The 51,599-nt window shown below is 35.8% G+C and overlaps 5 protein-coding genes and 1 pseudogene across 8 annotated transcripts; 3 read left to right on the forward strand and 3 right to left on the reverse strand.

Moving 5' to 3' along the window:
• Positions 1-429: 429 nt before the first annotated feature.
• Positions 430-5,398, forward strand: NDL2 (N-MYC downregulated-like 2). 4 transcript variants are annotated; one of them, XM_059597752.2, is made up of 11 exons: positions 430-588; positions 1,789-1,915; positions 2,623-2,720; positions 2,837-2,925; positions 3,199-3,259; positions 3,369-3,455; positions 3,608-3,685; positions 3,763-3,819; positions 3,981-4,036; positions 4,462-4,597; positions 4,800-4,881. In XM_059597752.2, exons 1-11 carry the CDS (start codon positions 493-495, stop codon positions 4,824-4,826), a joined length of 912 nt encoding a protein of 303 aa, XP_059453735.2. In that variant the 5' UTR covers positions 430-492; the 3' UTR covers positions 4,827-4,881. The 4 variants fall into 4 exon arrangements, with proteins under 4 accessions (XP_059453735.2, XP_059453733.2, XP_088374407.1 ...); XM_059597750.2 differs by having other exon boundaries at positions 434-588; positions 4,851-5,398; XM_088518281.1 differs by having other exon boundaries at positions 435-588; positions 3,763-3,807; positions 4,851-5,398.
• Positions 5,399-9,710: 4,312 nt separating this feature from the next.
• PYL2 (PYR1-like 2) lies at positions 9,711-10,506 on the reverse strand. The gene has a single exon (XM_059598706.2). The coding sequence runs from the start codon at positions 10,364-10,366 to the stop codon at positions 9,800-9,802; it is 567 nt and encodes a 188-aa protein (XP_059454689.2). The 5' UTR covers positions 10,367-10,506; the 3' UTR covers positions 9,711-9,799.
• A 10,745-nt stretch (positions 10,507-21,251) lies between these two features.
• On the forward strand, positions 21,252-22,283 carry LOC132185796 (transcription factor MYBS3-like). The gene is made up of 2 exons (XM_059599586.2): positions 21,252-21,578; positions 21,780-22,283. Exons 1-2 carry the CDS (start codon positions 21,254-21,256, stop codon positions 21,992-21,994), a joined length of 540 nt encoding a protein of 179 aa, XP_059455569.2. The 5' UTR covers positions 21,252-21,253; the 3' UTR covers positions 21,995-22,283.
• A 1,842-nt stretch (positions 22,284-24,125) lies between these two features.
• Positions 24,126-33,059, reverse strand: KEA6 (K+ efflux antiporter 6). The gene is made up of 20 exons (XM_059597408.2): positions 32,366-33,059; positions 32,121-32,164; positions 31,610-31,668; positions 31,393-31,471; positions 31,215-31,276; positions 31,045-31,120; positions 30,855-30,929; positions 30,185-30,256; positions 30,018-30,101; positions 29,113-29,181; positions 28,919-28,996; positions 28,649-28,737; positions 28,206-28,302; positions 27,996-28,049; positions 27,029-27,124; positions 26,524-26,712; positions 26,359-26,436; positions 26,095-26,139; positions 25,005-25,094; positions 24,126-24,830 (listed from the first exon to the last, which is right to left on the reverse strand). The coding sequence occupies exons 1-20, from the start codon at positions 32,577-32,579 to the stop codon at positions 24,747-24,749; spliced, it is 1,734 nt and encodes a 577-aa protein (XP_059453391.2). The 5' UTR covers positions 32,580-33,059; the 3' UTR covers positions 24,126-24,746.
• A 4,210-nt stretch (positions 33,060-37,269) lies between these two features.
• On the reverse strand, positions 37,270-44,586 carry HDA2 (histone deacetylase 2). Its single transcript, XM_059599597.2, has 13 exons — positions 44,308-44,586; positions 44,174-44,229; positions 40,852-40,969; positions 40,580-40,642; positions 40,198-40,266; positions 39,351-39,517; positions 39,164-39,228; positions 39,038-39,084; positions 38,661-38,705; positions 38,508-38,558; positions 38,110-38,196; positions 37,837-37,924; positions 37,270-37,666 (listed from the first exon to the last, which is right to left on the reverse strand). Exons 1-13 carry the CDS (start codon positions 44,410-44,412, stop codon positions 37,572-37,574), a joined length of 1,056 nt encoding a protein of 351 aa, XP_059455580.2. The 5' UTR covers positions 44,413-44,586; the 3' UTR covers positions 37,270-37,571.
• Positions 41,728-42,921, forward strand: LOC148584649 (plasma membrane ATPase 2 pseudogene; annotated as a pseudogene).
• Positions 44,587-51,599: the final 7,013 nt, after the last annotated feature.

The raw sequence follows: 51,599 nt of genomic DNA on the forward strand, positions 1-51,599 counted from the left end.
GGAGAAAAATACGGTAAGAATTCAAATCAAATATCAACCAATCAGTGCAGTGGCCCACATTCACTGGCCAATTATGCCCTCCACTACGAAACACAGGATTCTACCCCATCTTTGTCAAAGGTCAAGCGTACAACTTGGCATGCATATATATTTTCCAATTTTTTTTTTTTTTAAAAAAAGGAAGTGAAAGAAGAAGAAAGCCTTATTTAATGCAACAAAACAAACACGTCATTGCCCATGGAGCAGGGGTAATATAGTAATTGAAGAAAAACTGTCGGCCTCTCTTAACCCTGGTTAATCGTAACCAGAGTTCCTGGTTGCAGGATTGTTGCGGACCGCTCGTGAGTTCTCTCTCTCTAGTATTAAGCGTCGGTGACTCGTACCGACACGTACGAGTTAACCCGCGGGTTAGTTTTTAAATAGAGAGAGCGAGAGAGGGACAGAGGTAGAGAGAGAGGGAGAGTGGTATATAAGCAACGGAAGGCAGGGCCAATGCCTCAGCAAATTCAGAGAGAGGGAGAGAGAGAAATGGGGGATTCAAGCGATTCAGTGTCAGTGGATATGGAGGGGATCTCCTTCGGCGGAAAGGTACCTGCATTCCTTTCGAAGTAACGCATTACGTGCGCCTGTTTTTCATGCGCGTAATGCTTTGTTTGGTTGCTGAGAAAATGTTGGGAAATGGAAAGAAAATTTCGGTTTTGGAGAGAAAAAAAGAAAGGTAGAAAGTAAATTTTGAATCGTATAGTTTTTGAGTGTTATGCACTCAGGAGGAAAACGACTCCTATCTCCTCAACTAAGCGTAATGCAAACATTTGACCAAGTTGAGGTTCTTTTGAACAATTTAAATAGTTATTTGTTCGTATAGGAATTGACTAAAGGAGTCATAGTTTCTGGGCTTTTAATTGAATACAATTACCATGGTTATAATTTTATATTGTTGTGTGTCCTGATTGATTTCATTGTGTTTTCAAGGTAAATTCTGATGGTTTATTGGGATTATTTGGTTAGCATTTGAAAGTTGTTCAATTGCTGCATTGAGTTAAGATTGTCTGAAATGCTCCAAACCTTAGTTAGTCTTTGATTCTGAGTTTGGGCATCAGAAATAGGAAGATAGGATGGGTATTGGGTAACATTAAACATTTTTATCATGAAAAAATATTTGGAAAATTTTAGTTTGTATTAAATACAGGCAGTGGGGGGGTTCCTTTATCTTTTTTGACATAGTATTGTAAGGATGTTTCTTCTGCAATTTGATAATTTCCTTAAACGCTTAAAGTTTAATGGATTTTTTTGTTTTGTATTAAGTATTGTTCTTCCCGGTGTTGCTTGAATTATTATCTTTTGAGCGATATTGGATATTTATTTCTGTCTTTTAATATCTAAAATATTTCAATTTAGGTCAACGTACTTTCAATGAGTTGATGAATATGGTTGTTAACTTTTGAGCTTTGACAATTTGATTGCATGTAGAATGCTAATGTACCAATACGAGAACATTAGTTAGGTTTCTTATTTAAAGTTGAACTGCACATAAAAACTCCATTTGGTTACATTATATCGTGAGCGTGCCTTGAATGCTTAAGTTTTTTGAAGTAAATGACCCCCAAAAGGTGTTTGACCTTTTTGATGGAAGGTTTACCACTTTAATGGTTGTTACAAGGTTATGATAAATTTTGTTTAATTACAAGATTGTTTATTTCCAGGTAAAAAAATTGGCTTTGCTGCTCTGTGGTCAATACTCCATGTTTAATTTCCTCACTTTTCTTCCATGAATATGACTAAATGTAGGATGCACACATTGAAATATTCTTGCAGGAGCACCTTATAGAAACTTGTCATGGTTACGTGTCTGTTGCTGTGATTGGAGATCCAGACAAGCCAGCTCTTGTAACTTATCCAGATTTAGCCCTAAATCGTAAGTAGAAGTTAATTTTTATGTTTTACAAGAATAGTTTTTTTCCCCCTTTTTCCATCTATTACAATTTTAGATTGTCACGCATGCAGCATGTCCAACACTTAATCCTTCTGGGGGAGATTTTATTCATTCTGAATTCTTTAATTTGGAATGGAAGGGGCATTAGTTACTCAACAAGCCAATTAAGTTATGGTATATCAGTTGATTTACTTAATATATCTATATGCTATAGTGTTATTATGGTCTGTTGATTTTTCATATGGTTAATTGCTTTGAAGTCTGCATGGAGTAATGGATCAAATTGTCCAAAGTTTGGGAAATTATGAGTAATATAAGGAAGAATTTTTGAGAATTTATATTCTCAGAAATGTTTGTAATTGAAAGTAATAGCCAAATTTAGCTTTTGAGGTTGCGTGGTTGAGGTGGACTTGAACAATTATTATTATTATTATTATTATTTTTTTTTTCTGACAAATGTCAGCAATTTTCGTGCAATTGAAAATTTCCAGCTCCCCTCATCAAAAGAATTGCATTCTTGATGGTCAGCTTAAATTTGAATCTATATTCTACACATGGAAATGAAAATATGTAGTTTATGTCCGTGATTTGTTGCATTGGGAAATTAAGAAGTCAAACGATATTATAAACTGGTTTGGCCATACTACTAAGCTCTAACTTGTCTTCTGTCTTTTTATGTGATTGATCAGATCTGTCCTGCTTTCAAGGATTATTCTTTTGTCCAGAAGCATGTTCCTTGCTGCTCCACAATTTTTGCATATATCATATTAGTCCTCCTGGGCATGAGGTTTGTAACTCGTCTGCATATCTTAGTCCTGCTTTGATTTCACGTCCACATTTTCCTAATATCTCTTTCATTGATACTATAATTCACATCATTTATTTCTTCAAGAGCTGTTGCAGTTAGGAGCTCCCGCAATTAGCCCTGACAAGCCTGTGCTTTCTGTTGATGATTTAGCAGATCAGATTGAAGAGGTTCTCAACTTTTTTGGGTAATTTTATTTTTTCACTTGATATTTATCTATTCTCTTTTAAGTGTCAGCTAATCAAAAATTTGCTTCAAATAGTTTTTATCATTTTGTTATAATTTCTGTTGGCTAGAAATGCTCTGTTAGTTTTTTAAAAATATGTCGAAAGATATTTCAACTATTTATAGAAAACATTCCTGAAATATGTTGCTTTGTTCATACAACATCATCAGTTTTTACTTACATTTGGATGTTATGAAGGGAAGCAACTGATGTATCTCTCTCTCTCTGTGTCAGACTTGGTGCTGTGATGTGTTTGGGGGTTACAGCTGGAGCCTACATCCTTACCCTTTTTGCTGTAAGCTTTTCTGCTTGGCACAGTACACATGTTTTGGTTGCAAGTGACTTTTAGGTTCTGTTTTGGACTCATGTGAATTAATTGATCTTACTGTTACTCTCGACGACAGATGAAATATAGACAAAGAGTTCTTGGTCTGATACTTGTCTCTCCTCTATGCAAAGCACCCTCTTGGACAGAATGGTTGTTTAATAAGGTTCTTTTTCTGAACCTTTCCACTATTTATTTAGGTTGGAGAATCTTATTATTATGTGAGATTCAAAATCTTCTCTTGTGTACTTTGTTCTGCGGCTTCTGCCCCTTTGCACTTTAATGAGATTGATTTATCTATAAAAAAAATCATTACAGGTGATGTCAAATTTACTCTACTTCTATGGCATGTGTGGAGTGGTGAAGGAGTTGTTGCTTAAGCGTTACTTCAGCAAGGTATTCTCCTGCTTCAGTTTTCCTCAATTGATCTTTGTCTTTCCAGAATTTTATTGGATTTTAAATAATGGTTGCAGGAAGTTCGTGGCAATGCCCATGTATCAGAATCAGATATAGTTCAGGCATGTATAAGAGTTAGTCCTCCAACTTTTCCAATCTTTCCTTTTTTTTTTAAAAAAATAATAATAAATAAAATTTTACAATATTCTCTTTATAAATTCAAAAATGACTGATAGTGGTTGTCAAAGGCAGAGTACTTGTCTTAATTCATGACATAATATGTTTCTTTCTACAGTCTTTGGAGGAGAGGCAGAGTTCAAATGTTTGGAGGTTTCTTGAAGCAATTAATGGGTAAACCCTGTTCTTAAGATGGCAACATCCCTAGCATTTATAGCATACAAGTGTGAATGTCTGTTTTGAAATCATTCTATGGTCAAGAGCAGCTTAGAGTGAACACTTAAGAATAAAGATTAACATTTTTGTTTATAAGCAAATATGAGACTAAAGATTAATATTTAGAGTTTCTGTGAATTATAACTCATAAAGACATGTCAAGTCCTTTTCCGATTATATCACTGAGTGTGCACTGATCAATGTGAGGATTGCCGCCCTTGATATGGTTAACCTTCTTGACAATCTGGGAGTGATTATGACTCCATTAATTGTTTTAATACTTTATAGAAGACTATCTTGCATGATGTGGGTTACCTTATGTGCTTGGGGTTTCCTGATTGAATTCCTGGGGATTAGGAATAATTTATTTTTTGGTCTTGCAGGAGACCTGACATCACTGAGGGCTTGAGAAAACTACAATGTCGTTCTCTAATTTTTGTTGGGGATAACTCTCCATTTCACTTCGAGGCTCTCCACATGACTTCCAATCTAGATAGACGATATAGTGCGTTAGTTGAGGTATGTAACACAACTTTATCATATTATTTTTGAGTAATGTTATTTAGTAGGTTGTTATAAGGTTACTGTATAATTTGAATAACATGGCAGTGAAAATTAGCAATTGATTTTTTATTTTTATTTTTATAAGTGCTGATTAAATGGTTGATTTGACAATGCCATATGATAGTCTACTAAATAGCATTAGTTATCATTTATATAGATTAGGGTGGCATCAATATGGAAGTGAGCTTTATATACTGGAGGTTTACAGGTTCAGGCATGCGGGTCAATGGTGACAGAGGAGCAGCCCCATGCCATGATGATACCATTAGAGTATTTCCTCATGGGATATGGCTTGTACAGGCCATCTCAATCAAGTGTCAGCCCAAGAAGTCCCTTGAGTCCCTCTTGCATTGCCCCGGAGCTTCTTTCACCCGAAAGTATGGGGTTGAAGTTGAAACCAATAAAAACACGAATTTCTCTGCAAATCTGAGAAGAAGATGAAAGTTGCAGGGAATATTGTATTTTTTTTTTTGTAATCTATTATATCATAGGAGTTGGTATTTTTCGTGATTGGTTGGGGTTGATCTGTAAGAGAGGTTTCCAGGGTGTAGATAGAGGGGGAAAAAACCAAAAGATGTGAGAGAAAAGTTTAGAAAGAAAGCACATATATTTTCATTCTTTCATTGTAACCATATCACTGTTGGTTGAGGTGGGCTTTAGCCGAGCTGTCTGTAAATCCTCAAATAATCATTCATCATTGACAAACAAATTGTAATAATAAGAACAATAATAAGCGATGGATGGTGATTTTGCTTTTCTCTGCTTTTTTTAATGTTTATCTTCTTTTAGTTAATCATTTTAATTCTACTTTTTTGTTTGTTTGTTTACTAGTGGAAGTCTGTTAGGTTTGCTTAGCTGGCACTTTTTTTGGAGTTTGGGAATTTGGTTGGCTGATACGTGGAGGGAGTGGGATTTACCTTTCTGGGGGCTACAGATAGAAGTGTTGTAGCCGGTTCAGCTTGTACGGACCATCCTCTTTCTATTTTATTTGAAATAGAGGAGTTATTTTAAGGACCTTTATTTTTAAAGTTATTGGAGGAAAGGAAAGGAGAGGAGAAGAAAACGGTGAAAAATTTTTGGAGCCAAGGAAAGAGCAGGAAAAATAGTTATTTATTATAGAATGAAAAAGAATAATGCTAGAAATTATATTTTTATTTTATAATACCAACTTCTCGGAGAGGTTTTCGTTAAAGAAGATGACACTGCTACATTAACATTATAGGATAATTGTACACGATAAATAGTTGGTTTTTAGCGTTCCTGACGAGTAAAAAGGAAAGTGTAAAAATATGGGGTAATGCACGCCCGTGCTGTTGATCTTAAAAAAAAAAAAAAAAAAAAAAAAAAAAAATTTTGCACTGGGCGTGCCACGCCCGCGCGTGCTGCCAATTAGTGCTCAAAAATATGTGTTAAGCTTAGTATATTATTATTCTCCCTTCAAATTTTCAACATTTTAGTGATTTAAAAAAATAGAAAAGGCTTTGAGGGTGTAGTCCCCGTTCATATCCCTTCAAATCATCTTCTCCAAAAATATGAGTAATGTTATACACTACATTTTTATTTCACAATTAACAAGAACTAATTTAAGAATTAATTGAGATTGCCGCACAAGTATTATGAGATAATGTGAGATAAAATTGTAAGTTTCATTGTTAGTCCAAAAATATACATCCAAATCGGAGAAAGAGTAAGCGGTAACCCCTTCCCTTCTCCTTTTCTCTACTATTCATGAAGAGGTAGCACAAAACTTCCCACATGGCCGTCAGGTTTGCACCATCGTATAAATCATAGATACTTGTAAATCTGTAATACATATATTACTCTTTTTTTCTAATGACATGTAATATGTTTAAAAGACAAAAAAGAATGAACCACAACAGTATGTTCTGCTTGCATCTATTGTCATGCTCATTTATGGGGATCAGGATCTTCTCTAGTTCAAATGAATTGGAAAGTATCCGGTCCTTTATATCACAAGGGCAAAAATGTCATTTCACATTTTTTTGGGAATAATTTTGCCTTTGTATCTAAAAGATTGGATATTCTCCAATTCCAATCATTTTAAAAGTTCCTCTTGTGCTACTTAAAAAATGAGGTGGCTTTTAAAATCACAATTTGATCAAAATTCAATAATGATCAATCATAAGCTCAACGGTGATTTTAAGAGCCACATAATTCTTGGAGAGACACAAGCGTGACACAAAAAAAACTTGTAACATTACTCCCTTAGTTCAAATGAATTGGAGAATATCTTTTTAATTAATGGGCCAATAATGATTAATGTCATTAATTATAAATCAAGGAAGATCAAAAGAGAACTTTATTGAGATGTAAGTGAGGTGGTAATTTATAGGGGAATAAGATCTTGTTCATTTAGTGTAAAATGAGGAGTAATATTGTCTTAATATTAAAGTTGAACCAGTTATGGTGTGTCACTTTTCATCGTATGCGACACATATGATAGAAGTCGAAAGTTGTATCAAAATTTTATTTTGAATAAAATGTTTAAAATTATTTTCCTTGTTACACAAGTAATTAGTATTTGTTACGCAATAAGGACTAAGGTATTCCTTGTTAAAAAAACAAAAAAAAATAGACATAATTATAAGTAAGGGTCTGTTTGAGATTACATTTGAGAGATATAAAAGTCTTTTAACATTCAAAAAGTCTATTTGAATAAAAAAGTACTCACTTAGTAATTAAAAGCGCTTTTAAGGATTCAAAAAGTTTAAAAATGGCCAAAACTCACTTTTGGCAAAAGCTTAAAAATGAAACTTTTGCCAAAAAGCTCTTTTTGACTTAAAAGTTATATTTCTCAAATGCAATCCCAAACATACTCTAAGTATTGTTTGTATTTATTTCACCTACCATATTTTTCCTATAAAAAGGGATTATTTCTATTGTAAAAATATTGAAGACAATATATAAAAGCAAAATGTAATCGTTAAAGTATTTTTTTTTTTTAAAAAAAATTTAAAAGGATAAGCTAAAGAGACTAATTGTGGCTAGTCTACCTGGGCGTGACCATAGTAGTAAGTAACCGCTGGAAGCCGTACAGAAGGGGCCTAGACGGTGGGAACCGCAGGCACTCCCTTAAGTCCGACTGAGCCATTGCCTGACCCAGCTCCACCAGAGCATAAATGAAATTCAAAGCAGCTAAGAGTAATTCTTTAGTAGTGAACGTAGACGTCTAAAGTAGAACCGCTCAAAACTCTCTAGTCTTTTCTTCCTTTGCTTATGCTATATTGTTTTCCATTTACATCTTATTACAAGTTTCTCCATTATTAGAATGGAATCATGCTTTATTGTCTTCCATTTACATCTTATTACAAGTTTCTCCATTATTAGAATGGAATCATTTTAGATTGTGGTTAGTCGCAAGATTGCCGTTATCCACAATTTGGGTAAAGTCTCGTTGTAAGCAATTATAGTATCATGGAGAACCCACTTTGACGATATATATGTATATATAATTGTTTTTTTTTTTTTAATTTGAACAAATCGTTAGTGATAGATATAAAAAAGGAAGATGAAAGAGATGATAATGAGTGGCTGAGAAGGTTGATGCATAAATGAGAGAGAGAGAGAGAGATGTAGAGATGAGGCTTGAAGGTCACATGTCCTCTGAGGTTGCTCACAAGTCATCACATAAATTTATAAATAAAATAGTTGTCTCCTTTGTCCTCGCCGTTGAATTAAGCGTTGACATATAAACCACACCAAGTAATTGCTTACCTACTATCCACAATCCACTCCTTACAATCCTAATTACATCAATCCACAGCCGCACAAGCTAGGAAACCCCTCACCCCCTTTATTTCCCAATTGGAGGAGTACAAGAAAATAAGATTTTTATTTTATTTTATTTTATTTTTTTAGCCGCACAAGCTAGGAAACCCCTCACCTCCTTTATTTCCCAATTGGAGGAGTACAAGAAAATAATATATATATATATATATATATATATATTTTATTTTTTATTTTATATACACATCAATTAAAATGCTGAGAGTGAAAGTATTTGCTTATAAAGCATGCTTGTTTGAGGGTCATAATCCTATAAAAAATATCAATGACCCATGGATATATGGTGCTCATCAGCTCATCTTATGATCATGACCTTGGAACCTAATTGGCCCTAAGAGTGAGAGAGAGAGAGAGAGAGAGAGAGAGAGAGAATATTCTCGAATAATTTTTAGTTGCATGGGATTTGTGGACTTTGGGCTTTCCTATCTTTTTGGGTTTTATAAACAATATTCATAAAAACCAGTAGCCATAGGCCCATAGGCCCATACTGACATGCACAATATTGGATTACAAAGGCGGTCAAAGGTAGAAGTAAATTTTGATGCAACTGGCAATGATATTGCAAAACAAAGAGAATTGTTACTGAAAAATTGTCGGGTTTTTAAGGATGTTTTTTTCATACTGCTCCAATGACTAAGTTAGTAAAATATTTTTGAAAGTAACCATATAGAAAAAAGTTTTGAGAAAGATAATATAATATTAATTTATGGAGAGTGTCGCCTTTTAACATGAAAGACTCTTAAATACGACTTTAACGAAGTCGCTTGATGATTGCAACATGTTGAGCTACGAGTGTCTAAAACACTTTCTAATTATTTGTCATATATTGGGTTGCCTAAGTGAATCGACTACCTACACAGGCGGAACTACTAAGAGGCTTGGAGGGCTTTAGTCTCCCAACCCTCAAAATGTTTTTTAAAAAATATCTTATAATCCTTTTAACAAATTTTTATTCCCTTAATTTTTTTTTTTTAATTATTAATTTTCATCTCCCATGTCTAAAATCTTATCTCCCCCTGCATGCACATAGCTAGATAGATAAAAAAAATAAAATAAACAAAACAAGATATATATATATATATATATATATATATATATATATATATAGATCGATCGATGTTCTTACTATGCATTTCTGGTCAACTTTGAGAATTTATAGTTTATTGATAGAAAATGAAATTGCATCTTAAAAAATATAACCGAATAATAATTCACCCAATAAAACCAAATATACAAACCAATCCAAACTGCCTAACCCCATTAAGAAAAAACGAAAGAAAAAGAAATTATAAAATCCAACTTGCAAGTTGCAAGAGAACCATACTGATCATGACGACCGCCGCCACCTCATCATTCATCTCCATGCAGCGAAGCCATGGTGACGACGGCGAGCTTCTGAAGGTTCAACTTCACCACAGTGTCTACAAACATCTTCGTATCCTCGCCGGTATTCCCCTCCGGAATATCGACAACATAGGATTCCAACACAACGGTGTAAACCTTACCTTCCTTGTTAAACTCATTTAAGGAAGTAACCGACCGGTAATTTTTCAGCCGGTGCTCTCCCCCGACAACCCTAAAGCTCAGTATATGGTTCTCGTCATCCAAAATCTCCAGCCTCTCGGTGCTCGTCGACGCCGGCAGCCCCGAAATTACTGTGACCTCTCTTATGCTTCCAATCCCGCCGTCGCCTTTCATATTGCAAGTCTTGATGAAATGCTTGTATTTCTGCGGGTTGTCGAAGCTCCGGACGAAAGGCCACACGACGTGAGCTGGCGCGTCGATCCGCTGCGCTATGAGAGACGTGCACGCGTCCGGAGAGGGCTGGGATTTGTGGTACGTGCTGATTACCGGTTCGAGCTCCACGTGTTCTTCAGCGGTTAGACCTTGAGGATGAAGATGGTGATGAGAGTCCATGGCCGCAGGGGTAGAGCCGCACGCACGGAAACAATTGAAGAAGAAGATTGGTAGCTAGTACTGGTGAAAAGTAATGGCTTTGGTGGCCGGGTGATGTTCATGGGAGGAAAAGAAAGAGAAAGAGAGAGAAATCAATTGAATGCACGAGGGAGTTTAATTATTTGTCTTTAGGAGACTGTTTCTGTCGTTTGGACATTTATGACCTTGGCAAACTTCGTCTTTTACTTAAAAATGTACTTGGTTCTAAATGAAAACAATTAAGAGGGGTCCAAACATAACTATATTTGGAATTAGAATCTTTCCATTTCATTTGAACCGGGTTAGTTATAGTGGAGAAGTATTTTTATCTCATCAAAAAGTGAAAAGACAAAAATACATTTTATTATAACTAATTGGATATTATCTAGTTCAAATAGTTCATTTGAACTGGAGACGATTATATTCCTATATTAAGAGTTAAAGACGGATTGAGATTCTTTAGAATTTTCTTTAAATTTGAGATTCTTAAATTTATAAATTTTAGCCGTTCATCTTATCTAAACGTTTAAAATAAGTCATATTTCAGCATTTAATGAGAAAGCTATCCTGAAATATTCTTATTTTAGACGTAATTTATGAATTTAAAAATTTCAAATTTTAAAAAAATTTTAGAGAATCTCAATCCAAGTTAAGATAGTTGTATTAGCCCTTATCTTTGGAATGACAGGACATGGGCATAGCCAGTGGCCCAGTGCCCTAGGTTGCTGAGGTGGATTAGAGAGACACCCTACGTGGAGCTTTTATCAGGAATTGTTTTTTACTATAATGTTTTTATCAAGATTAGCAATAATCGTTAAATAAATTCCGGGTAGCAATTCTCAACCTGATTAACATGCTTGGGGTAGGGGGGTAATTAAAAAAAAAAAAAACATTCTAGGGGTAGTGTCACAAAGTCAACCTATACATATTTTGATCCGTACAATTTCCTACCTGTCAGATGATAAGGGATTCATGTTCGGATTCATGTTCATATTGCATTTTTTAAGTGGATTTACATGCTAACTACTTAAAAGAAAGTCACTTAATTTTCAAGGAGTAGTTTAATAAATTGGAGACCAAGTCTCATAAAGCAAGAGTTTCTAAATCAAATCCCTCTCTCCTTTTTCATTCTACTTGTGTGGATATGTAAAAAAAAAAGTCATTTAAAACACTCAACATCAATGATAAATGAGTATGAAAAATAGGTACCGTTCTTTCTATTATTATCTATGCTCCCTATTATTGGGTGAATTGTGAGAGAAGTCTTGCTAGAGTAGGAAGCCTACTCGCCCGAACAAGTTGTTAGCCTCCTCTAGCCCCCACCCAGTAATAAAAAGATGAGATGATACTGGAATTATCCATTAGAGGATCCTAAAATTAGAATTAATATTCATGCATGAACCCAATCAATGTCCCAAAATTAGTAGAATTAGTTATCCATTAATTTATCCATATCTTTCAAGAAAATATTTGTAACCAAAGCGCCTGTTATTTTAGCATGGTCTTAAGCTTTTCACCCGGATGATTAGTAAGAGCATGTTTATGATTACGTTTGAGAAATAGAGTTTTTAAGTTAAAAAAAAAAAACGTTTTTTTTGGCAAAAGCTTCATTTTTAAACTTTTGCCAATAATGCGTTTTGACAATTTTTGGATTCTTAAAAGCGTTTTCAATTTTTTTTTACCAAACTAATACTATTTTTTTCAAATTGATTTTTTGAGTATTAAACGCACTTTTAGACCACTCAAACGCACACACAAACAGACCATAAGGAGGGAAGGGAATTAGATTATGAAAGTTTTTAAGTTCAAAATATTTCTAAGTGGAATAAAATAGATTTGGCTTAGGCGCTCATAATTTTTTTTTTTTTAAAAAAATACAGGATTTTTTATTTTAACAGTTCAAATTTAATTTTATTATTTTTTTTATATAAAACTTATATATATATATATAATTGTTTTTAAAATTAAATCTAAACAATTGAAAAACCTACAAAAACTCTCCTATAATTATTTTTAGACCACGTAAAGTCGTTAACCTAATCCGAATAAAATAACATGGCAATTGACAATCAAGCTTCTTTCAGCAGTGGGCATAGAGAAAAAGCAAGCACACACATTGACAAAACCCAGAAATGAAAATTAGTAATAGAGATGATTGGTGTTTAGAATTCCTAGTTTCCAGTGTGATGGGTAAATGGGGGCAAAGTGGGAAATGGACAAGAGCGCTGAGGATGGGGGATTGCGATGGTGGTCGCAATCGTTAAAAGGCAAGTTGGAGATTCGTGGATCATGTGAGAAGTCTAACAAACTCCGGCGTGATCCCGACTTTTTTTGTTCTTTGTTTTCACACTTTGGTGGATTCATCACGCTCACCTCGTCCTGCCCATAATACTTTATGAGTAATGCTATCACCCCCCTTCACATCAAAGCCTACAAGTGACGGAAGAGCCGGCATCAGTCTTTGTCAAAATCACTCCTTCTTATGTACCTCTGTGTTTTTGTGACACACCCAAAGAACACAACCCTTTTGGCATGAAATTTGGTGGGTGATTTCCCTTCGATTTGTATCTTTATTTATAGTTGAACAACCCAATCCTCTTTCTCTGTTATAATTTCATTTGATTTATTTGGGTTTTGTTATTTCACTTATTTGTATGGTTCAATTTGTTGTGAGTTGATATCTGGGCAAGTTTCTCCTGGTTATATGAAGATCTGATGAGGAAGATATGAGTCAAGCTTGAGTTTCGTTCCACTTAATTGTTGCTTGTTATATGTGTGGGGTTAATTAGTTTGACCAATTTAGGCTGTTTAATTATATAACTTCCCTGGCCCTGTTCTGTTGATTTAATCATTAGTTGATTTAGATTAATTTATGTTTAGTTATTAAACTATTCGGATCAAGTGAAAACATGTCATTAACTTGAAAACATTTAACAATTAATGTTGAGGTCTGTGTTAATTCTATTATCATCCTGTGTTTAGGCTGTTATGGCATATAACATTAGCACTGACCATTCCTGATATTCTTTTGCAATGCAAATAGGAACTAAAAGAATCCATGGGAAATTGTAATCATGAATATGGATAAATGATCACGCTTTCGGATTGTGAAAGTCTGTTAGTACTTATGATCTTATCACACCGAGAAGAACTTCTGTAAAAATGGTATATATTTATGTAGATGATATGTATGATAAAATGTCAATGAGAAACATCCTTTCGCTCAAAATGCTATATATTAATGTAGATGATCTGTATGATAAAATGTCAATGAGAAACATCCTTTCACTTAAAATGCTATATATTAATGTAGATGATCTGTATGATAACATGTCAATGATAAACATCCTTTCACTTAAAATGCTATATAATAATGTAGATGATCTATATGATAAAATGTCAATGAGAAACATCCTTTCACTCAAATAGAGTATCTCTACCTTGTATCAAACTCATAAACGACAAACGTCTCCTCTAGCGAATTGCCTCTCACAACCCTTCTTCAACCTCAGCTCCCCAAACACACAACCCCTCTTGTTTCGCAAACATAAGCCAACACGGTCACCAATATGCCCGTGATTCAAAATCCAGGTCCTATTTAACCTTCATCACTTAATTATAATTAAGCTAATCAGCAATAATTACCTTTATGGTCATCTTCTCAGCCATGAACTTCAGTTAGAGCAGCATGCAACTTTCAACAGCAAATGTTGCAACACGAAATAATTCCTCCCTTGTACGAATGCGTCTATTAGGATTAGGATTGTAACACTAGGAAAAGTTAAAAGGATACAAATATTAATAAAATATATATCTTGGTTGTGACAAGTTTAAGTGTGGTTAGAGCTGAAAGTGTCAAAAACACTCAAAACAAAGTTGTAAAATTAGGTCCAAAACTTAGAAAAATTTAAGATGAGCTGATTGCTCTATTCGATTGACGGATGACACTGTTCGAATGACAACTAGTGACAGATGGGTCTATATCAAATTATACAAACTTGAACAATTGCGTTTAATCGGAGAGCATCTCCACTTGTCAATTTGTGATCAAATGATGACAGAAGATCAATGGTTTGGATCTTGTCACCTGCCGAAATGATTGATGGGACATGCATTCCAATGCTGAATGTCAGATCGCGTTCGACTGGCGTAACGTGCCGTTCAACCATTGATTATCTCCGCATGTCAATTAGCTAGTGTGCGGTGAGACATGGCGCTAGCGCGGCTCGAATTTATTGTTGTTGACTCAATGTCGTTGAACAACGTTGAAGAAGAACTTTATTTTTCTTCCTCTCAATTTGGGCGATTCTATAGAAGGCTTTGTAAGTTTGTTGAGTGCTTTTGAGTGTAGAAAAAAAGGAAAATTAAGAGAGTTTGTAGACCTAGTTCCAATAATAAATCCAAACATAAAATACAATGCTAAGATGAAAAGAAAAGAAAAGCAAATACAAAATGGGTCCATGAAAGACCTAGTTCTCTGTTGAGAACTGCGCACGCTTGCCTACATCAAGCTGAAAGATGAGCTAATTGCTTTGGTGTCTGAGTGGCCTGCGATGGTTTATAAATTAAAGGGGAAATTTCACTTTAACCTCCTAAACTTTCAAATCTTTCAATTTGGACCCTTGAACTTTCAATTGCTCTCAATGTGGATTCCTCCGTCAATTTTAACTGTTAAAAATACAAAAAAAGACCAAAATATCCCTGATTTTTGTTTTTTTCAAATAAAAAAATGTTTTGGAATAAAGGGTAAAGTTGAAATGTTATACAAAAGTTAGGGGTATAAATGTCATGTAACGTTTAAAATTTGATGGAGGGGTCCACATTGAGAGCAATTGAAAGTTCAAGGGTCCAAAGTGAGAGATTTGAAAGTTTGGGGAGAGGTTTGTCAAATTACGTGAAAGTTTAGGGGGCCTAAACTAAAGTTTCCCCTAAATTAAAAGTAACCACTTGAAAGTCGTTGACTTGCCCCTACTTCCAAAGCCTGACAAGTGATTTTTTTTTTTTTTTTTTTATTTTTTATATATTATAGCATCTTCAACAGGAGTAGCTAAAATAGCTAATAAAAAAGTACAAATTTTTAATTTAACTACTCATTTTTCTATACAGATTCTCTCTTCTCTTTAAATATTCTTTTGTAATGGAGAGAGTGAAAGGAAGAGGGGGGGAGAGAGAGAGAGAGAGAGAGAGAGTGAAAGAAAGAAAGGGAGAGATAAAAAATAATAAGAAACTTTTGTAGTGTGAATGATGAATAGGCAAAAGAGTCTATTTATTATTCACATTATAAGAAAAAAAATGTTAAAGTGCTATTCTGGCGGACGCAAAAAATAGCTTATAATAGTCAAATTTAACTATTATAATGATTGATGGACACTATCAGAATGAGAATAAGATATGAGATGAGTATGTAGCATTACGAAGGTAGCTTGTTTTTTTGGCCTTTTTTGCACATGGTTTCTTGGAGAGGCTGGTGAATGCATTGATTCAAAGGCAAATCAACGAAATTTGCAAGACAAAAAAGAAGTGCAGAAATTGTCGTGTATTAGGTTTTTTGAAATGTAAAAGAATTATGGATTTGAATTTTGGTTCATTACAGATCTAGATGTCGTCTGCTTCGGTCGTGGATGGTTATTGGTAGGGGATTTGAATTTTGGTTCATTACAGATCTAGATGTCGTCTGCTTCGGTCGTGGATGGTTATTGGTAGGTGGAGATCTGCGATTGTAGTCAAAGAATACTGCTCAGGAGTCAGGACAACGTCAACTAATCCAAATTTTTTGAATAATGTTGTTTTGGCTGTATAAAGGTATAAGGTAAAATTAAGATATATATATATATATATATATATATATATATATATAAGAGAATAACTTCTATAAGGTTTTGGCACAAACCAAGGTATTTGTGCCCTCCAATAAGAAGACGACATATTAGCGTGGAACACTATAACAGAAATATGGTGTTCTACCTAATCTTTTTTCTAGAATACCTAAAACAAAACACCTTCTAGAATAACATTTTCATATTTTTCTTCAAAACCACCTCAGTCACCAACCTGAGGAGACACTGCCGGAGACGCAGCTGGAGACAACTCCAACGCCGGAGATGACGCCAACGGTACAGAAAACACCGGTGAGAGAGAGGGGCACCGAAGAGAGGGAGGAGGAGCTTGGTTCTTACCCGGCGTTTTCTATACCGTTGGCGTCGTCTCCAACGTCGGAGACAACGCCAGAGACGACGCCAACGGTGTAGAAAACGCCGGTGAGAGAGAGGGGCGCCGGAGAGAGGGAGGAGGAGCTTGGTTCTTACCCGGCGTTTTCTGTACCGTTGGCGTCGTCTCCAGAGTCGGAGACAACGCCAGAGACGACGCCAACGGTGTAGAAAACGCCGGTGAGAGAGAGGGGCGCCGGAGAGAGGGAGGAGGAGCTTGGTTCTTACCTGGCGTTTTTTGTATTGTTGGCGTCGTCTCTGGCGTTGTCTCCGGCAGTGTCTCTTCAGGTTGGTGGCTGTGATGGTTTTGGAGAAAAATATGAAAAAAGTTATTCTAGAAGGTGTTTTGTTTTAGGTATTCTAAAAAAAAAAAAAAAATTAGGTGGAACACCATATTTTTGTTATAGTATTCCACGCTGATGTGTCGCCTTCTTATTGGAGGGCACAAAGGCCTTAGTTTGTGCCAAGGGCCCAAGACCCTATAAAAGTTTTTTTTTTTTTTTTTTTTTTGACATGTCCGTACAAGAGGGTAGAGGGGATTCGAACTAATGACCCCTGTTTCATTAGACGTGATCTTAGCCGTTTAAGCTACTTCTTGGAGACAAGACCCTATAAAAGTTATTCTCTATATATAATCCTGTCTGCCAAATTCTCATTAAAAGATGGGCAAATTTACTAACATCTATAATCCTGTCTGCCAAATTCTCATTAAAATTGATCTTGAAATTCTGTAATAATAGCGTGGCAATTGAAAGTAAAATTATGAAACAGAAAGGAAAATAAAGTCAAAACATTATTATTATTTTTTTAAAAAAAAAAAAATTAGAAAGGTTGAAATAGCACGCCCACGAAAGGGAAGTTTGATGATAAAAGTTGAGGTAGATTATAGGATGCCCGTGCAATAGAGACGCTGCAACAACCTAGTACTAGACTTTGGGTAAACCAAAGGATTGTGATTGCAAATGCATTCATCCTATGAAATATGATAGAGTGGTAGTTGCATGATGTATCCTTGTCTTGACAATCGCTACTTGTGGTCCCTTTTTGACAATTACAATGTCTCCATGACCAATATATATATATATATATATATATATATATATATATATTATATATATATATATATATATAATTTGTAAAAGAGATGGACCATAGACGGACAACAAGTGTAGTAGCTTGCATGAATTTGCTACTGCCTTGATTCTCATTATGATTCTTTTGTTTTTTTGGTTGGGGGTGGAAAAGAGAAGAAGATTTGAATTAGTAACCTCCGCTTCTTGAGACGTGGTCTCAATCATAGTTCATCCCTTAATTAATGAAATAGAGACCATAAAAACAAACTTATTACATAACAAATTTTAGAAACAAGTAGCAAAAGTAATTGCATAAAGCCACACACACACAAAAAAAAAAAAAATGCAACATTTTCTCTTTGATCATTCTTTCATCTTCTCACTTTTAAAATTTATCATTGGATCTGTGAGGTTTATGTATGACGCATATAACTCCACGGATATAATAGTAATTTTAAAAAGTGGGAGAATAGGGAAAGAACGACGAAAGGGTGTAATGGTCCAATTTGTGTTTCCACTAATGGACGGTCTCGATGCATCAATGAGTCAAACCATATTGAAGAGACACCCTCATGAGTAATGATCCAATGCAATTCCAAGGAAACGAAAAGAAAGGAGGATATATGAAGCGTAAAGCAATGGTAATGGCAACTTTTGATCAACTAGTTTATTGAATTTCTATTACCATTACTCATCAAATATTTCAATTCTTTTCATTGTGGAAGTTAACATATATAAGCAATCAATTTTGGTAGTTGAAACCTATGAATCTAGTGTGAAACAAATGTACAATTTTAAACTTGCAAGCATATATCATATTGGACTAATATAGCTAGCTAGCCGTGTCCATCAACCTATCTATTTAAGGGATGAAGATTAATTTAATATGTAGCACTACTTTAAGTATATATAATAAAAATAATATTACATATTACACACTCCTTTTATTCTCATTCTATTGAATTAATGTGTCAGTGCCCTCCACTCTTGTATTTATTTAATGTTGAAACTAATTAAAGTTTGATGGATGTCAACTACCCTCAAGTAGAGTAGAGCCACTCTCGTTATAATCTCATGCCCTCAAATCCCAACTAGAGATGGGGCAGTTGGGTAGGGCAAAACTCAACAGTTTTCACCTACCAAGAACATTAAGCTTGTGTTAATTGAGTGAAAATTCTATCTATAATTAAATATATTTTATTAAATTATTAAATTTAACGTTCTTTATCAATTTTACAGTTATTTTTATTTTAATTAAATATTTATTCATTGAAAAATTTGTTAATTTTTTTAAATTAATCTAAACTTTACATTTAAAGTTTAATATGAGTGAATGAAAATATATATATATATTTGTGATTTTCCACAGGCACCAAACATCAGGAAATGTTTTCAAGAAAATGTTTTTCGCTGATCAAATATTTTTCGACGGAAAACATTTTACGTCGAAACAAATAGAGCCTCAGTTTCTAAAAGTGTAATGTGTCCCTTAGCAGGTGAGAATTAATTTTTTTTAATAGCATGTGTTTCTCACATACTTTTTTAATAGCATTAATAAAAAATAATAGTAATAATAATAATAAAAAAAAAACATATGTTTCTCACATGTTCAATAAAACATATATATAACATTTTTAGAGAATGAATTAGAAAAATTCTTACAACTCAATTTGTAAGAGAGTTATATAATTTCCATAATATTGAGAAAAGTAATCCGACTCTCATTTCATTTAATTGATGTGATTGTGCTTATCAACCCTTGATTTTTTTTTTTTTATTGACACAAATTTCCTTTAACCTACTCTAATAAATGCCAAGTGTCATTTAACATGTTTGAGTTTGTTAAAAATCAATGTTTGAATTCTTAGGTTCGTAAAATGACTATAAATGACTGTTAATAATATTAAAAAAAACATATGAAAAATGACACTCTGACACTTATTAGTATGGTTGAAAGAAATTTTTGTCTTTTTTTTTATTTTTTATTTTTATTTTATAATAAAAACAGATCTAAAAGTCGAAAAACATTGTGACATCATCCTAATAATACAAATAAATAACATTCATTAGTCCATTGATAATGAATAGGTTTGAAAATATATATATAGCGGGTTCTAGAAAGTGGGCACAACGTAGTCCATGGACCATAATTGATCAAAATCTGGAGGGGCACCCAATATTGTACTTAAATATTAATTTTAGCCCTTCAAATTAAACCTGGCGGCTTTACCAAAATAATTAAGGTGGTGGGTCGCCATATAGTGAAGAGTGAACCACTCTGGTAAGTAATTCACCTTGCTTGCCAAACAAAGCATAATTAATAATATTCATTGAATCTAATTAATTTTACAATTCAATGATCTACTTTTAGCAAATCCCAAATTTATTATTTATAAACAAATTAATCCCAAAAAAATATGGTGTTCATATATCTTTGCTCCAACTAATTAATTTTCTCTACCGATTTCCAAAGAAGCAGTGGATTTTGCACTACTCCCTCAACAACCCTCTATCTTTTTTTTTTTTCTTTTTTTTTTTTTTTTTTTTTTTTTTTTTTTCCTAAAAGAGGGGGGAGGGGCGACCAGTGTAGATTTCCCCCCCTGGGCGTGACCATAGGGGCCCCCCCTCGCCATGAAATGTCCGGTTTGAGCCATAGCTACTGCCTAAGCGGCGAGCCCGTCACCACAGCCCCACAAAGGTGCGAGATGGTAAAGCCCAGAATTGAGCACGCACTACTACCGCAAGCGGGTTCGAACTCGTGCCCCTGGAGGGGGGGATTTACCCGGCTGCTTTACCATCTCGACTACCACCTTGGTGGTCAACAACCCTCTATCTGTTTCTTCATACTTACGCCCCATAAATTAAACGTGCTTTTGCTTAATAAAAAGGAATAGAAAAAAGTCAATGAAACTGATAAGAACTATTCATTAATTATGGTCTTAATTATAAATGATGAATGTCGGTGCGAGGATAAAATACATTAATTTACGTCAACTTGTAAAAGAGTGATATTAAAAGGAAGACTTCTATCCACATCTAAAGGTGATGTATCGTTCTATTAGATTTTGATCCGATGGTAATTTTAAAAGCTACATAAATGAACAAAAATAAGACAAAAGTCTTCTTTATATCATTTTATTTGTTATAAATCCTATTTGGATTCATATTAATCTCTCATAACGGTTAATGTTTAACAGGAATAATGCTATAAACTAACTATATTTTTATCTTACAGTTATTTCAAAATACTGATTTGACAATTTCAACAAACTTTTGAATTTTAATACTAACTGATCTAAAGGTTAGCTGAGACTACCATATATATATATATATATATATATATATATGTTACTATTGTTTATACCTAATATATTTTTATGAATAATTTCATGGGATGAGAGAGAGATAACTCAAAAACATTATTGATCCTATTTTCTTGCTTAATTTGATTTTTTATTTGATCGAACCCCGGCAATCATTAAATATATATATATACGGACAAGCAGAATAGTAATGATGAGTTATTTATTTGATTCCATCTTTCTTCTTCTCTCTTAGCTCCTAAGTTTAGATTGTTTGTGAAGGCGATAATGACAAGAAAATGCGCACTTTGTGGGAAAATAGGTCACAATTCAAGAACCTGCGCCACTCAGAAAGGGAGTGATTTTGTTGGTAAATTTAGGCTATTTGGCGTGCAACTTGACTTATCTTCTTCTTCTTCTTCTTCTTCTTCTTCTTCATCTTCATCTTCTTCACCTTCTTCTTCTTCTATGAGGAAGAGTTTAAGCATGGATTGCTTGTCATCCTCTTCATCAACACCCTCCTCTTCATCACCAGCTTCTCTCCTTACCATGGATGATCATCATATTTCTGATGACCTCAATATTGCTACAAATCAAGAAAGAAGAAAGAAGGGTGAGAAAACCATGCATGCAGTTTTTTAATCTTTGTGCTTCTCTCTCTCTCTCTCTCTATTTTGGTTGGCATCTTTCTGAGAAGATATTTTTGCATTAACTATAAAACCCAGAAAATTCTCTGATTCATGGAATTATTCTGTGTATTTGGTGTTTTTCATGTCAATTAATTAATTGTTTTGGGTGATAAATAAAATGTCAGGTTTGCCATGGAGTGAGGAGGAGCACCGGATGTTTTTGTTTGGGCTGGGAAGGCTGGGTAAGGGAGATTGGAGGGGCATGTCCAGGAATTTTGTCACAACAAGAACTCCAACCCAAGTAGCCAGCCATGCACAAAAATATTTTCTTCGTCAGAACCGCCTCAACAAAACAAATCTCCGATCCAGCCCCCTTTTCGATGTAACGGCGAAGCTCTAGAGTCTAGATGCATGCATTATGCATATGCATGGATTTCCTTTAATTAATTATGGATTTTTGCACCTTATTTTGGAAGGCGATCGACAGGGGAGAAATTAATCCACATCTTACTATTGGTTAGTCAAGCTTGTGTGCCATCTCACATCTGGGTTTTCGCCGGATCGGATCGGAGGATGCCACCGGCCGGAAGAAATAGTACTTGGGGAATAACGTGTACAAATATATCTAATAATTATTTTTTCAGTTCATGTATGAAATGATCATCTTTGGGCGTTGAACTTTTACCACGTTATAGCAGCACGTACGTGTTTTAATTAACGAAGTTTCCCATTTTCCAGTAGGTCTACCTTCAATATTTGGTGTTTAAATTGGTTATATTTAGGATTCAAACTCCTAATTTTTAATATTTTCTCTTAAGTAACCAAACAAATGTGTTCTTAGAGCACTTAATTTTTACATGTATAAGAACAAATGTCAATTTATTAAGGTGCACCAATTCCTATAGGGGTCGCAGTCATGGTCCATCCCACAGCAATTAGGATTTTACTTAGACCATATTTGAGATTGTGTTTGAGAAATAGAACTTTTAAGTTAAAAATGATCTTTGGCAAAAGCTTCATTTTTTAACTTTTGCTAAAAGTTCTTTTTTGCCATTTTTGGACTCTTAAAAGTTTTTTCAATTTTATTATTGAAATGAACTTTTTGAGTATTAAGTACACGTTTAGACCACTCAAACGCGCATCCAAAGAGGCCCTTAGGGCCTGTTTGGGATTGCGTTTGAGGAGCTTAAAAGGGTGTTTAACATTCAAAAGTCCGTTTGAAGAAAAAAAATACTCGTTTAATAAAAGAATTAAAAGCGTTTTTAAAGGTTAAAATGGCCAAAACGCAATTTTGACAAAAACTTAAAAATTAAGCTTTTGCCTAAAAGCGCTTTTTGACTTACAAGCTCTATTTCTTACACGTAATTACAAATAGACTCTTAGTCTAATCAATCTAACAGAGGACGGGGCATGACTAAGGAAAGTTTATAATGTCTTCCTACATTTTCAATTGCATGTGGAAATTAAAGTCTATTTGATCGAAAGATCAAATCTATACAAACAGAAGTCTTCATCTTCCGTGGCCGACCCGAGTTCCTGATCTTCAACCGAAACTCCATTTCCTTCTAATCTCAAAACAACGTCCGATCTTCTTTGTATGTGCTCTGAACAGATTATTTATAATTATTTGTCCTTCTATACGTTGATGGAATCAACGTACGTAACCGGGTCCCCATTTTCACCAATGGATTCCCTTACTAATTTATTGGGCTCAGGCTTTACTGTCAAAACACATTGGGGACTATCCACTATTTTTTGGGCATGAAAGCCCATCACCGTCCCGCGGGCTTGATTTTGACCCAGCAAAAATTTGCTTAAGAAGACCAACATGTTCTAGGCAAAGCCCATTAGTTAGCCAATGTCTTCGGCCCATAAGCTCTACAATATTTGTTTCTTACACGGCTTTTGTTGTTAATCGGGGTAGATGCACCGGCCCACTGATGCTTGTTGGTATGGTGTCAAACGAATCCTCTATATAACTCATTCGTAAATTACTATCAATTTTAGTCATCAAAGAATGTCTTCTTTCATCCATATAATTATAAATTGTGTCCTGAAAACTACGAATATCCACTTTTACACCACATGTTTCTCCTCGTGATTTGAGCTTTTATAAACTAAATTCTTTAAGTTTTTAATTTATCAATTAAATCCATGAGATTTGAGGTGATACCAATATCAATTAGCCTTCCCCTTCTTATCGGTTTATTTCTTCATTGGATTGCTTTTAAAATTCGTTTTCTTAACCTAAAGAAAAATTATTGAAAAAAGAAAAGAAAATTACTATGGAGCCACTCCATCCACCCACTTTATGCAGGGGGTCTCCCCCCACCTCGCAGAGCCGGTGATGGCACATTGGCATTACCCCTTTGCATAGACAAAAGTCACAGAACACCCCTTTCCCATGAACGGATGCAACACCTCCATTCCGTGTGCCTCACTTATATTGAAAAATAGAAAATTCTCACGATCATTCTCTTAACAAAAATTAATAGAACAGAAACAGTACTTATTTGATACAGCCTCAAATATTGAACTTAAAAAGTCAACGAAGTACTTGATAAAATTAAAAATCCAAACCACAAGGGACCATTTTTTTTTTAATCATTTTTCTTTCAGATTATGTTACAACAAACCAGAGGCTGTGTATCAGATATCATACTACAAAACTAAAAAATTTCGAGAATAGAAAAGGAAATACAGTTCGGTACTGTTTTGTACATCACAAAAAAAAAAAAAAAAAAAAAGGTTCAAAATTCTACTCTCTTGGAGGAGACCTATGAATCACGATTTACTTTAGAAGATTACAAAATTGAAACTATGTTACACTTGGAAAGAATAGGGTCTCCACAAATGTCCCGCAGTGGAGACGAATGAATCATAGATAGAGCTTCATCTGTTACTCCTTTTCACCAGTTAGATTACCTCTTTCCCGTTTCTGCATTTCTTTGGTTCAAATTGGGTGGCTGATTTCTAGTCTGATCAGTAACAGGTAACCAGCAACTCTCGTGGAAAAGCCTTGTAATAGACTCTAGAGAACAGCAATCCAATCAACTTCTGTCACACTGTTGGGAAAGGAGGATGGGGGCCTAAAGTATAACTTGTCATATAACTCTGAAATTCCCTTTCACTTCATATATATTTTTTAGTATTCACGAATCATGAGGTTCCTCGTCAATCAATATAACACGCTGCTTTCCACTTTCCGAGCGGAGATTATCTCCTTTAAATATAATCTGAAGTCAAATAAATAAAATAAGATGCCTTTCAAACAATAAAGCTCCGGAAGGATGAGGAGAAAACCTATGACTAGAATGATCTTTTAACCAAGAAAGTGAAAAGAATGCATAGAAACTGGTAATTCTATTATAGCTAACCATCTAGACGATTAAATGTATACTAGTAATTACCTCAATAGAACTGTCAGCGGAGAACCACCGCAACAGCACGCCAAGGTGCACGACTGCAGGAATAAGCTTGAAAAGCAGAGGAGTTGTCACCTGGAGAAGTTTTTATGAATGATCCAATCAGAAAGCACATTACTATGATAAGGAAGATCAACAGTGCAGCCATGACCATATTTATCACTGATAAATATAATAAGACCACTTTCCGTCAACAATCTTGACTCAAGTGCTCAGTTCTATGAACTCAAAATGATCACCAAAACCTTTCCTCCTAGAATTAACCAAAGTAATATGGAAGCTTCATTTAACACACAAAAGAAAAAAAAAAAAATCAATTTAAGCTTTTAAAAGAATAATATTCCAAGCCCCTCGCAGGGTCTCTTCCTCTCATTTCTAATCAGCATGCCCTTGTCATTTCAAATCCAGGAAACTTTCCATGAGGGAGAATTGTACATTACAAACATTTCTGGTTTGAGTTGCATTTTGTCATCATAACTTTTTCCTGGTTTCAGGAAACTGATAATCCATTATTCCGAGTTTATGGGAGTGTCATCATGTGGAGCTTTGAGTAGTATTGTGATTATCTGGGACTTGAGGGTGGTGGAGAAGTTAGTCGTGTGAGTGGGTGATTTCAACTTGGCTGTAATTCTGATATGGTGGTGGTTCTTGCCTTCGTGTTTTGGGGTGCAATGGGGGGTTCTGGCTCATTCTAGTTAATAGTTTCCTTTTGTATACTTCCGGTGTACGTAGAGGCGCCTTACACTTCTAATAAAAAAATTCGATTACTTATAAAATAAAATAAAATAAAAAAAGGCTCCACATAAAAGAAAAGAAACCAAGTATTTCATATGTAAAAGGAGGTTGAAGTTCAGTTGAGCATTCATCTAAACAGAATTATTTTAAAAGATTAAGAAACGCAGACAGACACACTTAACACTTCTATTCAGAATAATTGTGTGATGTAAGTTTGTTATTTGTCAACAAACAGTTAAATATTGTGGGATAAAACAAAACATGGTACATCCAAAGCATGCACGGGCTTCATCAACTACACATTATATCAGTTAAAACATAGAATAAAATAACTTCATACCAGACTAAGAGCTGTAGTCCCAAGAAGCAACAGGTACACTTTTCCCTGAAAATGTTCAAAGTTTCAGCTCTACAGCTCATAATTTCCACATACTTTCCTGCTAGAAGATAGGGTTTTAAAGATCTAGAAACATGGCCATAGTGATATGCTATGGTCATTAGTGAACAACAAGGGTACCAGACGTGTTTACTATCCAAAATTTTCTTAGCAAGAAAATTTTTCTGTTTAAGCATCAGCATGAAAAATTGAAACTGTAACACTAACCTCAACTAGATGAAGATTAGAAGCACGACTGAGAAGAACAAAAGCAAATTCCCCTATTTGTGCCAGAGACATTCCAACCTGTACATGCACCCAAATTCACTCAAAAATTGAAAATATTAAACAAAAAGTGATATAACATAACCATTGTGATATCTAAAATCTTACAAGAATCGCAGTCTTGTTGTTGTAACCAAATCCCTTGACAACAGTGGCAATTATTATTGTTTTTATGATGATCACCAGAATAACTGATGCTAGTAATATATCCACGTGGTTCCAGAGAAACTGAACATGGATCAACATCCCAATGCTGGCCAGAAAAAGAGCAGCAAAAAGATTGCGAATGGGTTCAATCTGCACAGAAAACAAAATTCAAGTCTAGGATCACTCACGGTACAACTCAATACCACCTATTAAATGTTTACCGTCAGAAGACTCCATCTAGAGAACAATATTTTACCTTATACAGATGAATCGCAACATATTACATATCATACGATTTGTGCATGACAGACATGCAGTCTTTATTTTGCATGATACTACAGAAAAACAGGCGGTAAAACCACCACTACTACACTTGGGGGAAGAGAAATATGCCAAAACTTGGATGTCAGACAGACTAGTAAACTACTACTTCTGATGACAGATGGCATAAATTAAATAGCCTTACTTGTTCGAGTGTATGTTGTGCAAGATCAGTTGTTGATATCATCACTCCAGCAGCAAAGGAACCAAGTTCTAGACTCAGCCCCAGCTTATCACTACACTGAAATTGTACAAACAATTAGATAATAGCCACATGCTTAGGGTCAAAATATAGTATATGCAATGCAAGAAATACAAGGCAATGACTCACAAGGTATTTCCAACAAAATAAAATGTTTTTCTGCAGCAATCAACACTACTAGCTAACAAGTAGACTCCAATTATAGCCTTTTATACAGTGTCAGATGTTAGTTTGTTCTAAACTTTCACATTTCCATTCTTTGTAGGTACCATCTACATGATTATGGCAAATGCAAAAACTTAATGTGCCCTTGATATAAAGAACATTTAAATCCACTAACTTTATTTTATGCATAGATGATCGAGATAATCATAAATGTCCATGATAGAGTGTCCTTTGGGTGATATTTAAATAAACTAACTTCATGCAGCATCTTTCTTTAATCAGCTGAGATGACCATTTCTCATAGTAGAACAAGCTTATCATTCAGACACAACTCAACAGATTTAAAACTTGGCCATTGCAATCCCGGGGCTTAAATGCTTGAAATACTACCATGAAAAAGCATGGACAACGTACTGATGGTAGTTTTTTTGTGGATTTGAAAGCATGGAGGAAAAAATTCCCTATTGAGTGTCAACCTTTCCGCCAAATTAGTAGACATTGAATCAAGATACTGAAATTCTCACTTTCCTCTATCAACCTTACTATGCATAAAAGAAAGCAAATGAAATTAGTGGCCGCTCTGGAAACCGCAATCAAACATATGCTGTGCCACTAAATTAATGAGCATCCTCAAACTCTAATTTTCAAACATGAAAGAATGGAAAATGATACGGAACGAAGATAGAGTAACATCTAAGTCATATAAGAATTCCAGACAGATGAAGAATTAGGGAGCAAAACCAACCCAGGCTACAAGCAAGCAGAACGCAACTGATGCCAATTGATATAGTTCATTGGTCTGCACAGATAAAAATATACTTAAAAACAGATCAAGGTGAAATGTAGATCATGCACACATATGATCAGCAATCTTTCAGAAACACACAAACACCTATGATGAAACATAAAATAGGTTTTGAATCTTTAACAGTATGTAAATGATGAGTAACCATACCTGTGATGATAGGCTTATCATCAGTTTAAGTAACCAAGGGACACAAGTACGAGATAATATTGTCAGAATAGCCAAAAATGAAATTAATACCACCAACCTGCCAAAGGGAAGAAATGAGATGTCATAAGAGATAATATTGATTGAATACCCAAAAAGTTGTGAGTTTCATATATATATATTCTTTTAAATACGTATACTTCACATTGTTTCTGTATGGAATACCCATGGTCCCTATCGCTCTAATCAATAAAAAAATACACACCATATTTTATGTAGTACTGTAGTCATAAGGGGCCATCAAGTCACTTCCAAGTCCTTTTGCTAAATGCTAAGTAGTAAAGACATCTCCTAAGGAGCCATTTCCATATCAGACACACCGACACTTCTTAGACAAAGAGACAGGAGGTTGGAAACTTGGAGAGTTTCGCAAGTTCATTACTTACAGTTTAGTCATGGACATCACTCCTTGAAGAACACCAGAAGTCCCCCCCAGTACTGGAAGCAAAGCAAACAGCAAACCTACGGCACAGTCCTGTAGGGCAAAAACTTATAAAGAGTAAAAGAGCATTTGAAAGTAGAAATTGAGTGTCCACATCAATCATTTGAGTAGTAGAAAGAAAACACCTAAAGGTGAGTCCATTGAAGGATGATTCTTTTTTTTTCTTTTTAAACGGAAATAGAAAAAAGAAAAGAAAGAAAAATCAGCTAAATACCTGCAGAATAAGGATGCCAATGGTAACTTGGCCATGAAGGGCATTAATAGAGTTCTTTTCCATCAAAAACTTCAATACCTGTGTCCCAAAGAAAAAACTTCTCCATTACAGACAATATTCATTATAGGACCGATAGATAGATATAGAACTGCAAGCACATCCACACATAAGACAGATTCAAGATAAAGTTTTACCACTGCTGTTGAAGACATAGAAAGGAATGCACCAACAAATACCCCCTCAGAAACTTTACCACCACATAACTGCAAAAGGAATCCACTCAAACTTGCAGCATTGAGAATGAGAAACATCATTACTTTAGAAAAAGATATTCGAAACTTAGAAGATTGGCATCAAAATCAATGCACTAATATTTTCCATTCAAAGTGCACCAGTACTATACAGTAAATCTTTTTTCCCCTTTTATTTGTTAATATACAAACCCAAGACCTACCCAACCCCACCATAGTCTTCTAACACTAGAGCCAAGTCCTAGGGACTCCATGCAAACAAAATATGATTAATGTATCGGGTCAGATGGATGAGTGAAAGCTTCAAGGCCCTATAGCAGAACATAGACCTCCCATTGGTCAGTCAAAAGGTGGTCTGATACTACCATAAGACTCAGGAGCTAGAATGCCAAAAGTGAGGCGAATGATATCAAAATTGTCTTTAACATTACCTGCCTAAAATGACATTATTATCCACTAGCTCAAAGTATAGTTCACACGAAATAAAACAACCTTAAGGCTAGAGCTAAAGGGCCCCAGTGCAAAGCTTAACATAAAAAATAAAATAAAAAAACAATTACAAAATACAATAGCAAGAGGTGTAACTTTAAAGCGCATTTGCACGAACACACACACAAAAAAAAAAAAAAAAAAAAAGTGGAAACGAAGTTGAAACGATACAAGAATCCTCCATAAATTTGTCTTCTACTTCCAATTGTTCTTATTACTTTGAAAATTGCAGCTCTTAAGTGTCTGCAATATTCCCAATTCAATTAAACTTTTCCATGGCATATCCTCATATGCATGTAGTTTTCAAAGTAGAAAGGGAAAAACTTCCATGAAAGTTCTGTTATAATTTGCAGGCATACCGAGGCTGTAATACCACACAGGCACATAAATAGGAAAATCTGAAGCAGGCCCCCAAGAACAGCAACTGCTCGAACAACTCGAAGCTACAATCACACAGAAATAAAGTTTGAATCATAATTTCACTACAAGACCAGAAGATGAAGACGGCTAAAGAACAAAATCTGACCTTCGTTGTGGAGAACTCCAGGCCTAGCGCAAAAAGAAGAAAAACTACACCAAACTGAGCCACCGTTTCAACCTATGCGCATGCATCAGTGCAAAAAAGTAAGCAACGTGCAAAAATATCTGACAAAAGAAGACCCCAGCGGTTCACCAGATAGAATCCCATGACATAAGAGGACACGAACCTACTAAATAATTGAATGGACAATAGCTTCTCAAGCCATCAAAAAAGATGCTAGGTAATGTCATTTCCAGTTCCTAATGTACAGAGGCCCACCAATTAACACTTTATAATGAGATGAGTTTTTAACTTCTTTAATGCTGTTAACTATTTAATGACAGTTTCAACAAAATGCACGATCGCCAGTAAATTTGTAACATAGGCATATTGACATGGACTACAGAAACCTAAAGAATAGCAAATAACAAGTCTAAAACAAGTGAAAAACTGTCTAGGCTTAAACTAAGTTCTAAAGGAATTACTACAATAATAATCAAATGATTGTTAGATATGTCAGTTGATTCATTCATTCATTGGCATCATGACACATGAAGAGACAACTTGGCCAAAACAGTAAAGTATGTCAACAAAGCAAACAAACCATCATTTTTAAAGAGTATTAAAGTAATAAGAGAAAGTGGGACTATAGCTTTTAAAGAAACAAGCAACATACTTGGACCATTTCACTGACAAAGTTAAAGCCTCCAGGTCCAATAAAAGATCCTGCTAGCAAATAGCCAGTAATAACCTGACAAAATTTAGCATTATTAACAATAATATCAGACAATTAGTGTAACATAACACTTAAACAGATCCTAAGAGTGCAGATTAGCATGAATAACACATAGATCAAATAATCAGACCGGCTGTCCAGCACAAGCAAAGGCAATGCCACCACAAGTTGCTGACACAATAACAACTACCAAATCGGATATCAATCTACAAAGAAATAAGTAGAAAAGCTCAGATAAGCTCACATTGCACACGCAGAAACATAACTTTAACAAAACTACAACAAATTCACAAAGTTTACCGCAAGTCTAGCTGCAGAACTGGATATTTTGATTTGAAATTAGATATAATAAAGACGTTGTCCTGAAAATACAGCACATAGATTATTCATTTAGAACAAAAACGATAAATCCAAACATGGAAAGATTTTATTTTGATAGTTACCAAAGTAAGATTAATTTTTACTGAAACAATCTTACCTTCCGATCTATCAAAGTTGGAGTGTCTTCTGCTCTATTTTCATTATCCAGATTAAAAACATGATGCAGTTGAAATGACCTAAAAGTTGGAAGCAACAACGGAGAATGAAAAATGCCACAAAACGATTACATAAAGAAAGAAATCCTCATTATTCTAGTGGCGAATACAAGTAAGAAGCCACACACGCATCCTCAGATTTAAAACAGAAACACATACTTTTCCTCTTTTGTGTCATTTTTCTTCGTCTTAACTCTGGCTACAGTTTCCAGAACTGCCTGATCAACACAAACAGATAAAGAAAATGCAGTTCAGCGCGAGCTTCATGCTAAAATTGGCACCTAATGAGTTCAAACTAGGACAGAAAGATAAGATATAGCAAATCCGACTGATCAAGAGCCTGAATGCAAATAAATCACAATTGACAATCAAGAAAGAATACATCATGAGAATGCAAGTGAGATATTCTACATCACTGCGAGCATATCTGATTACATTTTACTAAAATTTTGCAAAATTTACATAAAATTATAATTGCGACCATTGAGATCTTAAGTTACCTTTCATAAAGCCATGATTTTGAATTGAAATACAATTACCTCCTCATAATCTAGCGTATCTGAACTCAATATCATAATTGAACTTCTAAGGCTTTTATTTTATGGTTACAAAAACTAGTTCTTTCAAAGACATTCTTCTTTAAATTTCTAAAGAATACGGTGCCACCAACCTGCTGTTCGGCTACACTGTTATTGAAGCCTCCAGCATCAGCCGCTGCCCAAAAAAAGATCTCAGCGGATTTTACAGAGTAAGACAACTCAATCCAAGCAATGATCATACACAAACAAAATTGAAACTCAAAAACAGTAATTATACGCATTTCAAACCGCTTCTTCAGCAACCGAACAAACGAGTAAAATAAACCCTAACTAAACTGACAATTAGAGAGAGAAAGGAGAGCTCGGATCCACAAACCTTCGGGCTGATCGTTCTCGGGGAACTCGTTGGCCAGAGCTTGATCAATCATGTGCGCGAAGCTGCCTTCTTTGGGCTTAGAAAGAGAGACATTGGACTCGGTGGAGTTGGCGGTTTCGAGCCGATCTGACTCGGCGAGGGACAGCGAAGGAAGTACCAGAGCAAAGCAGAGAAGGAGGAGGCTGAGCTCCAAGAACGGAGATCTTCTCAACATTGCAGAGAAGAAAGTGTTTGTACCGGAGAATGAGAGAGGTTTGGGTTGGTCGACGACGCTCAAAAGGAAAAGAGGGAGAAAGAGAAAGACGCGGAGAGAAGAAATGAGGAGAGGGAAGTGAAAGAGAAAGAAATGCAACGAGAAAGAGAGAGAGAGAGACGCGCAGGGGATATAGAGACCCAACGCAGAGAGGAGAGATTATTGTGAGAGCGAGAGAGAGAGAGAGAGTGAGAAGGTAGTGAGCACCACACCAGGAAAAAATCATAAATAAAAATAAATAAAATAAAATAAAAATTAGGGACAAGGGTAAAGAGTAACCAAGGAGCTGGGTTAGGGTCAACTGCAACTCATTATTGTAGATCACGAAAGGAAAGGGGTTCCCAATCAAAGACAACTTCTTCATCTACTTCACCGTCGGGGATCGTGGGAGTAATTTAAACGAGAGATAAACATTAATTTCAATTGAGTTGAAACTTTTAATTTCATTCGTACCATTTTTCCAAAAAGAGTATTGCCAGCAGCAAGCTCTGCAACTGCAATCCTACGAGCCTACGAAAGATTTTGACTAGCAATCAGGGTCAAAGGTTTTTTTTTTTTTTTTTGGTTCTAATTTTTAATTTGCTGTTTTTATCGCATTAAAATACTTTTTTAAACAAAAACAATCTATACAAATTTTCTCCAAAGAGAAAATTTTTTCTAACCGAGTTCAATAAGTGACAAGTGTCATTTAATATCTTTGGATTTCTCAAAAATTAATGTTTAGGTTCTTAGATTAGTAAAATGTCAATAAATGATTCTTAAAAATATTTAAAAAAAGAAAAAGAAAAGGGAGAGATGACACTTGTCACCTATTAAAGTAGGTTAAAGCAAATTTCATCCAAACTGATTTGGAGAAAATTTCTATCCAAAACAAAAAAAAAGTATTTTTATCCAAAAAAACATTAACAAGCAGAGCGGATCGATTTTAACGGTTCTAAATATTTGCAATACTTTCTATAACAATATCTATCCAATACTCATATGCTTTATTTGTTTGAGTACATAAAATCAGTCTACATTTTAGATAGATAATAACTTCCATAAAGTCTTGGTATAAATTAAGGCTTTTGTGGCCTCCAATAAGAGGGCAACACATCAGCGTGGAATACTATAACAAAAATACAGTGTTCCATTTAATCTGTTTTTTTATAATACTTAAAACAAAACACCTTTGAGAATAAACTTTTCATATTTTTCTTCAAGACCCACCCCAGCCACCAACTTGCCGCCGAAGATGACGTCGAAGTCGTCACGTTCTTCATCACCTGCCGGCCCACCTTAGTCTTCACATTCCTCATTCGCGCATTCCCTTGAACGCCATTGTTTTTACCCTCACCATCATTCTCTACACCCTTTTCACACCCCAAAGGAAAACAACCCCAACCACAATGGTAGTACTTCTCCTCTCCCACCAGCACGCTCTGTGGTGGCGATTTGATCGACACCCCATGAAAGGCTTGCTGACAATTCTAGCACCTCAAGCAACACTTCTCGCAAACCTTCTCGTACTCGTACATGCAGCAACAATATGGACACCGGGTCCAGAATGGTGTTGCTCCTTCTCTTTCTCTGTTGCTACCGGTGAGAGAGAGAGAGAGAGAGAGAGAGAGAGGGCACCAGAGAGAGGGAGATGGAGCACCGTTCTCTTACCCAGCATTTTCTGTACCAAACAGCATCATCTTCGGCATTCTCTGTACCGGCCGGTGTCGTCGCTGGCGGCAGGTTGGTGGCTGGGTGGATAAAGGCCTTGGTTTGTGCCAAGACTATATAAAATTTATTCTCTTTTAGATATGATTAATGAAACAGATTGTGAGGTTTTTACATGGATTAGTAAAATTGGGATGGCGTGGCATTTAAAATTAGTATTTGAATTAACAATACTTGTAAAGAAGAAAAAATAATGGCTAATTTTTCATTGCCATATTGTTCTAGTTCTACACTAAATATCATTTTTCTGATTAATATGTCTCGTGCAGTTCAAATAAAAAGGATGAATTGGAATAATAGTTTTAAATGGATAATATTTCCCCTATTCCTTGCAATCCTCCAAAGAATACGAGTATGTAGTGTCATTTTCCAGTAAACATTTTATTTCACTAAGTTATGCAGATTAATGCATGCATTGTATAAGCTGTAAAAATACGTAGCTAAGGCTAAATTTGAAAAAAGACAAAAGAAGTCAATGGAGTCTAGATGTGAGATGAGACACAGAGACAGTACAAAAAGTGCAAGAGAAATTCTACTTGTAGACATTGTATTAGTGCATATAAAGAATCATTTCTTAAGAATTAAACATTAGTAAATGAAAATTTACAAACAATTATGAATTAAAGAGTTATTGAGAAGAGAAGTATTATTCAATTCATAAGTTGAAGCCTAGTGATGTTTACTCTAGTGATGTTCTTTTAAGGGCCTGTTTGAATGTGTGTTTGAGGGGTTTAAAATTGCGTTTAATATTCAAAAAATTTAAAATATTAAATTTAAATTTAATCTTTTTCATTCTATTTATTTTATTATTAATTTTTGAATAATATTATTTAGTATTAAAAAAATTCACCATAAAAGTAATTTTACGACAATTTATTAGGAAGGAATGGGAGGGAGTTGGGTTGGTTAAGAAGGCTTGAGTCCGGTGAGATATGGATTAGCATTTAGGAGCTTTGTTGGGACCCTCACATGTGGTCCTCTTGCAAGTTGCAACGTTCTACTTTCCCATTTTCTCATTTTCAACGTTTATCAATCCTTATTTATTTATTTATTTGTTGTATTTTTGTTTTGGGCAGGATACAAACAACGTCTTGATCTGGCTTGGAATCTACGGTTGCGAAATACTGAAATGAAACCTTATTACATGTTGGATTTAAGTCGTGACGAGGGATGGGTATTAATGGTGGGTTCAACTCTAATTTAATGAATTTAATTAGACGGATTGGATCCTTAATTTCAAACCATTAATTTTGTGGTGGGATTATGTCAAATTTGAGAATCATGTTAAAAATTGTCGGTCTTAAATGTTATGTGTCAAGATATATGTATAAAAAGATTATATAAGTCAATTATAACTCGACTTATTAAATTAAAGAAATTAAATTCTTCTATTTTGACCAAATAATTTTGTTTTAAATTGGTATATTGCACCTTATTAATTTACAGCCCTACTAGCAGCTAGAGCCACAGGTAATCAAACACGGAAGAGAGTCAAGAGACAGAAAATTAGAGGACACTGAATTTGAATTATTTTTATTTATTATTATTTTTTTCAGATAACTTCGGCATATTTTTGCCATAAAGATGTGAAAAGAATCGCATTAAAGGCAGAAAAATTGTCCATCATCAAATCCTACAGAGATAGCCAGAATTTTTTTTTTTTTATTTATTTTTTTTTAGAGATATGATATAGCATAATAAAAGAATTATTTTTGGCTAATAAAAATTTTAGGTGGCAAGAGGTTACAGGCCCCATCAGTAGGTGGAGCCACATCAACTATGAATGGGCTTATAACCTCTTACCACATAGGACTTTTATGGGCCACAAATAATATTTTTATTGTATTATAGCATTTTTCTATTTTTTAAGGGACTCATAAGAGCCTATCTAAAGGGAAAAAAATAAAGAAAAAGAGAAGAAGTTTGAAATATATTTTTTATTTCCGCAACTACTAAAAGTCTAAAATTCACATTATTTTACAAAATGTCTTGCCAAGGGCACCTTTCAGCAAGGTTAGGTAAAATATTAACGAATAAAAAATGAAATTATTTACTTTACCTACTCATTTTTTAATGCACACTCCAACATATTATTTATTCTTTTTTCTACTTTCTTTAAATATTATTTCTCATTTTTATTTTATTTTATGTTCTTTCTAATTTTTCTCAACTTCCTCTCTAAAAATAGTACTCAAGCGAGCCGGTTAATAATCGACCTGTTCTGCCCTTGTTATGGGTGGATGTCTTAGCCCGTAACAAGGGCGCCAACTAGCCCTTCCAACTATCCGACCGTAATGGGGGATATCATGGGTGGAGCTACACAGGGGAATTCACCGCTTCCACGTATGCTTAATATATATAAAAATAAATAATATTGCATATCAAAACGACATCATTTTGTTGTTTAATACCAAAACGACGTCATTTCGGCTAAGGTTAAGACGTTCAATATTACTAGAAGGTTAGATGCTTCTTTTCTTTAAGTTTAGGGTTTCATACTTTCACTTTTACTTTGTCTTTTTCATTTCTCATTTCATTCGACAGCCATTGGCCCTCTCACGTCACAACTTTGACTCCCTCTGCCCCTCGGTGCTACTACTCACTACCGTTATGCCTTTGACACCCAACACTAGTACTACCTATTATTTATTTTTTTTGAAGTGTTTTTGTAGATTTGATTTTGCTTTTTCAAGGTTTCTTATGGATTTTTTTTTTTGTTTATTTTATTTCCTCCCTTCTCTCTTTTTTTTTTTGTGTGTGTAAGCTTGTGTGAAGAATCTAAGCAGCACTACGCTGAGCATGAGGCTTTCCGCAGTGCCTGAGAAAGGAAGGTGAATCTAGAAAACTTTAGGGATTAGTACAAGCTGTCTAGGATGTGGGTGCTTTTACAAAGGTGGTCTCTGGATGTAGCTCATGTTCACTAAAGAAGTGTCAGAAAGTAGTGGGAGAGAAATGCAATTGATTTTTTGGCATTAACAACCGTAAAGGAAACACACTTAGCAATCTAGGCAGATGAGCACAGCCAGATCCGCCCAGTAGGATGGGGGTGTAGTGTTTACTATTTAGTATTACTCATTTACTATACTCTCAATAACATCCCTTTCTTCTCGTTTTTACATTTGACAAACACAAGCATAGAGATCAGCTACACAAACTCGTTTCATATGCGTACTTGCATAAACCCATACCATGGATCCTTTGGTGGTAATTCAGCCTTCTACGTGCCAGCACAAGGTGATGAACACTTCATGCGCCATTCTTACCCATATCTATCAGGCATTTCTGTGACAAGTTTATAACGGAATCTGCTATGATTCTGGCACTTGACTTCATGTAACCACCTGAAACAATTAAGGGTTAAATGATATATATATATATATATATATATATATATATATATATATATATATATATCACATCAACTTATGTGAAAATCTAGTGTGAAGAGTAGCATTACTCTTTGCAAAAATGAGCCTAGAGAGAGAGAGAGAGAGAGAGAGAGAGAGAGAACCTGATGTGAGCATGACAATAGGTATGTTCCTCTCACGAGCAAACCTAAAAACTTTCTCATCTCTGTTGGCAATCCCATTAGGACTGATCTGCAAAATAAAGCAAAATATAGGAAAACGATGGAAGAAACAACAGTAAGAACTTTTGCACCAAACACTTAATTCTTGTTTTTTACACACAAATAAAGAAATAATTAAAAGGAATGACCAGGCAAATGAAATTAAGAGAGTTTTCAATTTTTTTGCAGACCAAAACAGGTCAAAGGACAAATTACCTTCAGCCTGCCTAGTGGATCACCATCTAGAATATCAGTTCCAGCATTGTAAACCACCAACTCAGGATCAAACATTCTCGCAGCAACCTAGTATTCACTTAAGAAAATTCTCAAAGATGCAAGAAATACATTTATAAAATTAATTGAAACTTAAAGCTGACTCTCCATATCAGGCACAACCTCAACACCGAGGGGGTTTGGGGAAGACATGAATATACCATGACAGCACATGAAATGCAAGTGATACACACTGATAGGCCAATAGCTCCACATAGTGGCACATAACAAGGTTTTTTTATTTATTTTATTTATTTTTTATTTTATTTTTAAATTGAGTTTACTATCAAGCAAAAAATAAGAAGCCAAGCATGTTGACGACAGGAGGAACAATTTTATACCTCAAGTGCTTCATCTAATTTCTTCACGTACTCATTTGTTGTGGCCCCACTCTATTGACATTCAGGAAAACAAAACTATTATAGTAGGCCTAGAAAAAAAGAAAAATAACAACAACTACAATCAAATTCTACCAAAAGAAAAGCACAGCTTACCATTACTTCAACCTTCTGATCAATGTATCTCCTTGCCTCATAATCCTAACAAACGAAAAGATTTAAAGAAATGCAAACATAGAGGAGTTATCAGGATATGATTCAATACAAAATAATATTTATGCTCAAACAGGAATATAAAAACAGATGGCGTGACAAATTAATTACAAAGACCTACAAATATTTTTGGATTAAAAAAGAAAGAAAGAAAAGGTCATGTTTCTATTTTCTAGACCAACGAAAACAATTTGCTACACAAAAGTAGGATTCATGATTTCCCTCTACCCTTGAAAACCCCTAAAGACTACTCCTGCATGATAGCTAGCACCTTAAAGTAAGCAAATAAATAGTAATAACAACTAAAGCAGGCAACTTACAAATGGATATATTCCCGGGTTGTACATATCCAGAATATAGACTCGTCCTGTTCGTAAAAATTCTATCATTGACATCACAAAAGAGAGTGAAACTAAACCACCACGGGGACAAATAAGTAACCATACTGTCACCGGCAAAATCCAGTTCATGGCCATTTCCTTGATGTGCATCAAGATCAATTATCATCACCCTGTAACAAGACAAGAAATGAAAGATCCCATCTCTCAAAATCTAATCCAAAATTGAGGTTCACATTCCCAACTGATAATCGCAAGGTTTGCATCTATTTCACCTTAACCGCAACTCTGGTACCTTGATATATTTAACTGTACAAAGGCATAGTGCACGCAAAGAGAAATATCTGCATAAGCACAAAATCCACCTCCTTTTTCCCCAGAACAATGATGAAAACCTCCTCCAACATTGATGGCCCATCCTCGCTCTTTTGCAAGCTTTGCTGCCAAAATAGTCCCTCCCACCTGTAATGCATATGATCTACATAACCCTACTCTGCAGGAAACAATAAAAGGGAAACGTTACTTACCCCCTCTAATTACCACGTGATTTACAATGATCTTCTTAAACTTTAAAAATTTGCAATATGTGTTTCTAATATATCAACCCTTTCAGTTACTACCTACCGTTAACTTAAACAACTAATATGTAAAATATTCATTTTACCCCTATAAATTTATAAAATACAATTATACCCTTAAATTAAAAAATATATAAAAATGAAACTATAATAAAAATTCAAAAAAATACATATATAAAAGAAAAGTAAAAAATTCAGATTTTTTTTTTCAAAAAAAAAAAAGAAAAAAAAAGAGAGAAGAAACTGACCCACGGACATGCCATGGGTCACTCAAGACCCAAGACACACTGTGGGTCATTTTCTTTTTCTTTTTCTTTTCCTTCTGTTTTTTTTTTTTTTTTTTTGAATTTTTTATTTTATAAAGGAGGTATTTTGGGTACTTACTTCGTTAGTTAGGATTTAACAGAAAATCATAACAAAAGAGGCTGATAAATTGAAACCCCACATTGCAATTTTTGAAGTTTAGGGGGGAAATTGCTAATTGCTCGATAGTTGAAGAGGGTAAGTAAAATTTCCCCAAAAACAAATAAATGATGAAAAGTCAAAGTTAGATAAGGACTTTACCTGATTGCGAAATGGGCAAAGAACTTTCTGCTGCACAAGACAGTTGGGAAGTAGTGCAACAAGAGGGACCTATAGTGTAGTAGTTCAGATTAGACAATGATCTTAACGTATAAGAAAGAACAGTCTTCAACTACAAAAACCTCGGTTATGAAAGATGTATGGGAACCAAAACAACCATTTTGTAGTCTTTCACCTAGCACCATACTGGTACATTATTTTTCTATTAGGTTCATGACTTTTAGGGAGCTGCCTGTGGAAAGACCATATTACTTTTTTATTTTCAGTAGATTCAGGAAAAGCAGGTGATATTCAGTACAAGCTAATAATCTCTCTAAGAAAGCATGTATAGATGATAAATTAGACTCAAGGAGTGACACATTACCTCAATTATCCTGGCAACATTTACACTGCTCTTTAGACTATTCAAGTACGATTCTGGATGTACCTGTTCAACAATAACTGATCAGCTAGCATATGGATAGTGAAAGTCACACATGCTACTTGTCTTACATTAATAGGTCATCCCAACGACTGCTTTTTGCTCAATTCACAGATATCAAGTAATAACACCAATCTAAAAGAAAATGAAGAATATACAGTAGCATGATTTAAAGTATTTGGTAGGTCTAATGTCAATGATAGTATGGACATTACCACAAGGAGGTCATCCTTTGAAGCTTCCAGAGGCTTAACAATACACTTTTTGTCCAGAGCACCATCAGAGATGAGGAATTGACATATGCGACCCCATTTAGATGAATCAAATGGGTGCCTACAGAAATTACATATATAATCAAGGCCAAGATTATGGTTACCAATTTGGATCCAGTCCAACACTTAACACCAAAGATACGGAAACTCATATTTTTTTCAATGGCCAACAATAGCTCACCAATTCATAGTCACAGAAGATCATGCAAAACCATGACATAATTTCTACCATTTAGGGCCACAAGTAATAAACCTATTTAGCACAATAATACCTTAAGAAGCATTGTACTGAAGCTCATAAAAATGATATTTAACGGACCATGGTATTACAGATATATCGTGATAACTGATAAGAGAACCCACAGTTCACATACCAAAAGTTTTTCAAGTAAAATTGTCATATTCTTAGAATAGAATGACTTAGCTTCCGATCTGATGTATGTCAAGGGATCAAGGTGATAGGAGCCACCATTATTTGTTTTCCTGCCTAACAAAGCCTAACATATAAGAACTGCTAGACTAGGACTTGCGTTCAATCTCCACAAGATAAATGAGGCAGGCAACTTGTTAACATGAACCTCAAAAGACCGATGCCTTCAATGCAAAAAAAATCAATTTAGTAAAGTTTTTAGCAATTCCAAGAGTTCACAAGTACTGACCTTTGCCTCAAGAAATTAGAATTTTTAAAACAAGTTGAACAGTTTTAAAAGTTCCGTATTGTTCATCCCGACAAAGGGTTGGTATTAAACCAAACATACCAAAAAAAAAAAAAAAAACCCTTTTGAAAAAATCAAAATTAAACACAATATTATCTTAAACTTGGTTTTTCAAGATGGAAGATGGAGTGAGCATGATGTTGTGGGGATGAATATATAGAAATTATTGTTATGCATCCCATTCAAGACTGGCAATGCCACCCTGGAATTAACAATCTTCTCGTGCTTCTAATTGGAGGAATTCCAATAGCCATGCCTATAGTTCTGTCAGTGACAATGGGTATTGGTTCTCATTAATTATCTCAGCAGGGAGCTATCACAAAGAGGATGACAGCAATTGAAGAGATGGCAGGCATGGAAGTGCTTTGCAGTGACAAGACTGGAACTTTGACATTGAACAAGCTTACTGTGGGCAAAGCTCTTACTGAGGTTTTTGCAAAAGGAGTAGATGGAGATACCGTTGTTATGATGGTAGCTCGAGCCTCTAGCGTGGAAAATCAAGATGCAATACATTCTGCTATAGTTGGGATGTTGGCTGATCCAAAGAAGGCATGTGATGGCATTCAAGCAGTACACTTCCTCCCTTTTAATCCCAAGGATAAGCGAACAGTATTGACTTATATTGACCGTGATGGTAAAATGCAGAGAGCCAGCTAAGCTGCACCGGAACAAATTCTAGACCTTGCCCATAATAAGTCGGACAATGAGCATAGAGTTCATGCTGTGATCAATAAGAGTGCAGAGCAAGGCTGATGATCTCTTGCTGTAGCATACCAGGAAGTTCCATAAGGAAGGAAAGAGAGTGCTGGGGGGGGGCGGTAATTCATTAGTCTAATGTCTCTCTTTGAACCCACCTAGGCATGACAATGCAGGGACACTAAGAAGGGATTTAAATCTTGGAGTGAATGTGAAAATGATTATAGGTGATCAAATTGCAATGGGAAAGGCAACTGGACGTCTGCTGGGAATGGCTACTAACATGCATCTTGCATCTGCTTTGCTAGGACAGGATAAGGATTAGTCTATTGCAGGTTTACCAATTGATGAGCTGATAGAGTGTAACACCCAAATTATATTGGAAAGATAAATAGTCCACATAGAGTGGGTGGTTTATAAAGACACTCACGGATGCTAAGTCTCATATTGCTTACTTACTAGTAAAAATGGACTTTATAAGTGATTCTAGGGAAGTTTCAAATTAAGTACTCATTTTGGGATGATAAGCCAGCATTTTTCCTGAGTTGTTACATAGAGAAAGCCGATGGCTTTGTTGGTGTTTCCCTAAGCACAAATATGAAATTTTAAAGTGCTTGCAAGCTAAGAAACATATTTGTCGCATGGCGGGAGTGAATGATACTCCTGCCTTCAAAAAAGTAGACATGAGGAAATCTCCCTGATATCAAGATTGAGAATTCCTAGGACCTTGGGGACAAGGTCCATTCAAAGGGCAATTTTTTTTTTTTTTTAAAACGTAATCACCCCTAAGTATACATAATACAAAAGGAAACATCTAGCTACAAGGAGCAAAAAGAATACGTAAATCACTATAACTAATCGTCAAAAGAGATACATAAGTAGTTGTCCACAAATACAAAGTTTTGAAGAATAAAGACTTAATCTCCTCCAATGTCCTTTCCCAATCCTCAAAACTGTTGTCATTCATTTTCCTCCAAATACACCATAAAAGGCACGTAGGCACCATCTTCCACACAGCAGCACTCCGTGGGCTACCAGAAGTCCACCAACAAGCATACAGATCGACTACACGTTTAGGCATAACCTAAGATAGTCCAAAACGACTAAAGAAAGCAATCCAAATGGCATAAGCCAAGTCACAATGAAGAAAAAAATGGTCCACGGACTCCCCATTTCTCTTACACATGCAACATCTGTCCACCACAATGACCTACCGCTTCTTGAAGTTATCCATGAAAGGAATGTTACAGAGGGAATTAGGGTGAGATAGGCTTAGTTGTGCTAGAGTAGGATTTTTCATTTAGTAAGGATTAGTGGGCATTTTCATATTAGTTTTTCTCGTTTTGGGATTTGGATGACTTTTGTCATTGTTATTTTAAAATTAGGTTTATCATTAGTTGGGTGTCATTTATCTTTTCTAATTGTAAATGTCTATTTAAAGACTTCAGAATGTTAAATAAAATTATTGTGGAAATTCTATTTGACAACGTAATTTGTTAAGATGCCAGTTCTCTCTAAGAACCTACCCAAAATTATCATGTTACGTGCTTGAGAAAATTGAGCATGTAACAAAATACTTAACGTGATGATTACCCCTTTCTGATTTTATTCAACCATTAACATCCAAGTTTGCCTCAATTTGTGCAACATAACTCACTAGAAACAAGAGATAAAAAAAGAAAAGAAAACAAAAAAAAAATTAACTGATTAAGACTGCAATTAAAATCGCATATAATGCATTCAAATAACAAAACCCCTCAAAACCACCAAAACTCACTAAGCAAACATCAAATACTTTACAAATCTCAAAACACAGCAAAGAGTAAAAAGAAATTGAAATTCAAAATTCTCACAGCTTCTCTATGCCAAGAAACGCTATATCGTACGACGCCGAGTAAACAATTGGAACCTGATTGATCAAAACTCTTAGTCCAATAACAAAATTCAAGAACACATAAAAACATTCCATATAAACCTAGAATTTTACCTTTGGGAGAGGAACATCAAGGTATAGCTTGCTCTTGAGAATTCGGCTGCGCCGGAGAGTTTCCTCGTCGCTTGTGGATGGAGAAGATGAGGAGGAAGAAGACATTGCTCGAGAGCGACTCGTGGACTTGCAGAGAATACAGCAATATATAGACCGAGATAGTTCAACGTTGGCGAGGTGAAAAACACGAAAATGGTTGCTTTGCAGAGATTCCGAGCTTTTATTCGGTTGAAATTGGCATGACTCGTCAAGTGCTGCAACTCGGCTCTCGGTGCTCGAATACGGTGCCATAATTGCTGATTAATATACTATCATAATTGCTGATTGATATACTTTTCATGTATATACATTGATATTATTCTGTAATATTGTACATTAATTCCGTGATTGTATTTCCTATTCTGTCTGGCCGTATTCAACTATAAATAGGCCTCATTGTATACAGTTCTAAACACACAGAAATACAATATTCAGTTTATCCCTATATTCTCTAGTCTTCTTTAGTTATTTTAACATGGTATCAGAGCCAAGTTTTGGCCTTCTCTAGAGAAGTAGGAAGTCAGTTCGTTCAAAAGCCTTTTCGATCTTGTTTTGGTATAATTATTATACCAACAGGCTCAAAAAGGTCCGATAAATCCTGTGGAGTTATCAGATCACCGTTCTGAGGTTCAACGCGCTCTCACGCGCCGCCTGAAGTTTCTGTGTCACTATTCACGCGCCTCACGCGCCACCTCCGGCCACCACGCGCCGCCCAAGTCAGCCGTTCTCAGAAAACTCTGCCAGAATCCAGATCGGAGGCTGCCGACCTACTGACCTACCGAAAGAACGCGCCACCAGGAGTCCCCACGCGCCGCCACAACTTTCTGTGGAATTTTGAACACGCCCCGCGCTGTTTCCGGCCACCACGCGCCGCCATTCTCAGCCGTTTTCAGAAACGAATCACAGATTCGTGATCGGAGGCTGCCGATCTGTCGAACCAGCCGTCGCACGCGCCACCCAGAGCTGCCACGCGCCGCCCCCTTTGTAAGTCATTCTTGAGCTCACGTATTTACTCTACAATCGGCCACACCAGATTTTTCTCTGATTTTTGAGCTCACACACTTATTATACACTCAGCCACACCAGATTTCAGCCTTTTAACCAAGCCTATATTCCTTATTATATACTCAACCACACCAAATCCTAACCTTTTAAAACAAGCTCATATTACCTATCATACACTCAACCACACCGGATTCAACTCTCTCACCAGGCTCACAGAACCTATCCTACACCCAACCACACCGGATTATATCCAAAAAAAAAAAAAAAAAAAAAAAAAAAATGGCCGTACCTCCTACCACTCTCCCAAACACCAAAGATATTACCCAACCTATTCCTACTATTCTCGATGGCTCCAATTACCCGGCTTGGTCTCAAAATATGAGTAGGTGGCTCAAAGGACATTGTCTCTGGGAATATGTTTCTGGTGAAGAATCTAAGCCTCTTGCTGGAAAAGAGGAACCTGCTGCGGCTTTCTCTACCCGCCTCCGCACATGGAAAAGTATCCATTACAGGATTATTTCTTGGTTCTCCAACACTTGTGCTGTCTCCATCAGCATGACATTTGGCAATCTTGACAATGCCAAAGATGTTTGGGACATGTTAGCTCAGCGCTACAGCACGACTGATCTTGCTCAGCGGTTTCAGATTGTGACCAAGCTCCATCACATGCGCCAGGAACCAGGTCAGAGTATTACTGATTTTTATTCACAAATGACTTGTCTTTGGAATCAATTAGCACTATGTGAGCCAAAGTGGAGGGATAAGGTTGATTCCTCTGAGTACATCGCTTTTCGCGATAGCATGCGCCTAGTCGAGTTTCTTGCAGCAATTCGAGATGAGTTTGAGCATACTCGAGCTTCTCTTCTTCACCGCTCACCACTGCCATCTTTGGAAAGTGCTCTTAGTGAACTTGTTTCAGAAGAGACTCGATTCTCTACTATGAAGTTACACACTTCTGAGATGGTCATGGCCACTGCATCCCGCAATGCGCGCGCTCCTAATTCTATTCCTGCCGGATCTTCCTCATCCAATCGGAACATCCAGTGCCACTATTGCCAAAAGTTTGGCCACAGATATAGTGAATGCAGGAAAAGACTTTCTCGTGGGAATGGGAATCATCGAGCTCCTAGTCATAAGGCTGCTGCGGTCGCTCATACTGATACATCAGATATGCCTTACACCGATACTGCACCCCAACCCAGTACTCTTTCTCCTGCAGAAATCGAAGCTCTCATTCATCAGGTTTTATCTAAGTCCAATCTTAATACCGCCATGTCCACCACACTAGGTAATTCCTCTTGGTATATTGATTCTGCTTGTTGTAATCATATGACACCGAACTCTTCCATATTTTCTGCAAAATCTGTGTTACCTAAGCCTACCACCATTTACACAGCTAATGGTTCCCATCTTGCGGTTAGTCATGTCGGGTCTGTTTCTACTAATCAACTATCTGTGTCTGATACATACTTAGTGCCTAATCTCTCATTAAATCTTTTATCTGTTGGTCAACTTTGTGAACTTGGCTTAGAATTGCACTTTTCTAACCGAGGTTGTGATGTGCAGGATCCACAGACGGGACAGCTAATTGGGACCGCCCGTAAGATTGGACGTCTGTTTGAGCTTTCATCACTCCATCTTCCTCCTGCTGTGTCAGCTGCCACTCCATCTCGGTCTTCCTCTACCACCCTCAGTTTATGGCACTCTCGTTTAGGACATGCATCTATTTCCCGTATTCGTTCTATAGCTACAAGTGGTCAATTAGGGTCTGTTGAGTCTGAGTCATTTGATTGTGTTGCTTGTCAACTTGGAAAACAAAGTGCTTTACCTTTTAATAATAGTGCATCTGTTTCTTCTGCTCCTTTTGATTTAGTGCATTCTGATGTATGGGGCCCTGCGCCTATTCCCACCATGGGTGGATCCCGCTATTTTGTCATTTTTGTGGATGATTTTTCTCGATACACATGGCTTTATCTTTTACAAAATCGGTCTGAACTTCCGAAAATTTACTCTGAATTTCAACGGATGATTCAAACCCAATTTTCTCGAAACATAAAAATTTTTCGTTCTGATAATGCCATGGAATATCGTGAATCTACCTTCCTTACTACTCTCAAACAAAATGGTACTCTTCCCCATCGCTCATGCCCAAATACTTCTCAACAAAATGGTCGAGCTGAACGTAAACACAGGCACATCTTAGACACTGTTAGGGCTTTACTCCTATCTGCTTCTATCCCTGAACACTTTTGGGGAGAAGCCGCTCTTACCGCTGTTTATACCATTAATAGGGTCCCATCTCCCACTACCTTAAATAAGTCCCCCTATGAACTCCTGTATGGATCTCCTCCTGATTACCAATCTCTCCGCATCTTTGGTTGTGTCTGTTTTGTGCTCCTTCCACCCCATGAAAGAACAAAATTAGAACCTCGTTCTCGTCTATGTTGTTTTCTTGGGTATGGCATTGAACACAAAGGATATCGTTGTTATGATCCTATTTCCAAACGGCTCCGCATCTCGCGGCACGTCACTTTTTGGGAACATAGGCTATTTAGTGATATGGAGTCTTTTCCTACTCGTCCCTCTAGTTCTTCTCCTATCTTCACTGATATCTCGGTGGATTTGCTCCCCGACACTACTGATCTTGATGCAGGGATGACAAGCTCTCCAGACGACATTCCGACGGTCGACCCCAATGACACTGCCCTGCCTGTTGATCCATCTACTCTTGAGGCTGCTCCCTCTATCCCTCGTCGTTCTACTCGGGTAACATCTCTTCCTTCCCATCTTCATGATTATCACTGTTATTCTGCCCTTGCTACTCTCCATGAACCTCACTCATTCCGTGAGGCTCATGCTAACCCTCTTTGGCAGAATGCTATGTCAGAAGAACTTAATGCCCTTTCCAAAACCCATACTTGGGACTTAGTTGATTTACCTCCAGGCAAAACTGCGGTAGGGTGCAAGTGGGTATACAAGATTAAGACAAAATCTGATGGGTCTATTGAGCGATACAAGGCACGTCTTGTGGCAAAGGGGTTCAATCAGGAGTATGGTATTGACTATGAGGAGACCTTTGCACCAGTGGCTCGTCTTACTTCTGTTCGATCACTCCTTGCTGTGGCTTCTGTGCGTCGTTGGGATCTTTTTCAGATGGATGTGAAAAACGCATTTCTTAATGGTGATCTTAGTGAAGAAGTTTATATGTAGCCTCCTCCTGGGTACGATCATCCGCCACACAAGGTTTGCCGACTTCGCCGGGCATTGTACGGTCTGAAACAGGCTCCACGGGCTTGGTTTGCCAAATTCAGTTCCACTATTGCGCAGATTGGGTTTGTTTCTAGCCCCTATGACTCTGCTCTTTTTATCCGGCGATCTGATGCTGGTCTCATTCTCCTCTTACTATATGTTGATGATATGATTATTACTGGAGATGATACTGTTGGTATTCGTAGCCTTCAACAGTTTTTGAGCCAACAATTTGAGATGAAGGATTTGGGTTTTCTCAGCTACTTTCTTGGATTGGAAGTGTCTTCTGATCCAAATGGTTACTATCTCTCTCAAGCCAAGTATGCTTCAGATCTCCTCTCACGAGCTGGCCTTACTGACTGCAAAATTGTTGATAGTCCTCTAGAGACAAATGTCAAACTTCGTGCCACTGATGGTGAGCTACTTTCTGATGCCACTCTCTATCGACAGATAGTTGGCAGTCTTATCTATCTTACTGTGACACGACCGGATCTTGCCTATGCAGTCCACCTTGTTAGTCAGTTTATGACAGCGCCACGCTCAGTTCATTATGCGGCTGTTCTTCGCATCCTTCGCTACGTGAAGGGTACCTTGTTTCATGGTTTGCATTTCTCTTCTCACTCATCATTAGACTTACATGTATATTCAGATGCTGATTGGGCAGGTGATCCCACTGATCGTCGTTCCACCACGGGTTATTGTTTCTTACTTGGTGATTCTCTCATCTCTTGGCGTAGTAAGAAACAATCTGTTGTTGCCCGCTCCAACACCGAAGCTGAGTATCGTGCCCTTGCTGACACCACTTCTGAGCTCCTCTGGCTTCGCTGGCTCTTACATGATATGGGTGTTTCTCAGACCTCCAGTTCTCCTATCTTTTGTGACAATCGAAGTGCGATTCAAATTGCGCATAATGATGTATTTCATGAACGTACTAAACACATTGAGATCGACTGTCATTTTGTGCGCCATCATCTTTTACAGGGAACTCTTCGTCTCTGTCCCATTGCTTCCGCTGATCAGTTGGCCGATGTGTTCACCAAAGCACATCCACCTGGACGGTTCCGTGATCTTGTTTCCAAACTCAAGTTGGCATCTACGTTACCACCTTGAGTTTGAGGGGGGATGTTAGAATATAATCAGAATATATTCTGATTATATTCTGCCAATCACCATAATTGCTGATTGATATACTTTCCCTGTATATACATTGATATTATTCTGTAATATTGTACATTAATTCCGTGATTGTATTTCCTATTCTGTCTGGCCGTATTCAACTATAAATAGGCCTCATTGTATACAGTTCTAAACACACAGAAATACAATATTCAGTTTATCCCTATATTCTCTAGTCTTCTTTAGTTATTTTAACATACGGAATCCAATCCACCATTTGGATTCGTTCGGTTTAGTTTTGACTTATTTTAATGTATAAAGTCCAACAAACTCTCTCAAATTACCATCATTATAATCTACCCTCTAAACCATTAATTACGATAATTTATCCCCAAACTATCAAAATAATAACAATATACCCCTAATACTATAAACATGACGAAATTACCTCTATAGAATTTTTAATAAGACAAAAATATCCTTAAAATTTTGAAAAAAAAAAAAAAATTTAATATTTTTGTTCCTATTTTAGTAAGGGTAATTTCGTTCTTTTGTTAAAATTGTGGGTATATTGTCATTATTTGGTAGTTTGAAGGGTAAATTGTCGTAATTAATAGTTTGAGAGGTAAATTGTCATTGAGGTGGTAGTTTGAAAGAGTAAAGTGAACTTTATCCTATTTTAATTTTGGTTTAAAAATGATGAGAAACCAACATGTGACTAATTTGATAAATTTAAAATTAAGTCGATAATTTTTGTCTTTCCGTTAAATAAATAACAAAAATAACTTAAAACATGTAATTATATTTCTTTCATAATTTTTTTTATTTTTTTTAATAATAGCATTGGCTGTGGGTGGCTGGATTATTTATTCTGAAAGTTGGTAATTTAAATTGACTTTTTTTTCTTTCTTTCTTTCTTTCTTTTTTTTTAAGATTAAGGTTATGATTGTAAAAGTTATTAAATATTAAGGAAAATAAGTGAAGTTTTTCCAATATTTTTTTTATTGCACTTGTAAGAAGAAAACACAAAAACAAAAAAGATGAAACTTCACAAAGGATCCATAAACTATCACTTATTTTGAGAAGACTCCCCTAAATTTCACCACTCAAACTTTAAATTTGATGTGATTTACTCCTCCATCAATTTTTTTCCGTTAAACCCTAATGGAAACCCCTAAAGAGACCAAATTACTGTTCGATTTTTTTTTTTTTTTTTTAAAAAAAAAATGAAGAAAAAAAAAAGGTCACAAGGTTACCCAACCCTGGGTAATCTTGTGATTTTTTTTTTTTAATAATAACTTTATTTTATTTTTAATTTGTAATTTGAAATTAAGGGTAAATTTGAATTTTTTTTTAAAAGTCAAGGGTATAATGATTATTTTATCACTTTTTTACGTTTTAAAAATGGTGGATGAGAGTGCATTGTATCAAATTGAAAGTTCATGGAGTAAAATTGAGAGTTTTTGAAATTTAGGGGGGTCTTTTCAAAACATCTGATACTTCAACGGTGTAAAGTGAAGTTTCCAAAAGAAAAAAGGTTAAGAGGTCGAGAGGGAGAGGGTTGAGAGGCGGTATGTGTGGCTCAAAATCTCCTTAAAGGGATGGTTGATCATACCTTGTGTTGCCTAGGAGGTTGAGTATTGAATGGTACATTACTCGGCACCCGCTCCTCCAACATTATGGTGCGACATTATTGATGCCCTCGCACTTGCTTCTAATCTCATTTATCATGCTCACACCAATTGGCTGATGCTTTCACCAAAGGCTTGACATCCTCTCGGTTTTGTATGCTATGTGACAAGCTTAAGGTGGTTGCACCCCTTTAAGCTTGCAGGCGGCTCTTAGAGATAGTGATCTCGCTTATCCACCAATTCCATAAATCA

This window comes from Corylus avellana, chromosome 7, assembly GCF_965113065.1.
Source record: "Corylus avellana chromosome 7, dhCorAvel1.hap1.2, whole genome shotgun sequence".
NCBI classification, from domain to species: domain Eukaryota; kingdom Viridiplantae; phylum Streptophyta; class Magnoliopsida; order Fagales; family Betulaceae; genus Corylus; species Corylus avellana.

Bases quoted from the DNA above. Each gene is read 5' to 3' on its own strand.
- NDL2 (XM_059597750.2), top strand. From the start codon at position 493: ATGCCTCAGCAAATTCAGAGAGAGGGAGAGAGAGAAATGGGGGATTCA. The intron at 589-1,788 runs GTACCTGCATTC...GACTAAATGTAG, and splicing joins GGATCTCCTTCGGCGGAAAG to GATGCACACATTGAAATATT. The intron at 3,686-3,762 runs GTATTCTCCTGC...TAATGGTTGCAG, and splicing joins TTAAGCGTTACTTCAGCAAG to GAAGTTCGTGGCAATGCCCA.
- LOC132185796 (XM_059599586.2), top strand. From the start codon at position 21,254: ATGACAAGAAAATGCGCACTTTGTGGGAAAATAGGTCACAATTCAAGA. The intron at 21,579-21,779 runs GTGAGAAAACCA...ATAAAATGTCAG, and splicing joins TCAAGAAAGAAGAAAGAAGG to GTTTGCCATGGAGTGAGGAG.
- HDA2 (XM_059599597.2), bottom strand. From the start codon at position 44,412: ATGTCTTCTTCCTCCTCATCTTCTCCATCCACAAGCGACGAGGAAACT. The intron at 40,643-40,851 runs GTAATGTCCATA...ATTGTTGAACAG, and splicing joins CAAAGGATGACCTCCTTGTG to GTACATCCAGAATCGTACTT. The intron at 38,559-38,660 runs GTAAGCTGTGCT...GAATGTCAATAG, and splicing joins ATCAGAAGGTTGAAGTAATG to AGTGGGGCCACAACAAATGA.
- KEA6 (XM_059597408.2), bottom strand. From the start codon at position 32,579: ATGTTGAGAAGATCTCCGTTCTTGGAGCTCAGCCTCCTCCTTCTCTGC. The intron at 30,930-31,044 runs GTCTGATTATTT...AAATTTTGTCAG, and splicing joins TTGCTTGTGCTGGACAGCCG to GTTATTACTGGCTATTTGCT. The intron at 28,738-28,918 runs GTATTTAGCTGA...TTTGCCCTACAG, and splicing joins TTGGCATCCTTATTCTGCAG to GACTGTGCCGTAGGTTTGCT.
- PYL2 (XM_059598706.2), bottom strand. From the start codon at position 10,366: ATGGACTCTCATCACCATCTTCATCCTCAAGGTCTAACCGCTGAAGAA.